The sequence below is a fragment of the Chenopodium album genome, chromosome 20 (genome assembly GCF_948465745.1).
Source record: "Chenopodium album chromosome 20, dcCheAlbu1.1, whole genome shotgun sequence".
In the NCBI taxonomy this organism is placed as follows: Eukaryota; Viridiplantae; Streptophyta; class Magnoliopsida; order Caryophyllales; family Amaranthaceae; genus Chenopodium; species Chenopodium album.
In genome coordinates, this window is record NC_137853.1 from 23,402,709 (window position 1) to 23,465,797 (window position 63,089).

Sequence of the window (63,089 nt, forward strand, 5' to 3'; positions counted from 1 at the left end):
CTCAAGGTACAAATCTGAAGGAGTTCCAGCCAAGGTTTTATGGTATTTTCCCATTATCCCTAGGTTTAAAAGGATGTATTCAAATCCAGATGAAGCTAAGAAGTTGACATGGCATAAATTTGGGCGAAAGAATGATGGGTTACTTAGACATCCAGCCGATTCTCCTCAGTGGAGACTTGTCGATGAGAAATGGAGTGATTTCGGTCAAGAAGAACCAAACCTACGCCTTGCAATGTCTACAGATGGTATGAATCCATACGGCTCTCTCAGTAGCCGCCATAGTACTTGGCCAGTTATGTTGGCCATTTACAACTTGCCCCCCTCCTTGTGCATGAAAAGAAAATACATTATACTCTCATTGATAATTCTTGGACCAACACAACCTGGAAATGATATTTGTGTGTGCTTAGCACCTCTTATTGATGATTTGTTATTGTTGTGGGAAAGTGGAGTTGAAGTGTTTGATGCTAATCGAAAGGAAACTTTCAATTTAAGAGCATTGTTGTTCTGCACAATACAAGATTTTCCTGCATAAGGTAATCTTTCGGGGTATAGTGTTAAAGGAACAGCCCCTTGTCCTATATGTGAAGACAATTGGAAGGGAGAGTATATGAAAGGATCTCATAAGACAGTGTACTTTGACGAAGTCCATTTCTTCCATGTGATCACTGCTATCGTAGAATGAAAAAGGCTTTTAATGGGAAACAAGAGTTTAATTGCCAGCCACATGTCTCTACCGGCCTTGAAGCGTATGAAAGGGTAAAAGACATTCAAACTACGTTTGGCAAGTTGAAGAAAAATAGAAACGCCCTTCCCAAACAGGGTTATAAGAAGTGTTCAGAGTTTTGGCGCCTTTCATATTGGAAACATCTATTTGTGCGACATTGTCTAGATGTGATGCACATTGAAAAAAATGTCTGTGATACTTTGATAGGGACTTTACTAGATATTCCTGGAAAGACAAAAGATGGTAAAGGGGCTCGACTTGATTTGAAAAAAATGAAAATCAGAAATGAACTCCATGTTGTTAAGTCTGGAAATAGAAAATATCTGCCTCCTGCTGCCTATACACTTTCCAGGAAAGAAAAGGCAGAACTTTGTGCATCTTTAGCTGGGGTAAAAGTGCCTGAGGGCTTTTCTTCTAATATCTCTTCTCTAGTTTCAATGCAAAATCTGAAACTTGTGGGTCTTAATTCTCATGACTGTCATGTTTTGATGCAATATCTTTTACCTGTTGCTATTCGTTCCATTTTGCCAAAAAACGTGCGATATTCCATTATTAGATTATGTTCATTCTTTAATGCAATATACAACAAAGTCTTCAAACCAAGCGATTTGGATTCTATGGAAACAGAAATTGTTGTTATTTTGTGTCAGCTTGAGATGTATTTTCCACCCGCCTTTTTTGATATCATGGTTCATCTCCCTATTCACTTGGTGAGAGAGATTAAATATTGTGGTCCGGTGCATATGAGGAGTTCATGGCCTTTTGAAAGGCAAATGAAAACTTATAAAGATTATGTTAAGAATTTTTCTCGTCCAGAAGCTTGTATCGCGGAGAGAATGGTTTATGAATTAGCTATTGAATTTAGCATGGATCTTCTAGGAGATATGAAGACCATAGGGGTTCCTAAATCTCGACATTGTGGCCGACTTGATGGTAAAGGGACAATAGGTCGTAGAGATAGGGACTTGACTCGAGAGAAATGGCGTATGGCACACACATATATTCTTCATAATGAAGACGAAGTAGCTCCTTATGTTGAGCGACACATGTCTTTTTTAAGGAGGTTGATTCGAAAGGCTAATCCGAAAGCAATTGCTGCTGAGCATAATAAATCATTTGGTATTTGGTTCAAAAATGAGGTAATGAAAGAGCTTCAAGGTTCATCACATGCCATTTCGGATCGTCTAAAGAGTTTGGCATACGGACCAGATTTTTCAGCCACTTTTTACTCTGGTTATGTCATTAATGGCTGGACGTTTTATACCAAGGACCAAGATGAGAAGAGTACAATGAAAAATAGTGGGGTATCTTTAAAAGCTGAAGCAATGCATTTTGCTAGTGCGAAAGACACTCGTCCTGTTTTGTGTAAAATGCAATATTATGGGGTAATTGAAGAGATATGTGAGTTGCATTACTCTGATTTTTCGCTACCTGTTTTTTGTTGCAAATGGGCTGATAGCAATAACGTTACATATGATGACATGGGGCATACTTTAGTGAACTTTGACAGGATTGGTCATAAGGAAGATCCTTATATTTTAGCTAGCCAAGCAAAACAAGTCTTTTACATGACTGACCCATCAGATAAGAGGAGGTCTGTTGTTATATCACCAAGACCTCGATATTCCATTGATGAACATGAAGATAATGCTTTGTTTGAGGAAAGGTCTGGGTTGAATGACATCCAAGTTATGGAAGATGTTGATGATACATCAACCTATATTCGAAATGACCATGAAGAAGGAATTTGGGTTGAAAAAAAAGATGATACTTGTAAAAGACCTCAAAAGCGTCGCAAAAACAATGGTAAAAAGGCAACAAACAATGCTACAAACATAGTGGCAACATAACTTCTTTTGTAATAACCTTAACCCTTCACCCTTCTTAATTTGCAATTAGGTTCTGATTGCTGCATAAAATGATGCATTGGAACTGCGTGTATATCTTATTTATTGCTTGCATTTTTTTGTTTCTATTTCTTTATTTATCTATGCTGACCAATTGTGTAATCATTAATAAAATTTTCTGTTTATTAGGTTGATGGCAAGTAAAAGAAAACAAATAAGTTCCTCTCAAGAGGTTGCTACACGTGAGAATCACAGGGGTCGTACAGTTCGTGCAGCAGTTGGAAGAGCAATTCAAAGTGGCAATAAAATCCCTTTACAATGGAATCACAGAAAATTGCCTTGTGGAGATCATAAAACTGACTTTTCTACTTACATTGGTGTTGTTGTTCGCATCCGAGTAAGTATTAATTATAAGGAGTGGGAAGAAGTACCAAAAGAAGTTATCAATGAAGTTCTAGACTTTATTACGGTAAGAGCATACATTAATTAGCTGCACATGCACTTTCATTAAATTTTTAAGTAAGTGTTTGCTTTTTTTTATTAAATAAAGTTGTATAGACCCCACGCTGCGACCAGGTTGTGGAATAGTTAAGTAGGTTGCAACCTACCTGTGGTCTGGTTTTTCTCTTCCTTTCATAAATTTTTAATTTTGTTAATTATTGTATATTTAGAACCTTTGTTTTCTGCTGGTTGTAAATTCTAATAAACTTAATAGTGTGCTTATTTTAATTTTTGCAGAAAGGTTTCATTGTTCCTGAAGATCGTAAAGGATATGTGTTAAAACAAGCATCAAAGAGGTGGAGAGCATTCAAGGCTAGATTAAGAAAAGATTTTATGTACGAATGTGACGAGGAGGGAAATACTACAGATGTGATTATCTGGACACCACCGAGTTTGTATCCATGGATAACCGTAGATGATTGGAAAAAGTTCGTTGAAACAAGTATTGATGATAAGTTTAAGGTAATCTTACATTCAACACATAAATATTATGAAGTCATATAAGAATTAGCTAAGCTATTTACTAACATTATGTATATCGTACTGAAGGAATTGAGTAAACTGAATCGAGAAAGGGCTAAAAAGAGGAAGACTTCTTATCGTGGGGGTCGAAAAGGGTACTCTTATTATGAGGACGAGATTGTAAGTTTACAATACTCCATGCTTCTCGAACAATAAATACTATACAAATAAGACTATGACTTTTCAACTGTGTACTTTTTTCAGGCTAAGGAATTGCAGAATCAAGGAATTCAAGTTGTTGATGTACCTCGGCATTTGGTTTGTATTAGAGCTCATTCTAGAGAAAAGGGAGGAGTTCTAAAATTTGACAATCCGGCAAATTTGGAAATAGCTCAAGCAATTGTAAGATTATGTTGAAAGGAATGGTGTCCTTCGAACAAGTGTACTATTCCGTTAGCGGGTTCAGAATTATTAGAAAGCTAATATATTCAGTAAGGTCAAGTGATCGGAATGCCTGGGTGGAGGCCGCTTCCGATCAGTAATATTAATGGATAATTAATGTTACAGCTTAATCTTGACTGAACCCTTCGGGTCACACCCAAGCATTCAACAAACCGAAACGACGAATTAATTCGGAAGGAATTAATGAGTCGACCGAGTAATATTTATTTAGACGTCGGAAATTCGAGCTTAGAGCGTCGAAACCGAGCGTCGGAAGTCGAGTCGAAAAATAGTGAAAGACGAGACGAGAAATAGTAATAAATCAACAAAAGACCAAAATACCCCTAGCATCGGAATGCCCTAGCAAACCGAGTGCTAAGGGCGTATGGCCTAGCATGGTGGCTAGCATGCGCACCAAGCCGAGCCTAGGCTGGCTGGTGCGTGCTAGCGCACTCATGCTAGCATCACAAGGCTAGGCGCTGCCTAGTGCGTGCTAGCATGCTAGGCGCAGCCTTGTGCGCGCAATGGCTAGCAAGCCATGCCGCAACAAGCTGCTGGAGCTAGCACGCTAGGCGCGCCAGCTCGCAACAGCTAGCAGCAGCATGGCTAGGCCATTGCTTGCTGCCTAGCAGCGCTGGCCAAGGCACAAGGCCAGCAGCAGCAGCCCGCACAAGCATGCTGGGCGTGCTGGCCAGCAGCAGCAGCAGCCCGCATGCAAGTGCTGGGCTTGCTGGGCTTGCTGGGCGTGGCTGCCACGGACAGCAGCACATGGCAGCCCACCTTGGCTGCCTTGGTGCCCAAGGGTGGGTGCCATGTGGCTTGTGGTCCTTGAGTGTGTGGGGAGTGAGGTGGCCGGTTATGGGAGAGGGAGTGGGGAGCAAGTTTGGTCCCCCCCCCCCTTCTCCAAATGGTCCTCACCTAACCACTCACATGAGCTTGCCACTTGTTGATTTATTACTAGCTTGATTATTGATTTTATTTTAGCTTTAAAATAAAATGGAAAAATCATACTATCCCACATTGATGGGAGAGTAAATGATACTCCCATCATTTCCTATAAATACCCAAGTATGGGCATTGGGAAAGATGCTTGAGTAAGAGTTTGAAAAGGCATCACAATTAGTGAAAACCTTTGAACTCAATATTATTACTCGGGTTTTGTTGGTCGGGTCTTGCTAACTCCAAGACATTGGACCTAGTCGGTTTTGTTGGTGCGGGTGGACTTCGTTGGAGGTCTCCGTGCGAGCGGGACTTGAAGCTTTCAAGTAAGAGCTCTTTTGGAGCGAAGCACGCGTCAAGGGTAATTAGCTTATCTTAATCTTGTGATTAATTTAATTATAATTATGGTTTTATTTATTGCGAGTGCGGTCTTGGTTTTGGGTTTGTTTCCGCGGTGAGTCGGACTCACCAAACCCCAACAGCGGTATCGGAGCCTCGCTCGTTTATTTTAAAATCATAATATTTTCAAGGTGTTGTTATGGCTTATTTTTTCTGGTTTTAAGTTGCTAATTATATTAGTAACTCGTTTTTCAAATTTTACCTCGTTTTAGAGCTATCTTCAGCCCCGAACCCAGATTTCGACCCAAAAATAGTGAATTTTGGGTGGAAAAGGTGTTCTGGAAATGGTTTTACCCTTCTAGGGCTCGGTTTTTAGCCAGAAAACGACCAGAAATGCATTTTTCGAGGGATTTTTCGTTTTGACGAAAAATTTTAAGTCTTTCTAACCTTGAAAATTGATTGCATATTTATGGTGGTTATGTAAATGGTTCTTTCCTTATTTTATATGCAATTTTTAGACCACTTTAAGCATGATTACTTGGTAGTAATTGGTGCTTGAAAGTTTGGTTTTATTTTTCACATAATTGCAAATTAATTGCATTGAGTGTGAAATAGTTGTTCTTTGATGCTTCCAAGTATTAAAGATTCAATCTTTACTTATGATAAGTGATTGAAACTTTGAGTTACTAAATTCCATGAATTTTGGTTAAACTTTGTTGATTTAATCATTTTTAGTTTATTGGAATCATAAAGTTTAAAACTTGTGATAGAAATTGGTTTATCTTCATATTGGAAGATATAATTTTTCATGGAGTCACAAGTATTAAAGTTGGAGTCTTTATTGAACTTATGTTCATTTTTCCAACTCCCTTTTATTTTGTCAAAATCTCAAGATTAATTTAAAGTGATTAAATTAATAGTGAGAAATGCCCTAATTTATTTTTTTACACCAAGTTAAACCAATTTTATTAAAGAATGATTCTTGGTAATAAATTTGGTTAATTGCTTTGGATGAATTATTTAAGTTGGACTTGTTATTTTTCATTTTTCCTCAAAATTGATTCTAAAATTAATTTAGAATTGATTTATAATGTCACACACAAAATTCGATAATTTTCGAAGCATTAGCACGCAACACGAGGCCTAAGAGCCCCGAGCTAGCTCTCGGCCAGCTGGGCTGCTCACGCAACCCATATGTGGCTGCCGAGGCTGCTGGGTGCTTCGTGCTTAGGTGCGTGGTGCTGTGCGACTGTGTGTGCAAGGAAGGGCGTGGGCTGCTGCTCGCTACCAGCTACTTACCGCACCAGCCAGCAACAAAGCAGCAGCATGGCGCAGCAGCAGCATAGTGCTGTGCGCGCTGTGCGTGCTGCTACGCTTGGCTTGGCTGGGCGTGGCGTGTGCGAGCATAAGTAGCCCATGGGCATGCTTGGTGTTGCGGGGGTGCGAATGGGTATGTTACGAGCTTGTTGTACGGTACGTACGATCCCATAATTGGCACAATAACCCCGGGTTATTAAGTCGATGCTATTTTAAGTTAATTTTAGCATTGCTTAATATGTAAATAAGGGTAATTTTGGGTTCCAAGTCTTAGTGCTAGGCACTTAGACATTATGGAATACGTAATTTTGCTTAGATTGTCGTTTTAATTATTTTAATTATTTTGTTTATTTAATTAAAATTTTGGAGGCTAGGCCTCGGGTTTTTGAGCGACATTTGCAAAATTAATTTTGACAAATATTTGGGTTCACCGACTTAATTAATTGGATTAGTTAAGATTGGATGCGGAATTTAGTGGGAGCGTCTCTTAGTTATTACCATAACCGGTTAAAACAACTTTGACTAGTTTAATTAGGCGTGTTAATTGAATTAACCACCTAGATTAATTACTAGTTCCCGCGCGGTTTTATGCATTGTTACTTGTTTGATCGTTGTAAAATGCATGGGCCATTCACAGATAGTGAATGGATGAATGGAATGTAAAATTCTCTCACAGGTTTTATGAAATGGCAACTAGTGGGGCCCGATTAGGATAGAAAATACGGACTGTGATCCGTGATGTATTTTTGTAAATCTAAATACGGTATGCGAACCGTTGAGTATTTTTGTACCTTAATATTTAGATTAGTCCTAATCGTAGTAACTAGCAATTATATTATTTGGTCAAGTCTTGAAGACGGAGTTCTTAGAAGACGAAGCCATGAAGTTGCAAAAGAAGACCTTTTGAAGACTTGAAGATCTCAAGGGGTCATGCTAGTTGCCAAATGCATCTCTATTATGTTTTCGATATATATTTATGTTTATATATTTGAATTATATGTTAGATGCATGGTTAGGATTTCGAATGTTGAGATGATTAATTAAGTTCACTTAAATCAACCAACATAGAAACCCTAGGTCCCTTAAAATTGAGTAAAACTTGCCATTCCAAAACACACTTACCAACCGAACGAGGGTAGTGATGGGCTACGCCAAAGCGAGGCATCACTACTTCTCCAAGGAACGTAAGGCATGCTAGGTATGCAAGTGGTTTTGGTTATACTCAACGATATGAGTGATGGAGTCCTAACATGTCGTGGCAAAGTGAATAAATTGTTTAGAGAGCATTGGATGTGACGATTTATTCAACCAAGAGTGGCTTGGAGCCATTAGCAAAGCGTTGCTTACCTTAGGAGATTGAGTGTTAAGACAAGCCAAAGCATGCTTAACCACTCTTTGTTTCTTTGGATCTTGGAATCGACTTATTCTCACCAAAATTGGGGACAATCTTTAATGTGTGAATAAGACGTTTTAAATAAGTTTGATTAAAATGCATGATTTCAATCTTATTTAAGTATAATGAATGGTTTTTCATTTTAAATTCTTTCAAATTGTAGAATCATGTCTTCAACTAATGACAACGACCTTATGCTCCCGGAATTGCCCAAAGAGTTGCCAATTTCTCTGAACTTGGTAAACTTTAAGGAATGGGAAGAGGAACTCCGAAAGACCCTCCGAAATTGCTACCTAGAGCACATTCTGGACACTCAAATCCCGAGTTTCTACTCAAAGGGGATTATGAGTGATGAGGCACATGAGGAATGGAGTGAGGATTGCAAAAGAGTTTCCAGACTCATGGCAAACTCCATCCCGGTACAATGGAAGGGGAAGTTCTCCAACTATTTTCCGGACATGATGCTCAAAGCTCTAGAAGATGTAGTCAATTTGAGAGTCACCAAGAGTACCAGAGGCAACTATGATGGACTTGTGGAAGATGTGACTAGGTCACTCTCGAACATGAGGATCAAGCCACCGCAAGATGGATGTCTCATCAAAGAGAGACAAGAAGTATGGGCTAAGGTCTATAATGCAAGACTTAGACCCGGGATGCCACTTCAAGCTCATGTGCTCAACATGACAAGGCTATTCACCCATCTGGAGCTAATTGGCAAACCAGTGGAAGATGAGCAAGCAGCTCTCATGCTACTAAGCTCACTCCACTCGGGATATGTTGCATTAAAGATGCGACTTACGGCCAAACGGAACAAACTTTCCTTGATGGAAGTTGTTCAAGAGCTCCAGAAAACCTATTCTTGCAAGAAGGCTAAGGTTGCCCTGAGAACAAAGAAGAAGGAGTTCAAGAACAAAGCTAAGATGCGCTGCTTCTATTGTAGTAGACCCGGACACTACAAAAGAGAACGTAGCATGTATCTAGCAGATGAGGCGAAAGGAAAAGTAACCTCGATCTCAGGTATCATCTTTACACTTGAACATAAGCAATTTATGAGGTATTAGATACCGGAAAAATTGGCTCACTATATGCTCCTATTTCAGGAACAAAGTGAGTGATGCTTTTCAAGTGGATATGAGTACAAGTGGAAGAAGAAGATAATCTTTCAAAGAAAACTTGTAACCTCATATTTTGTCTAGATTTAAAACTTGTTTAGTTTTATCTACCATATTTTGATCTTGTGGCGTTGGACGTCATTGTAAACTTGATCACAAGACATATCATCTTGTTTATATTTATGGAATGACACGTTTGTGTATTTGGACAAATTGTTTATAATGATACCAAAAGAGCTAAGACCATGGAGTCAAATCAGACTTACTTGTGGCATTGTCGTCTTGGCCACATTAACATCAAACGCATCAAGAAACTTCTACAAGAAGGTGTTCTTGACTCTTTCGATTTAGAATCGTTTGAGAATTGCGAAGGATGTCTATTAGGCAAGATGATTAAACAGCCATTCTCCAAGATGGGAGAAAGGGCAAGTGACTTATTGGGTCTTATACATACCGATGTATGTGGACCAATGAGCTCAACCACAAGAAATGGACATCGATATTTCATCACTTTCACAGACGACTATAGTAGATATGGCTATGTCTACCTCATGTCGCACAAATCTGAATCATTTGAAAAGTTCAAAGAATTTCAGAGTGAAGTTGAAAATCAGCTTGGCAAGAAAATCAAAGCCCTTCGATCGGATCGAGGTGGTGAATACTTGAGCCAAGAATTCGATGACCATCTGAAAGAAAAGGGTATACTTTCAGAATTGACACCTCCAGGAACTCCACAATGGAACGGAGTATCCGAAAGGAGAAATCGGACCTTGTTAGACATGGTACGATCAACAATGGGTCTTAGTGATCTTCCTATCTCTTTCTGGGGACACGCACTTCTAACTGCGGCACTAACACTGAACCGTGCTCCATCAAAAGCTGTAGAAAAGACTCCATATGAATTATGGACGAAGAAACCTCCTAGGTTATCTTTTCTAAAGATATGGGGATGCGAAGCATATGTCAAGAAATTGATCTCTGACAAACTTCATCCCAAATCTGACAAGGTTTACTTTGTGGGCTACCCAAAAGAAACCAAAGGGTATTACTTCTACAACAAATCGGAGAACAAAGTGTTTGTTGCTCGCGATGGTGTCTTTTTGGAGAAGGAGCACCTTTCCAAAATGACAAGTGGGAGGAAAATCGAACTCGACGAAGTTCGTGAGGATGAGCAACAAAATCATAATGACAGTCAGAGTGCTCAAACAGCATCTGTTGACGTAGGTCAAAATGATCAAAATGTGCAAAGTCGAACCGACAATGCAAATGCTCAATCCATTACCCTACGTAGGTCTCTGAGGCCGAGATCTCAACCTGATAGATATCTTGGTTTAGTATTAACCGAGAATCAGGACATCCTGATTATGGATGGAGATGAACCGGCAACCTACAAGCAAGCGATGGCAAGCACCGACTCTGCTAAATGGCAAGAGGCCATGAGATCTGAAATGGATTCCATGTTTGATAATCAAGTCTGGGACTTGGTTGACTTACCCGAAGGTTATACACCGATCGGATGTAAGTGGATTTTCAAATTGAAAACCGACAAAGATGGAAATGTATTCATTTACAAAGCTAGATTGGTGGCAAAAGGTTACAGACAAGTTCATGGTATTGATTACGATGAAACCTTTTCACCAGTTGCAATGCTTAAATCCGTTCGGATCCTCCTAGCGATTGTTGCATATTACGACTATGAAATATGGCAGATGGACGTCAAAACCGCCTTCCTTAATGGTTATTTGGAAGAAACTGTGTATATGACACAGCCTGAAGGTTTTGTCGACCAAAACAATGCTGGGAAGGTTTGTAAGCTTAAGAAGTCCATTTATGGATTAAAGCAAGCAAGCAGAAGTTGGAATCTGCGTTTCGATGAAGCCATCAGTAAGTTTGGTTTTATCAAGAATCCAGATGAATCTTGTGTTTACAAGAAGGTCAGTGGGAGTGACATCGCCTTCCTAGTCTTATATGTCGATGACATATTGCTCATTGGAAACAGCATTCCGTTGTTAGAGTCTGTAAAGGCCTGGCTTGGAAAGTGCTTCTCAATGAAAGACTTGGGAGAGGCTCAGTACATACTAGGCATCAAGATCTATAGGGATAGATCGAAAAGGATGATTGGATTGAGTCAAAGTACTTATATTGATAAGGTACTTGCTCGATTTGGCATGGAGGAGGCCAAAAGAGGTCACCTGCCAATGTCACATGGCATAACCCTAAGCAAGAAGCAGTGTCCACAGACACCTGATGAGCGGGTAAGAATGAATCAGATTCCATATGCTTCGCTTATTGGATCTATCATGTATGCCATGATATGTACTAGGCCAGATGTGTCGTATGCCTTGAGTGCTACGAGCCGTTACCAATCAGACCCAGGAGAGGCGCATTGGACTGCGGCCAAAAATATCCTAAATTACCTGAAAAGGAACAAGGATAAATTCCTGGTGTATGGTGGTACAAAGGATTTGGTTGTGGAAGGTTATACCGACGCAAGCTTCCAGACAGACAGAGACGATTTGAAATCGCAATCTAGATATGTGTTCTGTCTAAATGGAGGGGCGTTTAGTTGGAAGAGCGCAAAGCAGAGTACAACTGCAGATTCTACAACTGAAGCCGAATACTTGGCAGCTGCTGAAGCAGCTAAGGAGGCTGTTTGGATTCGTAAGTTCGTTGGCGAACTTGATGTTGTACCCTCTATAAAGGGTCCAATAGCCCTCTATTGTGACAACAATGGAGCTATTGCTCAGGCCAGAGAGCCTAGAGAACATCAGAAGGTCAAACATGTCAAGCGGCGATTTCACATGATTCGAGAATGGAAATCAGAGGGTGAAATCAGAATTTGCAAAGTTGGAACGGATGACAATGTAGCCGATCCACTTACTAAACCTTTGCCTCAAGTGAAGCACAACAAGCACGTTGAGGCAATGGGAATCAAGCATGTCGGAGACTGGCTTTGATTTCCTTGTTTAGTGTTTTAGTTAATTTTGAGAAAAGTTAATGTAAGACACTAAGGAAAACCATTCATGTTATGGAGTAATATAAAATTTCATGCAACATTTTATTACTCCGTTATGCTATTTAATTGTGGTTTAGGATTAAATAATGAGTCCATTCGATTCTGAGAATATTCAAAATAGGGTATCAAGACCAGTCTTGGTAAGGAAACACCTATTAAGTGAACATTGAATATTATAATCGAAAATTATCCCTAATCAAGGTCATTTAAACGATGGACGATTAATGACCAATTGAGATTAGTGTGTAGTCTGATTTATAGCACCGTTTCATGTGCTACGAGGACATGATTGTCATAAATCATTTGCACAGGTATTGGTTTAGAACCATACTGGATCGACCTATGAGAATACTTTAAGAAATTAAAAATTTGTCATAAGTATACTTCTCATTATGGCTATCGGAACCTGTTTCCTCGACCATGAGTAGTGTGAGTTCTCTTGTTTGAGTACTAGTTCGCTTTGATGTTGTCAAACGTCTGCCGTAATAGGGGATTATAACGGCAACACTCGGGCGGCTAGGTCCTCTCAGTAAGAGGAGCTACATTACAAGACTGGGAATGTCCCCCTAGTAAAATAGGGAAGATGTCTTTGTTGTATTCAAGGCCTCTCGTAGAGCGAGACTGTAAAATGCATGGCCGTGCTCGGATGGATTTTAGAAATCATCTGTTTATTGACAGTCGGACTCAGAATCGGGAAACACTTCTGGACGTAATAAGGATGACAAAATAAATCTTACCTTATAGTTCATGAAGAGACATTAAGCGACATAGGAAAGGGCTGTACACAAAATGAGCACTTGTCCGGAAGGACAAGTGGGAGATTGAAAGGAATGGTGTCCTTCGAACAAGTGTACTATTCCGTTAGCGGGTTCAGAATTATTAGAAAGCTAATATATTCAGTAAGGTCAAGTGATCGGAATGCCTGGGTGGAGGCCGCTTCCGATCAGTAATATTAATGGATAATTAATGTTACAGCTTAATCTTGACTGAACCCTTCGGGTCACACCCAAGCATTCAACAAACCGAAACGACGAATTAATTCGGAAGGAATTAATGAGTCGACCGAGTAATATTTATTTAGACGTCGGAAATTCGAGCTTAGAGCGTCGAAACCGAGCGTCGGAAGTCGAGTCGAAAAATAGTGAAAGACGAGACGAGAAATAGTAATAAATCAACAAAAGACCAAAATACCCCTAGCATCGGAATGCCCTAGCAAACCGAGTGCTAAGGGCGTATGGCCTAGCATGGTGGCTAGCATGCGCACCAAGCCGAGCCTAGGCTGGCTGGTGCGTGCTAGCGCACTCATGCTAGCATCACAAGGCTAGGCGCTGCCTAGTGCGTGCTAGCATGCTAGGCGCAGCCTTGTGCGCGCAATGGCTAGCAAGCCATGCCGCAACAAGCTGCTGGAGCTAGCACGCTAGGCGCGCCAGCTCGCAACAGCTAGCAGCAGCATGGCTAGGCCATTGCTTGCTGCCTAGCAGCGCTGGCCAAGGCACAAGGCCAGCAGCAGCAGCCCGCACAAGCATGCTGGGCGTGCTGGCCAGCAGCAGCAGCAGCCCGCATGCAAGTGCTGGGCTTGCTGGGCTTGCTGGGCGTGGCTGCCACGGACAGCAGCACATGGCAGCCCACCTTGGCTGCCTTGGTGCCCAAGGGTGGGTGCCATGTGGCTTGTGGTCCTTGAGTGTGTGGGGAGTGAGGTGGCCGGTTATGGGAGAGGGAGTGGGGAGCAAGTTTGGTCCCCCCCCCCCTTCTCCAAATGGTCCTCACCTAACCACTCACATGAGCTTGCCACTTGTTGATTTATTACTAGCTTGATTATTGATTTTATTTTAGCTTTAAAATAAAATGGAAAAATCATACTATCCCACATTGATGGGAGAGTAAATGATACTCCCATCATTTCCTATAAATACCCAAGTATGGGCATTGGGAAAGATGCTTGAGTAAGAGTTTGAAAAGGCATCACAATTAGTGAAAACCTTTGAACTCAATATTATTACTCGGGTTTTGTTGGTCGGGTCTTGCTAACTCCAAGACATTGGACCTAGTCGGTTTTGTTGGTGCGGGTGGACTTCGTTGGAGGTCTCCGTGCGAGCGGGACTTGAAGCTTTCAAGTAAGAGCTCTTTTGGAGCGAAGCACGCGTCAAGGGTAATTAGCTTATCTTAATCTTGTGATTAATTTAATTATGTTTATGGTTTTATTTATTGCGAGTGCGGTCTTGGTTTTAGGTTTGTTTCCGCGGTGAGTCGGACTCACCAAACCCCAACATATGTATCCATATATGTGTTGCATAGTCATAGACCTCAAACAGATAGTATCTTTAATCATTCTAACACAACCAGGCTAATATCTATAAATTTCAGAAAGAATTGGAGGCTCAACATAATCAAGGAGAAATTGATGCATCAGGGTGCTACATTTAGTGAATTACTTAGCAGCCATGGTTTAGATGGATCAGGTGATAGGCAAATAGTTGGTGAATTGGGTAAGAATCAATCAACTGGTGACTTTACTAATTATAGCTCAGGTGGTAACCAAGGTAGAAATATGGCCACACATGGACTTCAAGGTTTCCAGTTCCAACTTGCTTCAAAGCCACAACATCACCAACAACTCGAGGTGCCAACAAAGTCATACCATATTGCTTCAAAGCCACAATATAATCAACAACTCGATGTGCCAACAGAGACATACCATGTATCATGGCCAGAGCCTGAGACAAACCATGAAAAGGAATATGTTCCAGAAAATTCATTTAACATAGAATCTCAAATTGAACAAACTATAAACCAAGCTTTTCCTGAGGTAAGAAAAAGTTGATGGTATGTAAAATAATTTAACATATTTTTCCTTAACATATGTTGTCCATTTTTTTTTTTTTGTTGTTTTTTATTTTTTATTTTTTTTGTTTTGTGGCCAATATAATTTGTATATAACCCTCATATCTGCTTTAATAGATACAGATACTAACATCTTTACGCATTTAGGTTGTTAACAGTGATTGTTCTTTGGCAATTGAGCAAGATAATGGGGTCCAAATAGTTGCCATTGGAACAGTATATATTGGGAAAGGATCTGAAGTGGTCAAGCATCATTTTAAACCTGTGCCGAGTGGTTGTTACCGAGTTTGTATTAAAGAAGGAATTGAAATAGGTGCACCTTTGCCTTTTCCAGAAGGAAAAATCACATCTGTGTGTGAAGGAAAAGATCATTTTCTTTTGTGGCCAGCTCACTTGGTTTATCCAATAGAGAAGGTACGAAATTGTTGCTTCTGTACATTTGTATTTATAAAATAACAATTATACTAAATTAGTGTTTATCTATACTTATTAAGGTTGACAAACAACCTGTGAAAGAGAGCATCACACCTTCTACTCATTCTATACTATCACAATCATCATCCTCCAAGTATGTGATCACTCCCGAGGAGAAATTGAAGTTGACCACCAGTTTGGTGCGCGTTTGTAGGAAGTTAGCTATTGAAATGAAAAAGAGTGAAAAAACCATACCTATCAAAGTCCCGAAGAATGTGTTTTATAATGAGCAGGAAATTACCATTGATTATGAAGATATGCGTGATTGGTGCTTTCAGAGAAAGATAGGAACAAGTCACATGTCAACTTTTATGATGTAAGTGTGGTGATAATATAAATGGTGAATTTCACTTTACTTAGTTGATTTTTTTTTCCTGTTCTAATTGATTTTTTGTTTTGGTTATTATTATTATTATTATTATTATTTTTATTTAATTTTTTTTTTTTTTGAAAGGCACTTGAGTGAAATGGTTCATTCACTAGGTATCTCAGGAATCTATGCATTTTGTGATTCTAATTTCATATCCCCTGAAACTCCAACGCAAGAAAATGAAAATGATCGATGTGACTATTTGGTTAGAGTCTTTGCTCGCAATAATGCACAAAATCGAAACCAACTATTCTTTGCTCCATACACTGATAAGTAAGTAGTTTGTTTAATGTGCTTATTATGTTATCATGATTTTATGACTCTTATGATTTCATGTCATTCAACTAACTTTATGTGTAGCATGCACTGGATGTTGGCGGTGATTTGTCCATGGGTTGGATTAGTACATTGGCTAGATCCAGCAGGAGCAGAACTTCAACCTCATCAATTTGCTCAAGATATCATCAATAAGTATATGCATGAGCTTTTAATTATTATATTGTAATCTTATTAGGGTATTAGTTCTGATATTAGAAGGAAAAAAAAACTAAACCAGTCCTTGTGGCAATATAGGGCAATTTTGAGATTTAACTTGGAGTACCGAGCAGAAATTAAGTGGAATAAGAATTCAGCCATTAAATGGAAACAAGTAGAGGTAATTGATCTTTACTTTATCTTTTGGGTTCACTTTTCTATGTATTGTGATTACAATTTAGAAGTATAATTGTATAACTCAAATTTATTATTGTAATAGTGCCCTCGTCAAGATTTCGACTTCGATTGTGGATATTATGTTTGTCGTTACATGCTAGAGACAATTCAATCTAGAAAGTCATATGTACCGGGCAAGGTATTACTCTTCCTTAATTGTATGCAGAGGTGAGCTTTAGGTCTTGCAAATTTAGACAACCTACTGGTAGTAACGAGCAATTTAATGTGATTTTTTTCAAGGTTTAACCGGTAATTTCTTGTTCATTTTCCTGTTTTATTTTCAACTACTATAATTCTTATCTCATTATGTAAAATCATATAGAGCATTCTTCTTGTGAATTCATTAAGGACCTGCATTATATTGCTTATTATATATGTTATGAAGATCTACATTTGCATTGGTTACCTAAATAATATTAGTTTGCTACTATATTAAGAATCTTTACTCTATATAAGAGTGTAACAAAGCTATATTTAGCTCACTTTTCTATATAATCTTGACTGGAAAACTATCACCCAGAAAACTATCACTTAACTGCTTGATTGAAGGATTTTTGGCAATCAAGCAGAATATTCAGAGTACAAACTATCACCCATAAAACTATCACTTGACTGGATATGCAATCTTTGATTCACAATTTCTACAGGATTCACAATCAGTTAAATTTATCAAAAATAACAGTTTTCAACAAGTTCTATAGCTTTCCTTTTAATTCAGAGTACAATAATCTATGCTACCACTCATATTTTCTATGAAGCTTATTAGGTACCAAGTTACAAGTCTGCTAGACTAATAAAAGTGTATACCCATTACCCAGTTGGACAGTTAGCCCACCTACTTGCCTGTCTAGCTGCTAAGGCATTATGCTTAAAGCAGTTGGACAGTTAGCCCACCTAATTTTTCTCTGGTTGTTCCAGTTCCTAAGGATAATATAAGTATCTGTTATAATCTGATGGTTTTATAGGGTAGAAATCAGGACTACCACTATATATCTCATTTATATTTATATGTTTTTTTTTTACATGTAGTATTTTGACAAAGCTCCTGTCAAATATTCTCAACAAATGATCGACGAGATTCGAGACATGTGGATCTTATTTGTTACAAGACATCAACAAGCCGAGGAGGATGATGATGATCAGTGTGAGTTGTAAGTGGGCAGTACATATTAAGTACCTTAGGAATATACTTTGGATATCTTGTATATGTGCTAATTAGATTTGGAATGGAACTAGAATGGACTTTGTTTTTGAACAAACTAGAATGGAACTTTTGACCATGTAAATATTTCTGATGAATTAAATTTTTTTTTTTTTGGGAAAGTTGTGCAGTTGTAATTATTCTATAAGAAGCAGGTTGTATTTATTTTTAAACACAGCAGGTTGTATTTTATTTTTATGCAAAGCAGGTTTATGCAAAGCAGGATGTATACAGGGCAATATTGCATTTAAAAAATTACCCAAAAATGGGAAACCAATTTTATTATATTCATTATTTTTTTTTAATTTTAAAAAAAAAATCGATGCCCTAAACAAAAATAAATCAATAATCATTTTAATAAAAAAATGAGAAAAAGCTAGAGAACGCCTATCTAAGATAGGCGTTTTTTTAATTAATATATATAGAGCGCCTATCACTAGTTAACCGTTTTGTTTTCCTTGTTTTTTATTCCTTTTTTACACAAAATAGAGAGATGTTATCTTACACAGGCACTCTATATTGTGTTTGATATAGAACGCCTGAAAGAGGCGCTCTATAAATGTTATAGGGCACCCCCTCAGAAGAGCGCCTCACAGGCGCTCTCTATTCCCTATTTTAGGCGTTCTCTAATCCTTATTTTGTGGTAGTGGTCGTTGTTCGGATTATGTGGCGGCTAGGAGAATTCATGCTCGTATGGAAGCTTTTGAGGCTCAAGGGTAAACGGTGCTCTGTAACCCAAACACTAGACCGTTATACACTAATATATATGATCGAGGGTACTCAGGATGTCTTAACAACCCGTAATACTAGGGTCAATCTTCTTGTCTTAGCACAAGATTTTGAGTATGCGGATAGTAGCTCAAGTAATGGAACTGCTAATGTGGATGATGACATTGATAATGTGGATAACGATGATGATAATTCTGATAATGATGTTGAGGATAATCAATCTGAAGAAAAAAATTAAGAAGATAATGATGATAATGAAGACGATCAAGAACCTCCTGATCAAAATGATGATGATAATCAGGATTTTGATGATGGTAACAAACCTGATAACTCGGATAACTCGGATTCTGATTTCTCGGGTGCAGGGGATGATGGTTTGCCTAATGGTTTGCCAAATGGTCATGTTCACGCAGCAAATGGGGATGATAATGACAACATTGAACTTGACTTTATTCCTATTAATGGGGTTTATCAAAATGGTTACTTGTCTAACCCGAATCTTGTGGTTTCTTCTGCAAATTTGGATAGTTTAGCATATGATTCTGCTTTTGAACAGGGGAGTCACAATCCTTGTGTCTTCTGAAACAGACCCAACAACTCCGGAATCATACCATAACCCTAATTCAACTCGGTTTATTGAGGAGAATATAGCAGCCATAAATGAGGAGAATAGGGTGGATGCTACTGCTTTTACTGAACACTTAAGGGCTGCTATTCCTCTAGGGGATCCTTATGCCCCCTTTACTGCAATTCGGACACAATCTCAAGTAGGCGGAGGGTTCAGAATGTCTGCTACGTTCGAGGACAACTTTATCTCACACTCTTCAAGTTCTGGTTCTTCCCTGCATTGTGCAATGGCTCTAATGCTGACTCTTTTAATTTAGATACACAACAACTCTTGTTTCCTTCTGCCCAGCTACCTGTTGTTGCTTCTACTCAGATGCCTGCTACTGCCCTTAATCAGATGGACATTGATGTCCCTTCTCTGTTTGCGACTTTCTCGCTGACTGATGACAGTGCTGGTGCTATTTCTGTAGCTGTTACTTCCTTTGCAGTAGGTTCTGCCTCTGCTTCTGCTAATACCGTTGCAGCAGCTCCTGCCTTACATTCTGCTGCAACCATCGACTTCAAGCATCAGACTTCACCAACGTCTGACTTGGTCAGGCCTAGTAAACGAAGCCAGCATCCCCCTTTTATACGGTGCAGGTCTTATGATCAATTACCTTTCTTTGGATATGCAGGTTCTTCATGGTCTCAAAAACATCAGAAAATAAAGAACTTGAACTTATATGGTAAAGGTGGCTACTCCTTTTTCCCATCTCCACTGATTTGGGTATTTTTACACCGCCAAATGGACCAATCAGAGCCTGACACGTGTCACTAGAAAGGGGCGCCACTTTGGACCTTCCAGATGGTGACACGCGTCTGGCAGATCCAGCCCCCGAGAATGGCGGCTTTCAAGGCCCAAATCCCAAGGGGCCCTGAAAAAACAGTGTGCCCTTCCTTAGGGCTCCAAACCCTAGGGAGGGAACACATCCCAAGGACCCTATAAATAGGAACATTCCCGTCATTTATGGGGATCGGATCTTTTTTACAACTTTTATGACATAACCTTAATTGAATACCAACCATTGTCTGAACTGTCACTCTCAAGAAACAGTACACCTGAGCTTGGAATCCGAGCAGATAACCTTTTTTCCGCACGTTTCACTCCGAATCCTTACTAACTTAATCTTCGGAGGCGGACCAGCGACCATTCGGTGATCCGTGTGTTTTGCAGGTACAGGCGTCTCCTGCTGAATCCAGTCTTGGTGTTGTAATCCCCCGAGGGACACAAAAAACCCCGAAACATTTGGTGCCGTCTGTGGGAGAGTACCTGACAGCCATCCAAAGCCCAATACCCTTTGCTAAATGGGGCATGGATATATTGGGGCCTTAAACAACTGCTCCAAGTGGCAAGCACTACATTTTAGTGGCTGTGGACTACTTTACCAAGTGGGTAGAGGCGGAGGCGGTCAAAAACATCAAGACAAAGGACGTCATCTCCTTCATTTGGAGGAATATTATCACCCGATTTGGGGTGCCTATGTCTATGGTTTTTGACAATGGTCCTCAGTTTGAGACGCCTCAGCTCAAGACTTGGCTGGGAGACCAAGGGCTCTCAAGCTTTTTTGCATCATTCGGCCGGCCCCAAGCAAATAACTAGGTCGAAGCCTTCAACAAGTTAATCTCATACGGGATTAAAAAGAAAATAGAGCAAGCTAGCGGCCTTTGGGCGGATGAATTACCACATGTCCTTTTGGGCCATCAGAACGACTGCTAAAAGGGCAACTGGAGAAACCCCATTCCTCATAGTGTATGGTGCATAATCTGTCTTGCCCATTGAACACTATGAGCCGACTCTTTGAATCATGTTGTATGACGAAGATGCAAACTGGGAAGCTATGCGGCTAGCATTGGACTCACTCCTAGAACGCAAGGGCAATGCCGCCTTGAGTCATGAGATCTATCGCCTGAGAATGACTCGAGCCTACAACAAAAGAGTGCACAAGCGTCCTCTCAAAGTGAGGAGACTTTGTGTTACGGAAAATGGAGGCAGTCGATAGGGCGAACGAATAAGGAAAGCTAACCCCAAATTGGGAAGGCCCCTACCAAATCTATGAGGAAGTAAGAGACGGCACCTACCGCCTGGAAGAACCTGACGGCAGACTACAGCCTAGAACTTGCAATGTAGACAACTTAAAAAAGTACTACTTTTAAGGCTTTTTGTAAATTTCTCAAATTTTGTTAATGAGAATATGCCTTCACTTTCATACTTGTCTTTTTTTATGATCTTTGTAAAAACTCCGCCTGTCCAATAGACAGGCGTATTAAATTAACGTCGCCTGCACATCGTGTAGACGGCCGTGCTATTAAACGAGCGTTTGTCCCAACAGCAGACGCCCTTTTCCAATCTGAAGGAGCCGACTGCACCAGAGCAGTCGACCCTACGAGTATAGTTCCGATTTAAGTCCAACACTTAACGGCTATTCACCATTCCTAAAAGAGGCCTATGGCCGGATAGTATTTTTAATAAGGCTAATGGCCGGATATTAATTAATCAAATAGAGGTCGACGGCCACAGTCTGCTCCAACATGAGTATGACCGTCTGCTCCAACATGAGTCAGATAACCGGTGACGCCCATTCGGGCGAATTCGTCAAGGAGAAGCATCTCCCATTTGGGTGGCACATTGCTCTACTAATACATCAAGCGGCCCAACTGAATACTAAGGCAGCATTCGCAGTTGTTTGATTTAATCTAAGTGAAATCTAAAAAGCCTAAGAGTTTTCCAACTATTCTAGTACAATTGAAAAGCGGCCACTATTTCATGATTAGAGGCTATTAAGGCCTAAGGCTGGATGCGCCTATTTTTGCTCTAGGGCAAGACAGGTAGAAAGATATTTTTTAACCAAAAAGCTAAGTAAAAAAACTTAGCATCCTATGTATACGAGGCTTATGGCCGGATGCGCCTGCTTCTGCTAAAAGGCAAAGCAGGCGGACCTTTTTTCTTATTAAGTAAACGAGCTAAAATACTTGGCAGATTATTTATACAAAAGAGAGGCCTCTGGCCAGATGTGCCTGTTCTTTGCTCTGGGGCAAAATAGGCGGAATATTTTTCTTTAACAAATGAGCTAAGTTAAAAAAACTTAGCATCTTATTTCAACAAGGCCTATGGCCGGATGCGCCTGTTCTATGCTCTAGGGGCAAAACAGGCGGAGTATTTCTCTTTAGCAAATAAGCTAAGTTAAAAACTTGGTATTTTCTTTGTGTTAAAACGAGGCCTATGGTCGGATGAAATCAAAGGATCGACTGCTCTGCATGGCCGTCTGTCGCTTGGTTTGGGGCAATCACCATAGTGATTGATTGACTTAGAAACCATGCATACTCTTCTAAGTATTAGTAATTTCTAAGTCAATCAATCCAATCAACTGAAACCAAACGACATCCGTTCAGGGGCAAGGATATTCGCATGGTATACAGGTTATAATTACTAATCCAAAAAACATGCAAAGAAAAACCATAGCTTTCAAAATTTTTTGAAGCAAACAAAATAAACTAAATCGGCCAAACAGCCAAATGATTCATTAAAAATAAAACCAGCCGTCCTAGACGACTGGAGAAGTTAACTGGCAAAGCCACAAATTGTCAATTTCCCCAACCCCTTGGTCGATAAAGAAGTACAGCAAATACTCTGCACACAGGCTGGAAGATGAAATACATGGCCATTCGGCCGTAGAAGAAATTCATAAAAAGCTTAAGTAGCAGGAGGGAGGTTTTCATTTGTAGCAGCCGCGCCCTTGTTGTCTGTCGGGTGCTCTTCTTCCTCTTCTTCATCCTCCTCCTGCTCATCTTCAAACGAATCCCTCGAGGAGCCGGATTCCTGCGCAGCAGTCTTGGCCGCCTCCTCTTGAGCCTTCTGAAGGAGTTGGGCATTAAAGTCCTTGTTGGCTTGATCAAACTTGGTTGCCCAAGTAGCATAATCAACACTAGGCTGAGCCGCCTGCCATGCCATTTTCATGATGGCCTCATTGTCCTCTATCATTTGCTTGACGAGAGCCTGCATATCCTCCTCGGCTCGGGACGTGAACTTGGCCTTCAACTGCTTCTCCTGATTGACTAAGCGCTGCTCCAAGCGGACCACCCTCTACTTGGCCTTCTCGGCTTCTTGCTTGGTCTTGTCCAAGGGCTCAAGCTTCTCCTTAAAGCTTTTTATTTTAGCCTTAAGCTAAGTGATTTTGTTCCGAGCGGACTCCAGGTCCCGCTTCACCTGCAGATTGGCTTCCGCCTGGGCAAACATCATATCAAGTGTCAGTAGCTCATTTTGAGCAATATCAAATTGGGCTCGATCTAAAGCGGTGGCCGCCCGTTCTTTAGAAACTGTTACCTCTTTGGACTTCTCTTGGAAGGGCTTTCTAAGCCCATGAACGCGCAGCATAGCCTGCATTCGGTTAAGAGTAGGAATGCTTAGCATCAGGCGGATATGTGCTTGAACAAAAATAATTAAAATCATTTTTTACCTCGCAGAGGTTCCCCAAGATGCCATCCAAGCTCAGGTTGCCGACACCTGAGACAGACACCCTGTCATCAGCATCAAGCGCCCGTAGCATCTCCTTGGCCATCTGGATGACAGTCGGCCTTTGCACAGGAACTGCAAAATGAAAATAAGTTAAGGGAAGAAAATTCCAATAGTCTCTATCTATGTTCACAAGTAGAAGTGGTTTTTACCATCCGGCTGCACCTCCTCCTCTTTGCCAGGACACCTCTTATCTCCTGCTGAGCCGACAGCAGTGGTGGGTTGCTTGAAGCTACCCTTTGATGCCTTGTTGGCATCCGGTTTGCTAATCTCCCTATTAGCTTCGAGATGAGAGCCGTCTCCCGTCTTCCTCGGCTTATGAGCAATATGCTTCTTGTTTTTGCCGGATGTGCTCACATCACCCGCCCTAGTCTTTTGCAACTTAGGGTTGGATGGTTTTGAGGGAGAGGGTTTGGTGGAGCCACCCTACATTAAACAAAAAGAAAAGGCGTCAGAAAACATGCGGACAAAAATTGATCTTGCTAAGAAATATCAAGTATGGCAAACATCTACCTTGGGTGTCCCGCCTATTTTCTACTCGTCATTCGTTCGATTAAGGACGTTTGAGCGGTACATGGCTGCAGAAACAGCCGGTTTCCTTGATGCCGAGACTCTCTCCATAAATTGTCTGTGCAAAAAACTATGAGTTAGACTTTGTAAACAAACATTGGAAGAACAACAAAAGCATCAACAATATCAAACAGCCGACTACCTCTCGGCATCTGGGTACTAAGGCCACAGGCGGCCAGGAACACCCTGTCCTTAAACCATTTGTATAAGGGGATGTAACTCTAGGGGACAACTTCCTTGTCACCCTGTTTGTCTGTCTGAACGGACACTTTGAATAACCCCCCATCAAAAATGTCCTCCTGGGCTCGCCTAGGGAGAGGCGGTAGGGCTTTCTTGCCAGCCAGGAGAGGCGGATTCTTATTCCACCTATTGTATTTTTGGTTCAGTCGGCTGTCGGAAGAATGGACTATGTAAAATTTTGTCCTCCAGTCCTTCCATTTGTTCTCTTTGCCGACTACCATCATGTACCCCTTATAGGTGGATAAGGTGTAACTGCCGTCCCCGCCTTTTGCTGGCGCTCGGCTAAGGTAGTGCATGTGGGCGAATGCCTCAAAGCTAGGATCTACCCCTAGCATTTCACATGCGGCAACAAACCTGATGATATTAATCCATGAGTTCAGGACAAGTTGCTAGATACCCAGTTGGCATCCATCCAAGATCCACTCTACGCCCAGATGGAGAGGGAAGCGAAGGCCCGCCTACATGGTTGCCTTGTAGCAACCAAAGGCAGTGTCACGGTAGCTGGCCGGGCTCACCCAAGTGACTGTGTCATCCTTACTTGGCACAGTCAATGTATATCCATGTCCCATGACTTGTTTAAGCTGAAAATCAGTAAGGGCGGATGCCATGGAGCCCCGCTTGGCCAAAGGAACTTTGTGATAATAGGGCGCATGCTCCTTGCGGTGAGTAGCATACGCCTCGGCCCAACCTTCGCCTTTTTCCACCATCAAGGACTCCCTTGCGGTGTCTATTCTAGATCACGCCTCCTCTGAATCTATGTAGGCGCCTTCAGAAGATGACGAGGCCGAATCGTCATCAGAGGTCTCGCTAGAGCTGAGGGACCAACGGTTGGTGCTAGCGGGGTCCTCCCTCAGACTCTCCTCTGGCGCCTGTCTAGAAGGCCCGGGTCCCGACTGATTTTCGGTCGCCTCCAGTATTGAATCGCTGGGGGTGCCACTAGAATTTGGGGAGTAATAATAAGTTGGAGTTTGAGGGGGTCAGAAGAAGGGCTTGGAGGTTATCAAACATCTCATTAACAGGCGCCCTAATTGAGCCGCCTGAATAAACAGTCGACCCCTCCGAATGGTAGAAAGACCATCCAAATTATATTTTTTCGTTGTTATTTTCGTTCTGGCCATATTGTCCTGCACATACACAGAAACGGTCGGATTCGGGAAGTCCGCAAAGTAGGATCTTTGACCAAGCAGTCGGCACCGCTAGTTCTAGATTCAGTTGTCCCTGGTGACTGGCTGATCACTATCCTATGTTGTGCCGCGTGCGATTGGGAAACCACTTTTCAAAAAGAAATAGAGAAAAATGCAAAGTAAAGAGAAGAGAACAAGCGATTACCTTAGTAGAAGGAACTAAGAGGCGCTTGGTTTCAGGTTCTCTGGTACAGGCGGACGAAAGGCCGAGTGTCGGATGCTTGAGAGACAAGGTCTTTGAAAGTCAAAAGTTCAGAGATTCTCCAAAGATTCGCGCAAAGGTGTGAATCTAAAGGGGGGTCAAACCTTCTATTTATAGAGGGGGTAATACCCTAATTTTTCCCTCCACAGTAAATTTGAAATTAGCCAACCAATGGCCGATACCTGTCATAGGCGACACGTGGCAAGCGCGTGTCCCCTGTGAGGGGCAAATGATTTGGGTATTTTTTACCCCGCCAAATAGACCAACCAGATCCTGACACGTGTCACTGGAAGGGGCGCCACTTTGGACCTTCCAGATGGTGACACGCGTCTTTCAGATTTAGCCCCCTAGGAATGGCGGCTTTCAAGGCCCAAATCCCAAGGGGCCTTGAAAAAATGGCGTGCCCTTCCCTAGGGCACCAAACCCTAGGGAGGGCAAACATCCCAAGGACCCTATAAATAGGGAACATTCCCCTCATTTATGGGGATCGAATCTTTTTTACAACTTTTATGACATAACCTTGATTGAATACCATTCATTGTCTGAACTGTCACTCTCAGGAAACAGTACACCTGAGCTTGGAATTCAAGCAGATAACCTTCTTTCTGCACGTTTCACTCCGAATCCTTACTAACTTAATCTTCGGAGGCAGACCACCGACCATTCGGTGATCCGTGTGTTTTGCAGGTATATGCGTCTCTTGCTGAATCCAGTCTTGGTGTTGTAACTCTCCCGAGGGACACAAAAAACCCCGAAACATCCACCTCCACATGGCTCTCCGCAGGAAAAATGTTACTCTGATATTTCAGTGGAAGCAGACTTGGGGTTTCATGGAGCTTCTTCAAATGGTTTCTTGAATGCTGAATTCGACAAATCCAATAAGCCTCGTATTCATAGCAAAAGGAAGCGTACATATTGTTAGGTATCTTCAACACTTAAATACCAAAATTTGGTTTCTTTGGATGCAACTTTAGGTTTGGGAGCTAGCTTTATTGGGAATGTACGTTCTGCTACTTCACCTTCTGGTTTCTCGAGCACCCTTGGTTTGGCGACTGGCCCTTCACAGCCCCCCAAGGTTTTATGAAGATTAAGACTTGGAATTGTCGGGGACTAAATGACCTAACCTCTCCTAAGCTTCCCTGATATTTCGGTGGCAGCAGACTTGGGGTTTCATGGAGCTTCTTCAAATGGTTTCTTGAATGTTGAATTCAACAAATCCAATAAGCCTCATATTCATAGCAAAAGGAAGCGTACAGATTGTTCGGTATCTTCAACACTTAAATACCAAAAGTTGGTTTCTTTGGATGCAACTTTAGGTTTGGGAGCTAGATTTATTGGGAATGTACGTTCTGCTACTTCACCTTCTGGTTTCTCGAGCACCCTTGGTTTGGCGACTGGCCCTTCACAGCCCCCCAAGGTTTTATGAAGATTAAGACTTGGAATTGTCAGGGACTAAATGACCTAACCTCTCCTAAGCTTCCCTGTTTTGTGATTATTACACTCTTTTGCTCCTTTCTTTTTCTTTGTGAAACTGAAGTTTTCATTTCAGTTGTGACTAGCTTACTTAGTATTTCTAGTCCTACTTCGGTTTTTGGGGTTGATTCGGTTGGTACTAGTGGTGGTTTAGCGGTTTTTGGGTTTGGTTCAGACGAAGTTTCTTGTGTTTTTTGTTGCTCTAATGTAATTCTCTGTAATATAAAACTTACTAATGGAAATAGTAAATGTGTAATGTTTGTTTATGGTGCTCCTATAGTAGAAGATAGACCTCAAGTTTGGAATTTAATTCTTGACTTACTTACTATAGCTCCTAATTGTTTGATTATTGGAGATATTAATCAAATAGAGCACCATCACGATAGATTGGGTGGGTCAAATGTCATTAAGGGTTGGGATTCCTTTATTGATTTCAGAATTAAATCTAGTTTACTTGCTACCCCCTTAAAGGTCCGGCATATACTTGGACGAATAATAGGGATGTTGATCAACTTATTTTACAGCGGCTGGATAGGGCTTACATGACCTCTAATTGGTTTCAACACTATCCAGATAGTCGGTTCAACCAACCGATTCTCATCTCTGATCATGCTGCTATTTTCTTTGATGACTCCTCGTTTACACAAAGATCAAATCGGCCTTATCAATTGGACAATTGGTGCCTGGAATACCAGGATATACACCACTTTGTCCTTACTACTTGGCAAAGACACATCTCCGGCTCCCCAATGTTCATTCTCTCAAAGAATTTAATTTGCAACACGTCAAGTCTCTAGTTAGGATTTGGTGTCTTAACAATAAGAAGTTTTAGGGGGTCGATTGGAAAATTTTTTCGAAGGATCTTTCCAAGGAGGGTGAGTTACCTCACTCAATCAATGATGCCTCTCTCTACATGTCCAAAATCGTTACTTCAAAGGACAATATCTTATTGCAACTACAATTCTAGAGACAATGTTGTAAGAAAAAATGGATACTGAAAGGTGATTGCCCGTCTAAACTTCTTTTCTCCAAGGTCAAGTGTCGCCAGAAGAAAAATGAGATTACCTCGTTACTTGATGACTTGGGTGTCCTACAACATGGGAAGACGGCTGTTCAGCGCGTTGTTGTGCAATCTCTTATGAAGACTTTTAAAACTGGTTACATTCCTCCTTATGATACGGAAATTGATACTGTTCTACGGGAGTTAGATCTTCCTGGGTTCAATTCCTCTCAAATCGCTAATTTGGAACGTCCTTTCACTGCTTCTAAAGTTCGACTTGCCATGTTTTCTTTAGGGAACTGTAAGTCTCCGGGTCTAGACGGAATTACATTTGAATTTTTCAAAACACATTGGGACGTTGTGGGAGTTTCAGTGGTTTCGGGTATTCAAAGTTTCTTTCAAACGGGGTTTCTTTTGAAAGAATGGAATTAGTCGCTTCTTGTTGTGATTCCTAAGATTAGTAACCCAACTGAGATGGGGCATTTACGTCCTATTAGCATGTGTAACACAGTGTTCAAGTGCGCGTCTAAATGCTTGGTGGCCCGATTGCGCCAGTTTCTCCCTCTTCTAATCTCATATTCTCAGCACGCCTTTGTTCAAGGTCGCGTTCTAGCAGATAATATTTTACTGAGTCACGAGTAAATGGAGAAAATCAACTGTTCCAAAACTGGCACTAATTGGCTTGCTTCGATCAAAATTGATATGAGTAAAGCTTATGTCAGAGTTCACTGGAGTTTTCTTCTGCAGGTCCTTAAAGCCTATGGCTTCCCGGACCGTTGGTTGCAGATGATCCAACAATGCCTCGCTGCAGTTACTTACAAATCTCTGATCAATGGTACTACCTCAGACACATTTCGACCTCAATGTGGTCTTCGTCAAGGTGATCCTATCTTTCCGTATCTTTTCCTATTCTGTATGGATATCTTCTCTCGTATGTTGCATTTGGGACAGGATTTAAAACTTTTTCAAGGAATCAAGCTTTCTAGAGCAAGCCCCTCTATCTCGCATTTGTTCTTTGCGGATGACGCTCTTATCTTCTTTCGAGCAACGTCCGCTTCTTGTTCAAATATCATGCAGATCATTCAACGGTTTACTAAGATTTCGAGAGAAGAGCTAAACCTGTCAAAGTCCTTGATAAAGTTTAGCCCCAATATTTGGGCCTCCTCTTAGGCAGAGTTCAAAGCAATATTCCAAATGAAACATGTTCAGGTTTTCGACCATCACCTCGGGGCCCCGATCGATTTCGTCGGCAAGAAAAAGGACCACTTCCAATTCATCATCGACAAAATTAGTGGAAGAATTTAATAGTTTGAACGTAGTTAGGCTTTCACAATCGCAAAAGTTGATTTTCATTAACTCTATCCTTGTTGCTATGGCATCCTATGTTCTCTCTTGCTCTGAGTTACCGGTCTCTGTTACTGGGAAAATTGATTCCTCAATTATGTGCTTCTTTTGGGCACATTCTGATACTAAAGGTATGCATTGGGTTAGTAAGGACACTATGCATCTTCCTCGTGGCATGGGTGGATTGGGCATTCGCTGTTTGTCATTCTTAAATAAGGCGTTGCTCATGAAACAGGTTTGGAGACTCTTTTCCAACCCGCAGCTTCTAGTATCCAAAGCTTTCAGTGCTCGTACGACTTTTCTTTCCAACAATCCGCACAGTGTGTCTACTTTTACTGGGCGCCATTTGTACAGTCTACGGGGGTTACTTAAGGCGGACACCCTGTTAAAACAGGGCTGCAACTGGAAAATCGGTAATGGCCGGTCTACTATAGCTGGGTCGGCTAAGTGGGTCAACGGTCGCATTCCTGAGTTTAAACCCGGAATTACAGTGATTGCTGCTGCAGCTCATACAGTCAGTTTTTTCATCCACCCTCTGTCAATGGGGTAAAATTCTGCAAAAGTGAACGACTGGTTTCAGCCTACGGATGCCTCTACAATCCTTGCATAGGAGGCCCCTGATACGACTCAGGAAGAATTTCGTTATTGGGCGTCTACCCCGTCGGGCACGTACTCGGTGAAAACTGGTTGTGCAATGCTTCAACAACAACTTTCTCTAGCTTCCACACTGTCTTCTTCAGAGTCTTTCTGAAAAGTTCTTTGGTCTCTCCAGTTACAACCTAAATGGAAGTTGTTCCTATGGAAACTGCTGCAACGGACTCTAGCAGTGATGGCGAAACTCCATCACAGAGGAGTTTCGGTTCAAGATGTGCCTTGTGACCTCAGTCAGTCAGAACCAGAGGATTCACAACATCTATTTTGAATGTGCTTTAATGCACGCTCAGTTTGGAGGTGCGGATGCCTCGGTATCCGCTCAGAATTTAATGGAGATCTTTCTCTTTTAGATTGGATCCAAGATTATATCCGACTTTTTATTAGTCAGGATGGGCCTTCCAGTGCTCGCTTAGGTACCTTTGTCGGTGCGCTTTGGAGTTTGTGGTTATGCCGGAATTCCAGGATCTTTAGGGAGTGTTCTGCTTCCAGGCCCTTTGATTCACAGTTTGCGGAGGTCATTGGACTCATTCAGTCTTTGTATCCTCGGATGACAATGCTTCTTCCCCTAATGTTGCGGGAGGTGACGCAAGAGCCTCTATTCCGCTTGGGTTTTACACAGCTCATCTCAGTCGGAGTACCCACGGGGGATCGTTAGTTTCACTACAAACTGATAGGGCTTGGTTCCAAGACTCTCAACATGCTGGGATGGGTTAGTACTTGGATAATGATGATCCGTTGGATGATCGAATCATTGGAGGAAGTAACTTCGGGGTTTGTACGTCACCTTTACATGCGGAGGCTTTGGCTTGCTTGTACGGGCTACAATGGACTTTCGACCGATTGTATCATTCTGTCACGGTTTTTACTGACTCATATAATCTTGTCACCCTTCTTCGGGGGGATGGATGAGGTAACGTGGCTTACCTTTGGCTTATCCGCAAGATTCAACAACTTGGCTCAACCTTTCAATATTGTTGTATTCATAAGGCAGATCGTCAGCGCGTTCATCGATCTCATCAAATTGGGGGGGGGGGGGGAAGCGGCGGTTAATTTTATTTGCTTTAGTATTTCTATGTAATCTGTTTGTATCCTTTGTCAAAAAAAAATAAAAATAAAAAAAGAAATTTGTACATCACATCAAAATCAAATTAAATACAATGTAAAAAATTAAAGCTTCTCAAAAAAAAATATTGAAAAAAATTTAAAGCAAAACTTACAAACCATTGCAAAAAAAAAATATTGACATATAACTTTAACTATTAATTAAGATAATTAATTATGCTATAAACTAATGTGTATACTATTCCCTTAAAAAAAAAAAAAACTATTGTGTATACTATGAACTAAAAAATCCCCAATTAGTAGTGAATTGAATTGAAGATATGCTTAAATTAGTTAAAAGCTTAACTAATACTTTCTCCGTTTCTTTTTAGTTGACACATTTCTTTAGTCACGTTTGTTGATGCAAAATTCAACCATTAATATCTTTGATTAACGATAAGCAAATTATAAGAAAAAAACATATTTTGAAAATATATTTTAAGACGAATCTAACAAGATCTCATATGACTATGTTTTTAATTACACATAACTCACAAAACACGGTCAAAAGAAAGTGTGTGAATAGTGCTAAAGTCACACCATGTCAACTAATAAAAACGAAGGTCTTATTATTTTTAAAGCTAGTTGATCAGTTAAAGTTGGCTTCAATGGAAGGAGTACTTATATGATAAGTAAAACATATTATTGTGTGCAAGAAATTTGAAATAAATATCTGTCAAAATTAACTTTTAAAATTTTATGGCTGATTATTACGGAGTACTTCATATATATACGACAATACAATGCATTATTTAGAAAATTAAAATTAATTTGTTCAGTTTGCTGATGTATGTTCTGGCAACCTAATTAAATAATTTATTATTAGTATCAACTTCTTATCCATGATTTGTTTTAGTTATATAGAGTCCAGTATTTAGAATTTTAAGATCTTCCACCGATGCAATTAAAACATAGAGTGTAGTAGTATTACTGATATAATATGATGTGGTTTTAGATTAAATTAGCTTTATATTGTACATGATTTGCTTCATAATTTGATTAGTAAAAGACGAGTGTTACATGCTTTCTAAACCCATATCACAATTTTTTTATACCTTGAAATGTGGTTGCTAAACCCGACCCCATACCTTGTAGGGATGAGGTATGTGTTTAGATATTGGATTCCTTTACCACTTTGTAAAAGAAAGTTTGATTGACAGCACAAAATGGGGGAATTGGAAATTTGAAGGAATTGATAAAATGAGTAGTTGTTTGATTGACACAAAAAAGAAAAAATGGAGAAAGTGAGAATTTCAACTTCATGATATGAGAATTTCAATTTCCCACAAAACATGGGAAGTAAATCTCCAAGCCCCCCCCCCCCCCCCGGTAAACCAAAATTCATGGGAATTTCAATTGTAGGTGTCACACGAAGTATGCCTATGTAAAGTATGTTGTGAATATTGCCAATTGTATGCGTCACACGAAGTACGCCTATGTAGAGTACACGAAGTTGGATTTGACATTATATAATTAGAGACGAAAAGGTAGGGAGTCACCAACAACTTTAAAAGGAACTTGTCTACCATTCATGTATCATTTAAGGAAACCATGAAAAGGAACATACTGAAAGCTAGGAAACAACGATTTGATTCATAAAAGTTACACCCCATTCATAATCCATGAAATTACTAACTCCATAGTGGTCCTGACCATCACAGGATATTTGAGAATGATAGTAAGAAATTAAGTCATGAAGTCAATTCCATCCGTATTGACCTCTACTTGATTCTTATAGCTACATGTATTGATTGCAACCCAAAATACATACAACTAATATTTAATTTACTCCAAACTAATTAATCTAAGTTTGTTGAATACTTAATGCACATATAAATCTAATTATTGTGATTACTTGTATTAAACTATTTTAATAGAAACCTAAACTGATTACAAGTCTTGATTAAAACATGCAATATAAGTGATTAAAATAAATATATAGAATAAATCATATAAGTATGCATAGAAATATTGGAAGCAATTTGATAATAACAAAAGAAACGAATTAAAAACATCCTAGACATGATACTAGACAATTATTCATACGATCTTAGGCATGATACAAACATGATTAATGTAACACCTAAACATGACCCTAACAATTGAAAATCAATTCCTAAACATGATACTAGTAATCAAACATATAAAGATAATTAGAGTAAATAAAATCAAGTGAACTAAATACTCACTTCGAATGTGCAACTTTGAAAACTACATCATGAATAAATCGTTAGTAACTTCAATAAAAAATATAATCAAAATAAATTAATCGAAACATTTGAGGTTTAAACCCTCAAAATTTATGCCTTTCACGCCTTGGATATTTCGAGTATATATTATATGAACGCGTAGGAACACAAGGAATTATATATGAAATATTATGATGTGGAAGATTAAGAAAAAAGAGATAGTTGGAATATGAGAGTCGAAAAGCGGTGTTTAACTCTACTCGTAACTTTAGACAAAACATGAAATATATAGGGTCGAAGTCGGAAAATAGGATAGAATCTGTTAAACATGCGCCGCTTCAAAAATAATTGCACGCAAGGAAAGCACCGTGACATGATACTAGCTGGCGTGACGTAGTGCGCATGGCATGCTGCGCTAGTTACTTACGTGGCGTATCAGACCCTAATTTTGTAGAGAATATTCAATTTTTTATTTTACGTGTGATATGATGATTTTTATCTGTTTAAGCAGTCCATTGACCCGTTTTAGAAGTTCTAGAAGTTCGTATTAGGCTAGGATTAGTGTATGGATTGATTAATTAATTAATTAATTAGGCTTAGGAAATAATTGGAAAAGATTATATAAATAGTTTGGGCTCAAAATGGAAATAAAGATAGGCTAGGAAAATGAAATAATAATAATAATAATAATAATAATAATAATTGTTCCAGGTGTGGATCCAAGGGTTCTGCTGGGGGAGCTGGGTCCCGTCAACTACCTATACAAGGTAGCACACGTAAACTGCCCTCGGGGGTGGCTCGAGGAACCCCCCTCCGAAGCTTAAGTTAGAGAGTGTTTAGAGAGAGAAAGTGTACTTAGAAAGATGTTGAGAGTGTAATAACTTTAGTGTCTAACCTCTTTTCCATTGTACTTTACCCTCTATTTATAGGCGTACTATCTCCTTCGTGGAGAGTTTAGCTTTGTCAGCCCTGCGGGCTGACTCTGCCGGGCTGATGAGCCCTCCTTTAGTTGCTTATTTGGCGGTGAGTGCGCACCCTAGGGGCTGGGCGATAGTTCAGCAGGAGCTATCCTATACAACTAGCCCCTCGAGAGGTGGTATGAGGTCACTCATGCCGACTCTTTGCCTGTAAGAACGTTCTTCTCAACAGAGCCCAGCTGGAAGGAATAGCTCAGCAGGAGCTATCCCTTACAACTAGCCCCACAAAAGATGGCGTGAGGTTCTTTCATGCCAGTTGTTCTGAGCGTGTAGCCTTATCAGCTCTGACTCAACGGGTCGTCTGACTGAAATAACCTTCACACTCCTAGCCCCTCAAGTCTCTAAGGTGTTGAGGCGCCCTGGAGACTTGGGAGGTCAAGTATTGCTATTGCTGAGTCCGTTGCCCTATTGCTTGTATGATGACATTGGTTCCAGACTTAAGAAGTGACGAGCTTGCAGAGAGGGATTTCGATCACTCCCGCTGAAGTTTGAGAAATGACGAGCTTGCAGAGAGGATTTTCGATCACTCTCGCTGAAGTCTGAGAAATGACGAGCTTGCAGAGAGGATTTTCGATCACTCCCGCTGAAGTCTGAGAAATGACGAGCTTGCAGAGAGGATTTTCGATCACTCTCGCTAAAGTCTGAGAAATGACGAGCTTGCAGAGAGGATTTTCGATCACTCCCTGTAGGGAATATTTCAAGCATTATGACCCCAAACTTGAACCCCACTGTGATCATACACTAAAGTATGGTGGCGTTCCAAAGGGAAAGAAAAGAGAGCAAAAGAGTCGCCAACAAGTTTTAGGAACTTGTAAACCCAAAAGACAATCCAAAAGGACCATCAACTCCATAAGGTCTTGAACCAAATAGGGTTCGGGGATGAGGGTACAAATCCAATCTACAAAAGAAAGGACTCGCCCTATAAAATAGGCCTCTACTTTGTTCTGCTCGTATTCATGTGCGCTTTTCGAATAACATACAAACATGATATTAAACCTAACCTGTTTATCTATGTTGGTTGAATATTAATGCACAAATAAATTATTATTTGCGATCACTTGAGTTAAAATCACATTAGCCTAAACCAAATTATTAATTATCTTATTAAGCGTGATTTCAAGTACAAATTCCCTTTAACAAGCATAAAAGGTGTAATCAAGCAATAACAATAATAATATATCAAGCAACAATAATAATAATCAATATTATAATCATAATAATAATAAAGCTTAATAATAATAGCAAGATCCTAGGCATGATACTAACAAGATTAATAACAAATCCTAGCATGTCACTAAGCAATAAAGATCAAAGCTTTGAACCTAACATGGTACTAACATGAGAACATGATATTAGAAATAATAAAAAGCATCATAAACATGATACTAGAAAGCATAAAATAATATCCTAACATGATACTAGGAATTAAACATTAATAAACATGCTTTCTACATTGAAAGAAATAGAGAGTAAGCTATTCTACTTACTTTGAAGCCTCGTACCTCTTTCTAATAACAAAATACACAAGTTAGTAAACTTCAATGAAAATAATAAATCAAAGAATAATTAAAGAATTAAATTGAAATCAAAGTAAATAAAGTTTTGACTAGATTTGGACCAAACCCTCAGAAAATATCAACCTTGCACGTCTAGGGCGAAGGCAACTTCGAACTTGGCTAAGTGATTCTACGTCTTGTGAATGCGGAATATTGTTTGATAAAAAGCTAGTTTAGAAAGAGAGAGAAAGAATTAAGCTATATTGCTTGAAGAGAGAATTGATGAAAGTTGATGAGAGTTGATTGAGAGAATTGATGAATCAAAACAGAGGTCGAGGACCCTATTTATAGGAAAATAGTCCGGAAAATCATAGAATTTGATAAGGAATAAAACTCCACTCTGTCGCCAGAAAACTAGACCTGTCGCGAGGCGACAGGCTTGTCGTTTCGCGACAAGACAGTTTTTTGCAGATTTTGTTTTTATCATTTCTTTTGATCTAGAAGTCCAAATAAGTCATATAATATGTCGTTGGAAAGCTCTTGAAGTCTACTTTCTAATGCAATTAGAGTTAGATTAAAATCATTTATAGATAAAAAGATATGGCTGAAATAGTAAAAGGGTGTTAATTTTGGATAGAGTTTCGTATATCTTTAATATCTTTTTCGTTATAGCTCGAATTTAATATTATAATATATCATTGGAAAGATAATTTCAAGATCTATCCAACCATATTAAATTTGGATAAAAAAAATGAGGCACGAAAATAATATCTGTCTATCTTTGAACATCTTTAAATCCGAATAGAATTAGGAAAGTTTTTAAAAAAGGAAAGTTTATATTCAAATCAAATTCCATGATCTTATCTTTTCAAAAAAGGATAATTAAGATATTTTAGAAACTTATAGAAGATTCTAATCAATCCTAATTAGTTTAGGAATAGGATTAAACCTTTGGACCCTCCTCATGATCATTGGGTCGTAGGTAAAATCCGGTTTGGGCCCAGTTTAGTATTTTGGCCATAACTTCCTCATTATTCATCGGAATTGGGCTTATAATATATCGTTGGAAAGGTCTTTTAAAGCCCCATCCAACTACACCATTATTGGACCCTTATCATGGACCAAACTAAACTGGATTGGACGTTTTCATAAAATAGAGTGGGTTTTCGAAAACAGAAAGAAGGATTTTAATAAAAACTAACCGCAACACTTGAATTTTCCACACTTTCACCTCATTCGATTATGGTTTGACACAAAAGGTATTCATCACTGGGTTTGGTTTTGGGGAGACACAAATGGGTGTCTACACTCCCGCTGAAGTGAGGATCTTCGATCACTCCCGCTGAAGTCTGAGAAATGACGAGCTTGCAGAGAGGATTTTCGATCACTCCCGCTGAACTCTGAGAAATGACGAGCTTGCAGAGAGGATTTTCGATCACTCCCGCTGAAGTGCTCTCTTCTCATTTTTTTTAGGCGGGAATCGCATTTGCATGAGTGGGACACGTGTTGGCAATCCGGGCTTTCAGTTTGATTTTACTGAAGTGACATGGCGGTTTGGCTTTGCCTTGTGTCTAACTGCCCATTTACTCCATATTAATTTCACTATCCCCCTCTTTCACTTATTTCTTTTACGCCTCCAATTTTTTCATCTTCCCTCTTTGTTACTTTGGCATTTTGAAATGTTCGCTCTTTGCTCTTCCTCAAGCAAGCGTCTCTGATCCTCCATTGTTGTGGTAAGTTCTTGCTTCTTCGTCTTTATTTTTGTCCTAATTTTCGCTTTACTTGCGTTTTCTCCTTTAATTCTTGTTGTTTTGTTAACTTTTTCCTTCTTTGTTCTTCTTAATTGCAGATTCGAACTTTTGTCTTGCTTGGGCTTTTATCTCCGCCATTGTTGTTGTACTCTGTTGCCTCTGCAACTTTTTTTCTTAAAGGTACTTACTTTGTACCTTTTGTTGTTTGTATTTTCCCAATTTTGTTTCTTTTTACTTTTTCATCGCAAGATTGTGCCTTTTGATTCTTCCCAATTGTCGCTATTCCCATTTCTTCTCTTTTGTTGTTGTATTTGCATTCTTGGCTTTTTTCTACTTATTCCTTCATTGTTTCTAAACTGATTCTTTGATTTTCTCGTACCCCCTTGCTTTTTCCTTCCTTTGCAGACCTGTATTCCCTTGTAGATTTCATAATGTCTGATGCCTCTGATAGTCAGAATATGAGTGAGCCTCAAACGGCCACAGGATCGGATGCCTCTTCTTCCCGATCTTCTCTTTCAGGTGAGCGCCCTGCGCACACTTCTTCTATTTCTCCTACTCCTTTACAAACTGTTATGCCTCCTGACCTTCCCTCCGCTGCGAGCGGGATGGGTACTGCTGCGACTCCTGCTGCTGCGTCTGGGTCGGGCAGTACTTGTCCCGCTGAGGGTAGTGCATTTTGCCCTTTCCAAAGTAGACCCCGTCCTGATTTCTTTGATCTTTACTGTGAGCGAGTGCTTACGCTGGATGGGATTCCCTTATCCCATCTTACTCGCTTGAGGTTGCGCGCAATGCGCCATCAAGTGTTGGCTGATGCTGTTAAGGCCAATCCCCCTGATGTGTCTCTTGTTAGCCCCATTCCCCATGTTCAGCCTTTAAACAGTTTTGCTTGGCTTAATGACATGGATGACATGCATCGGTTTGATCATTATGTAGTGCGCGGTGGAAATACTAGGACTCCATCACCTTCTCCTTCCCCAGCAGTTCAATCAAGTAGAATGGCTGAGTCTCTTGGTGACCGCTCATACTTCGACTGTCAGCCCACTTATGTTGTTGAGCCCGTAGAGGAGGGCTAGACTGAATTCTTCCTTGATGACAAGTGTTATGGGCCTAAGAACTATGTGCTAGATTCCAGTTGGCGTAAGGACGCTGAGAGACTGGACCTGGCTGCTGTTGGGCAGAAGTTTTACGGTTTTGGGGAGGGCTACGAGCTGGTTCTGCCTGCTAACGGTGTGAAGTTATAAGCCCCTCCTGCAAGTCATATTGCTGTGTTTGCCTCGCAGCTAGACTTGGACTTGAGGTTCCCCTTGGATCCTACCTTAGAGAAGATGTTATGTGCTTTTAACATTTGCGCATCTTTGGTGCACCCTGCCTCCCTTCATACCCTGATTTGTCTATTGTGGTTTTTGAGGTTTCGAAGGTACCCCGAGTCTCTGCATTTGTTCAAGTCTCTCATGAGCCTGAAAAGATCAGCCTCTGGGACTGAGTCAGGGTGGTACTATGTTGCTCCCAAAGAGAGTAGAGTCTTGTCCTACCCAAAACTTGGGCATTTTAGGACTGGACTGGCAAGTTCTTCTGGGTGAGGGTGCCTTCCAATTTTGCTGCTCCGCGCAACTTTAGAGAGATTCGCACCAACATTGAGTTTTTTTTTAATTAAAAATATTTGCGATCAAAGATTTGCATCCATATGTGTAAAAAAGACAATTATTAGTTTTTTTTAAATAATTTAAATTGTAATTATTCACCATTCGTTGTTTTTACCTAGGTGGAAAAATTCTTATATCTTATTCGTCACTTTTGCTTAGATGGCAAGTGGATTTATTAATTTTAAAACAAATTATTTATCTAATTTTTCGTTGGTTAAAATAATACCTTTTCTTACGTGGCGCGCCGAATACTCCCAAAAATGCCTATTTTATTTAGGATCTTTTGACTTTTACCACCCAAAAAAAATAAATTTTTTTTTTTTTACCAGCAAAACTTCTAAAACTTTTATTTTACCACCAAATAAAAAATTAAAAGTTGTTTTTTATCACCTGTCGTCAAAAACCTAACGGAATTTTTTTAATTCTTCGATTTTCGTGTCAAACACATGTTCTTTAGGGGTAAAGGGGGCGCTTTAACTCTACGAGTCCAATTTGAGATCAGAATTGACAAAAAATGATCGAAAATGGCTCGTCTTACGTGTTTAAAAAAAACCACGTTTTGAGTATATAACTAAAGATTAACCTAGTATGTTCATAAACCAAAGTCGATGCCGTATTGCCGATTACCGATTGCGTTTATAGATGTATCGCAGATGTTTGTGTCATTTAATTTTGTAATTTTTCACTTCTCAAGAACGACCACAAACAAGAGGCCTCTCTCTACCTCAACCCCAAAACCCCATCCAACTTAAACAACCTACAAATACAGTGAACCTCTTCTCGAAATTCTCTCTCCTCAAGCTCTTATCAATGGCGTCTTCTTCTGCTAATATATGGGTGATGCTTGGATTGGGATTGGCTGGTACTATTTTGCTTATGACACAAAAGCTCAAAAAGGCCGTCAAAGAAGACTTTGGAGCATTCATTCAGAAACTTAAACTTCTTCCTCCTCCTCAACCTGCTCCTCCGAAAGCTCCCCACCCCCTTACTAATCTTACTTTCGCAGTTTCTGATTTGTAAGTGCTTAATTTCTTCGTTTTTCTGGTTCAAATTATTCATACTTAAATATGCTTTAATGGGTTTAATTAGTTTTAATCGATAACATGTATTGGAAATTGTTTGCTTAGTTGGAGACTTTGATAAGTTTTGGTTAGTATTTTATTTATTTAAGGAATTTGATGGATTAATTTTGTGTTTTTGATGATACCAATTAGGCAATTGCACTACTATGTTGTTTGTTAAGGTGGGTTCTTCTAGTAAATTATTTGCAGGAGTTTACGTGTTGTCTTGTAATTATGTTGTTATTTTTTTTTATGGAGAATGATTTTCTCATTTTATCTCATTTTCCTTTGTTTGGTTTGTGAAACGGTGGAAAACAATATTTTAGATGGTGGAAAACTACACTGTCAATTGTGGAAACCATTTTCGTTACAAGACAAGGGAAATCACATTTTCCTCCCTCTTCCGTACCTCTTATTTTCTTTAGTCTCATCCAACCTTACCTTTCCACCCCCATTTTCAGTATCTCTGTAACTTTTCTTCTAAGGAAACAAATAAAGGATTATTAATTTGCAATTGTGGAGTTCCTTGAAAATATGTTTTCCAGGAAAAATCACTTTTCCATTAAAAATGGTTTTCGTCAAACCAAATAGAGCCTTATAATGAAGGTCATTGCCATATTAGTTTCATGTATTGTTACTGGCACAACTTCATTTCATGTCATTGTCATATATTGAAGGTCATCATCTTTTCAAGCACTGATGTTTTTTTTCCTCATATTATTGCAGAATTGACATTGAGGGACATGTGACCGGCTTTGGTAATCCAGATTGGGCTAGGACTCATGAGGTTGCTTCAAGGACTGCATCTGTGGTGTCAACTCTGGTTGATGGTGGTGCTACATGTATTGGGAAGACTATTATCGATGAGATGGCATATAGGTTCTTTACTACTTTTTGGGTTTTCTGCAAATTCTCATATGGCATTTTGTGATCCATGTTCCATAAACGTTGTTATGAAGATGTTATTTTTCACAAATTTTAAAACACAGAGGAATACCTATATGCTTATGCTTACGATTGAATTTGGCCGACCCTATCATTTCGGGATCAAGGCTTTGTGGCTGCAAGTGTATCTATACTCCAATAATAATATTAAATTTCTGAGAAAACTGTGCCTCTTATTCTTTATCTTAATTTTTGGTGAGCTCACAGAGTATGACAATCAATTCCTTGATATCGTGGTCTAGTTCTATGGATAAACCATTGATATGTGTTGAAAGCGTTTTATGCTATCTGTTAATCTGTATCTCTTAGAATTTTAGTGTTTGAAAGATCATACCTTAGAAGGGCATTTTTGTGTTTTGTTTTGTTCACGTTCAGCATTTAATATTTTCAGTGTCATTGGAGAAAATAAGCACTATGGTACACCAACAAATCCTGGCGTCCGCGATAGAATTCCTGGGGGATCTTGTAGTGGAGCTGCTGTTTCCGTTGCTGCTAACCTTGTTGACTTCTCTGTGGGTGAGCTGCATAAGAACTATCTTTTTGATATGGAACTCTTGCATCTTAGCAGGCTGATGCTAGAATGGGAAGTATATTTGTTAATGGTTATATAAATATGACATTTGTCGTCATCTTTTGAAATAGTGGAATTCCTTATCTTAGGTAGAAACGTTTTTGATTTTGAGGATCATGGAGTGGAGGGATGGTTTGTCCCTCCATCTCCCCTAGGAGTGACCTGGGTTAGATCCTCACCCCACCCCTCTTGTGATAGGAGGGGCACCCCCCCGTATCTTACTGTTAAAAAAAACATAGAAACCTGTTTTTTTTTTTTTTTTTTTGGGGATATGTAGAGATATGTTCAACTTATTTTACCCTTTACAACATTAAAAGGGTTGTGACTTGAGAAGCAGCATGGGTTGCAAATATTATTCATGGTTATGTGAGGAGCTAATTGCTATAGCGGCTGGTTAAATTATAATCAGTCCATTCAACTAAAGTTTTTCAGAGGCGCTCCTTTTGCCTCCACTAGCCATTTATTAACATGACCAGCCTGTTGATTGCTTTTTCCCAATCCCTTTTCATTAAATTTGATGAAGCCTGCTTGTGAAGGCCATCTGTATCATGGCTGATTAGGAAAGACCCAATATCTATGGTAGCCATTGAAAATAGGATAAGGGGAAGATTTTCACACTTTTAGATCACCCTTCAGTGAGAAATGGTGGATTAGCCGATTAAGTTTGGTTTTACCTTGAGCTAGAATCAGTTTACCACCATATTGTGTGATTATCGTAATATTGTGGTGAGAGGAGTTTGAGGATGGTAATGCAGAAAATTAAAAAGCTTAGTATCTTCATTAAATATATCTTTTGCAAATTCTTTGAACTTTTAATGTGGTTTTTATTTCCAAACAACCTTGATTCCTTGCAATTTTTTTTTTTTTTTTTTTGTTATCTTCTTTAAGAGGTGGAGATTTTATGCAGCCTATGTTCTTTGGACATATTATGTAAATTTTCATATAGCCTTATTGATTATAGGTTACTATGTTGGCAGGTATTGATGCTGTTGGTGGTGTTCGATTGCCATCTGGATTTTGTGGTGTTATTGGATTTAGAGCATCACATGGGTCTATTTCACAATCAGGGATTATTCCTATCTCACCAAGTCTTGATACAATAGGTATGTGTTTATTAGTTTCTTGATAAAATATTTATATATCTATATTAGTTATTATGTGGTTGATATACCTAGAGAATTATACTTACAAAGTGGAATCTATAGCTGTGAGGAAGATGATGTTATGAAATTGATCTACTTTAGTAAGGCTTCGTGCTTAAGAATTTTAATATAAAGATTTGGTAATTTTTTTCCCAAACTCTTGATTTGTTTTTTTTTTTTTTTTTTTTTTTTTTTGTCTGAAATTGAAAGAAAGGATATGTTAGACTAATGGAACTCATAAGATGTACAATTACTCGATGTGAATTTGAGTACGTTCGTCAACACTCAAAGTCAACATTTTTTTGAGCTATCCATGTAATGCTTTGTATTGATTATACGACTATTTTGGTGCGAGGTTAGTTGGATGGTGAAGGACACTTGATGTGCTAAAAAGCTACTAGGCATAATCCTAGTCCAATTAGGATACTTCATATCTTTTAAATGTTTTATTTTGAAGTTCTGCATGGTTTTATTAGGCCCCGTTCTTTAGAGCTGCTCTGCTCTGCTTTGCTCTGCTGAAATCTGCTCTGCTCTGCTTCAATCTGCTCTGCTCTGCCCTGCTGTGCCCTGCTCTGCTCTGCTTAAAATTAATACTTAATATTGAATTATTATAATAATAATGTATATTTAATAATAATAATAATAATAAATAATTAATACTTAATGAAAATAATAATTAATATTTAATAATAATAATAAATAAATAATATTTAATAATAATAATAAATATTTAATAATAATAATATATAATTAATATTTAATAATAATAATATATAAATAATATTTAATAATAATAATTAATATTTAATAATAATAATATATAAATAATATTTAATAATAATAATAAATATTTAATAATAATAATATATAATTAATATTTAATAATAATAATATATAATATTTAATAATAATAATAATATTAAATATTAATATTTAATAATAATAATATTATTAAATATTAATATTTAATAATAATAATAATTAATATTTAATAATAATAATATTAATAATAATATAATTAATATTTAATAATAATAATATTAATAATAACATAATTAATATTTGATAATAATAATATTAATAATAATAATATAATTAATATTTAATAATATAAATATTATTAATTATAATTAATATTCAATAATAAAATTTAATGATTGTAGTAGTAGCAGTAGCAGTAGCAGTAGTAGCAGTAGTAATTGTAGTAATAATAATAATAATAGTAGTAGTAGTAATAATAATAATAATAATAATAATAATAATAGTAATAGTAAAAAAAATAATAATAATAATAATAGTAGTAGTAGTAGTAGTAGTAGTAGTAGTAGTAATAATAATATTAGTAATAATATTAGTAATTATAATAATATTAGTAATAATAATAATATTAATATTAATGAAATCTGCTCTACTCTGCTCTGCTCTGCTCTGCTTCAATCTGCTCTGCTGTGCTGAAATCTGCTCTGCTCTGCTCTGCTCTGCTGAAATCTGCTCTGCTGTGCTCTACCAGCCCAGAAGCTCAAAAGAACAGGGCCTTAGTCCATTAAGGATAAGTTTTACGCGTCAAAAAGATGTATTTTACTCTTGAAAAAAAAAAAGATGTATTTTATTATTTTAGGAGCCTTAGTCTAATTAGGTGTTTATTTTCTATGCTAATTAAGATTCTTTGTTGGATTATTCTAGAATTTATACTGCCTACATAAAGGGCCTTAGGATGTTATTTTATGTGTCCGATTAAGATAAATAGATTTAAAGTCTTGTGATAAAAATTAGGAAAATTTGTCAGCAAAAACCTTTTAAATGCCTCATTTTGCAAGAAAAAACCTTTTAAACCATTCTATGAAAAAAAAAAACCACCACAATCACTTTTTTTTTGTTGAATGAAACTTAGCCCCTCTTTTCCGGCATGGACTAACACTTTTAGGCGTTGACTCACTTCTTTTTCTACTTGCAACCCACAGTTACGTTTTTCCCCTCCTTTTTTTTGTTTGGCTCCCTTATTTCCCTGCTATAATTATCCTAGGGCAAGCCTCCCCAATTCACTCCATCAAAAATTAGACCAAATTTTCACCCAAAGCAGATCAAAGAAAAGGTAAATTAGGGTTCTTCTTCCATTTCTTCAATAATTGAAGTGATGAATTCACCATTGCAAAACTTGACAAACACACCAACAAAAACAAATTTAAATTTTCAGAAATTCAACAATCTAGGGCATTAATTTCACAATTCCAATCAAAATTTTCAGCAATCCAAACCAGTTTGCATGTATTATTTAACCCATCACAGTTCAAAATCATCAAACAACCAACAACAATTAGGTTTATTATGTTTGTTTTATGTCGTTTTTTGGTGATAAACGCTAACAATTTATACGCAAATTGAGCAAATGAAGAACATACTTAGGTTTGTACTTCACTAAGTAATGGGAAACGTTGTTTTGCGTCCAAGCATCGACTCCCTTCGTCCTTTAGCCATTGAAAACAGTAAAAAAAAATGAGTTCGTTTGCTTGTCTAGAAAAACCCCAATTTTTTGAGCGAATTTCGAGTATAGAACTGATTACTTAACACTTACCTCAATTTATTGTTGAAGTATTAATAGCGAGCCGAGAGAGAGAGAGAAAAACCCAATTTGATGTTATAGTGTTGCAGAATGTGCATATTGTTTAAACTCTAGAATTTCAGAAAACATTGTTGGCTTGAAAATCAAATTTTGCACTTATACTTGAAATAAATATGCATATTCAGTTAAGTCAAATTGCACATCATCCTTCTCATCCTCTTCATTTTAAGAAACTTCTCACTATGTGTCTTTTTTCATTTTGTTCTACTCACTTAAAATTTTTTACTCTGTATCATTAACTTCTCAATTTATTTTGGTTCTACTTACTACCCAAGTACCCATTTATGTTCAATTATTTTCCATTCACTTCTACGGAGTACTTTGTTTCATTTTGGCAAATCCCCTATACTATCTTATCACTCTTTCTCTACCATTTTTACATTTTTCTATTCTCTCCCCTACGTTATTTACCTTTCTTACACTCACCCATCTTTTAACTCTACGCCTTATATTTTATCCACTTTTTTCATCCAAACATTCACCTTTTCTAAATTTTTTGAATAATGTTCATAGTTTACACACATTCCGTTTGGGGTGTTTTGGAAAGTTTTAACTTACTTCTACTTTGTTACACTTTTGGCAAACTCCTTTGACTTTTTACCCACACTATTCACACATTTCCACTCATTCTCTTAACTTTATTCACCGTTATTTTACTCCCACCAACTTTTTACTTCATGTCTTAAGTTGACCCTTCTATTTCACCCACTCGTTTTTTGAAACTTTCATAGGAGAGTGTTCTCTAGTTAGCAGAAGGAATAGTAGACACCCCGGGTTCTAAGTGTCTACAGTAGTTGAGTCAAGCTTTCTAGAATGGATGGAGCACCATGTACTATGATTATGAGCATCCTTTAGTTTCCCTCCTCTAACTCTCCTTGCTCTCTTTCTTCATGTATGATGTGATGTGAAATCCCTCACTAACTCTCTCTCCCACAATCGGATTTTTTTTTTCTTTCAGATATATAAATTTACTCTAAATAGTGAATATGCATTCCTGAAATTAAGAGGAGAATTATTTGAGGAGTTAGTATATATATACATTGGCAACTAAATTATTCTATTGTTTGAATATCACAGGTTTTTGTGCCAAGGATCCTGACGTGCTACGGCGTGCTGTTCATGTCGTGATGAAACTTCAATTTGCAGCTCAGCGAAGTCCTAGGCAAATAATAATTGCTGATGACTGCTTTGAGCTAATTAAACTTCCTGTTGATCAAGTGATTCAGCCTGTGATTAGATCTACGGAAAAGCTGTTTGGAAGTATGTTTTCATGTCCTTTGTGAAGTTGTCTGTCTTATTTTGATTAAGTCATTGAAATTTGACCTAATATTGCTGTATAATATTTTGATAGATCACTGAGAAAGTAACAATTCAACCCCTTCCTTTCCTCCTCTACATTTTAATTCTTTTATGGTCTGTTTTTACGTTAGAATTTTATGATTAGGGGATCCTTCTGATCTCTCTATAGTTGTTGAGGAGCCTGTAAACCTCTTAACTGCTGCTCTGGTTAATTCACATAAAGGGATGAGGATTTAGCATGTGTATTTTCTGGTTGCCATACTGAGGCAGTGAAAGCACACTTTGCGCTGGATTCTAGTTGTGATGAGCATGGGTTGCTGACTAAAGGTGGCACAAGGGCTGTAGGGATCTAAAGGTGTTACGTAATAGTCTACAGGGACAGGGATGCATGATCTATGTTACTTGGACTCGGGTACCTATGTCCAACATGGGTACAGTTTCCCAGGGTTAGCAAAATCAAATAAAGAGTTGAGTATTTTCAGTAAAGTGCTAAATATGATTAGAGATAGTGAAAGTAGGGATTGATTTCTAGTTGTAGATAATTTTGGAAATTTTGATATATATGGATTGAGAAGCTCAGTGGGTTTTGAATTAGGCTGTTTACTCAAAGCATTCCTGATGCCAGCTTTGCCAACGCTATTTGGGCATTTCTACCTTTGTTGGGTGCTTCATGGTGAAATTGTTTAGGGTGGGATACTAAAATGTCTACAAAATGGGATGTTATATTGGGTCCTTAAAAGTCTATCTATGTTTGAAAGTTCAGGGTATGGTTTTTTTGGTGGATCAATCTTTATGTGGCCCTTGTCGTTCTCAGAAACTAATATAGCTATCAATTTTACTATTTGTGATAGTTGCTGACATTTTTAGTCGGCATTATCTCTTTTCTGGTTTCTTCCTCGTCACATATCATCTATCTCTCTCTATTCCCCCTTACCTCTCTATTCATACGTCTTTGGAGTGTTAGGGGCTTTATTTGGTTTCAATTGTACTTTTTGACTCTCTCTTTTTTTTTTGTATAGCATGATTGACACGCTAGTTTTCTCAGCCCCACTTCAGCATCTTAAGACATTATTTAGTTCATATCATTCTGAGTACTCATTCTTTCTATTCTTACCATGGAAGTTTATTTTTCTCTTTGGTTCATGTTAAATTGTTGACTTTCGAATACTTTAAGGCATGACGATAGCATGTAGATTCAATTTATATTAATACCAATTCTCTAAATTATCATTGAAGTAATCTTGACTCGAGAAGGTGCACTCAGTATTTGTTGTAAGTAGGGCTGTTCAAATCCGGGTACCCGGGATTTCGGGTACCCTAAAACCCGGGTAACCGGGATTGCGGGTAGTTAAGAGTACCGACCCATGTCCCGACCTGAGAAAAGCGGGTACCCGGCTATCGGGTACCCGAATTTCCCGGGTCGGGTATAGGGTACCCGATTTATAAGGTTTTTAATTATATTATATATTAAAAAAAAAAAAACAAATAACATCACAACTTCAACATCAGTATAATATCATTTATACAAATATTACTTATGGTTAGACGAATGTTGTATGCTGAAAGAAACACCAGGGTCTACCTAATTCAATGGAAACAACAATAAAACAACAAGAATTATACCAATCCAAAGTATCAGCAACTTTTAAAATGTTGATACTTTTAAAATGTTGATACTTTTAAAATGTGTATTACTCCATAGTATGGTATTTTTGAATAAAAAAAAAATATTAAAACAAGAATTTCAATAGGGGATTAAGAGACGAAGAGATCTGTTGACAGCTATTTGTCGAATTCATCTTCGTTTTTGTAGGCGTCGAAGATCCCAGAGGAAAGCAAATTTGGTAATTGAAAAGAGGCAAAACATAAATTGATAATTGATATGATAGAATAAACCTTTATTTAAGAGATTAGATGAGGGAGGAAGAGTGATAAGGAGAGATAAGTTAGAGAAGCAGGGAGGAGAGAGAACTCAGAAAGAGTGAAAGAGGAGAGAGAAAATGGAGAGGATGGGGAATGAGGACGGCTACAAGAAAGAAAGGAGGAGAGAGAAAAAAAAAAATCAAAAAAACCCTAAAATTATATATTTTTTTTTTAAAAAACCGGGTATTGCGGGTACCCGTGACTTCAACAGACCGTCCCATGACCCGACCCGTGAACTGAGAATTCTAGCGGGTCGGGTACCCGTCCCGTAAAATTGGAAAAAAATGTTAAAATACCCGCCGGGAATTTTGCGGGTCTTCGGGTAGTCGGGACGGGTCAAGCGGGTCGGGTTTTTTTGAACACCCCTAGTTGTAAGTATGAGGGCTAGTGATGAAAAAATATTACAGTATCATCTATCTTGTGTACAATGAATTAGAAACATCTGAAAGGCAAAGTACAGAAAGTTCTTGTTGAAAACAGGTGTTTAAATGTTGGCTTTAAGTTCTTAGTTGTTGCAGCATCATCATCATTCTTTATATGTGACTGTATCCATGAATTTAATTAGCAGTATTTCAGGGCAAGTACTAAAGCATGAAAATCTCGGAGCATACTTAAATTCAAAAGTTTCAAACTTGTTGGAATTGTCTGCTAAGAAAAATAATGATCAAGTACAGACATCCACAGTAAATTTGCTTGCACATGTGATGCAGTCCCTTCTAAGGTATTCATTTCATATAAAAGCTCATTAATTTTGCTTGCTTGTAATTTATTGTTATAAATTTATGTGGAGATTATCTATCATGGTAGAGTTTAGTAAATCTTTTTGGGTTGATGATATTTGGACATCCTTAGTGCTGTTTGCAATAGTACAAATGTTAATGCAATTCTTATCTTTTAATACACATTTCATTAGTTTGTTTTTATTATCTATTCCTGGCTTCCTGCATAGATGTTGAGATTGTATGTGCTCTATTGTAAGGACATTATGCTTTCAGGATGATAAGATTATTCTTCTGATTAGATTTAGCAAAAACAAATTAGGGTTTCTCCTAGAGCTTTTCTATATTCAAATTCTCTCATTCTGAAGAACGCAGATTAGCATCTGTTTATAGTTTATACTGTGTCAATGGTAAAGGATTTAACTGAGACGGTCCTCACTTGTTGATTACAGTGACACTTAGCTAACAATCACATGCTTTTTTCATTTTGTCTATTATACTTCCTCTATTCCCCCAATGTTGCTCCATGGATAATATTTGTGCATCCCACTGCACCATTTTTCACCTTAAAATCTTAAATTGTAAAAAGTAAAAATTATAAAAAGTCAATTTACATTGAGACGAATCTGACCATACTCCAGATGACTATATTTTTCCTTGCATATCATAATTTGAGGTTGAAGAGGAGGATTGTGATATTAATTTCATAAACACAAATGATGCAATATTTAGAGAACACGTATTAATTAGAATTCTGTTATCCATTTTAGTAATGTATCTCTAATTAGGTGGATTCTTCTATCTAATTTATGTTATCCATGTTAGGCCCTGGTCACTTCACCATAAAAAAAATAGGTAAAAATAATTTTAGTTCAGTAAAAATAAGTTCAATTCAATAAAATTCAGTAATATTAAAGAAGAAATATACTCCCTCCGTTTTTAAATACTTGCTCCACTTTCCTTTTCTTGCCGTTGTTAAATATTTGCTCCATTTCCTTATTTAGAAAGCTTTTACAATATATAATTAATTTCTCTCACCTAGTGGACCCAACAATATTAATTCCATATTCTCTCTCCTTCAATTCTCTCCACTACTTTTGGTTTTTGTACAATTTGTTATTCTTCCACCTACCCCACTACCTCCATATTTTATTACTTTCTCCAATTTCTCCTAAAACTACGCGCATGAAGAAATGGAGCAAGTATTTAAATATGGAGGGAGTAATAGAAAATCAGTAAAAATAATTTCACTTCAGCAAAAATAATTTCAGTTCAGTAAATTAATTTCAGTTCAGTAAAAATAATTTAAGTTCAGCACAAATAATTTCAAGTTTAGGTTAATTAATTTTAGTTCAGCAAAAATAAGGTGAAGTGAACAGGACCTTAGTAATGTATTTCTGAGTGGGTGATTAATCCATCAAGTGTAGCGTACTAATATTACTATCTTTGTGTATAGAGCTCTGGTGTTTTTTCTTGCCCTTTTCTATGAAGATTTAGTGTTTTATTTGGACATGTCTCTTTCCCTAATGGTAATGATAATAATGAAGACTCAATGATTTTCATTTAGTTTAATTTACTTTATCTGAATTTTGATTACAGGTATGAGATCAAGGAAAATCACGGAGAGTGGATTAATTCAGTGAAACCTGATGTAGGTGCTAGTATTAGAGCATTGTTTCGTGAAGGTAATGTGATTGATGAGAGTGAGATTCAAAAGATGCACCAAGTTAAAAGTGAAATGCGGCTTGCACTCAACTCTCTTTTGAAGGTATGGATCCCCATTTGATTATCCAATATCCATGTTTAAACCATTGTTGTTCCACTTTCTCAAAAGTTCCTCTCTAATTACCTAACTAGTGGACTAATATAACTATAATAAGCCCCCTTAGAAGTTGAGGTACATGGTCCTTTTGCAGGTCTCTTAAATTGGAAGTTTAATGGGTGTAAGAATTGAAAGAAAAGTTTTCGAATCCCAAGTAGTAGCCTGTTGGCTGCTCAAAAATTTTTAATTTTGAAATAGGCCTACCAGCTTGATTGGCTGCTCACATTGCAGGCTGAGTTTTACTGGTCATATTTCTTCAATTCTTGTTCAAAACAGGCTTGTTACAATCGTTGAAAAGCTATCGAGACTAACTTTTACCTCCAACTTGAAATTGTCCTTTATGTGCTAAGTGCTTTGGAAAATATAGCTCTTCAACGTAGACCCTTTGCAATTGAATTGCACTTTGCTTTCTCTCTTCCTCAAACCTTCTTTGCTTCTTTAGCTCCACATTCTTGAACTCCTAGGCTATTTGCTTGCCTCTAGGTGTTTCCAGGTGTTCCTACACATAAAGATTAAACAATAGGAGTTCGAGTTCAAATAAAAAAAGCCAACAAATGAATTGAAATGGCACAAACCTACCAGTAGAGGGAGATTGAACATCTAATGAAAATAAAAAGGAAGAAAACAAGGGGAAATAATGTAATATGCATTAAAAATTTGTGAGAGACGGTCGACAGACACTATCCAAACTTTAGTTCTAACTTTCGACTTGGTCAGCTGCCTTGAGTGGATTTTTCCCGCATCTTACACGAAAGAAGGGCACATGGAAAGAGAGAAAGGGAATTGAGGATGTTGAGGTAGTGACTTAACATGATTCTGGCTATAATTGTGTAGAGAATGTTGTGAGCGCCATGGGGTTAAGGCTAAACTTTTGATTGGTCATCCACGAAACTTATATCACCTGGTTTGTGTGGATTGGATGATGATCACATGATCAAAGCTTGTTTATAAATACCATCTATCTAAGATAAAAGAGGACATTCCTGACGTTTGACATTTCTCGTTATTGCCTCTTCTCGGACGTTTCAGTCTTTCAGCTCTATGCAGCTTCTGGATAAGAAATAGCTGGTGTGAGTCTGGCTTGGCTAGTCATATGCCTTGAATGGAAGCCTCTAAGCAAACCTTAGTGACCACCTCCAGGAAAATATAACGTTCCAATTCCTGAATCACTCATGAATGTCTGTTCCATGCGAATAGTTCCATAAAGATGGTTAGCTAGACGCCAATGAAGGCCAGTATACTGGATGGGTGATTATAAACACTTCAGCTAGCTTTTACTCAGAGTAGAAGTTGCACTTAATTGGTTTGATATATATTTATGTGGGCCAGATTGGTGACTATGGAACTAGTAATATTGATTGTCGACTATGGAGCTAGTAGTGATTAGCGATTGTGGAGCTACTTTGAATTCTTTGCTCAAGTGTGATAATGCCTGACTACCTGCTGACTTATCTACTGTTGATGATTATTTGAGCAGGATGATGGATTGCTGGTTATCCCTACATTTGCTGATCCTCCCCAAAAAGTTGGTGGAAAAGAGATGTCATCAGAAACTTATTTAAGCCGTTTAAATAGTCTACAATCTATTGCCAGCTTATCAGGATGCTGTCAGGTAAGCTATTGGATTTGCTATCTCTCTCTGTGGCTTTGGTTTACAAATTATTGACTTCTATGTGGTGAATTGTGATTGTTCAGGCAATCAAGTTCTTTATATGCTTTGTTTTGTCACTTAATGCAGGTTACGATACCTCTTGGATATCATAACAAGTGTCCACTTTCAGTGTCATTTATAGCGAGGCATGGAGGTGATAGATTCTTGCTTGACACTGTACAAACCATGTATTCAAATATCCAGGAGCAAGTAGAAGTTGTTTCTAAAACGAAATCTACATCCAATTCATACAGCCGGGAAAGATCTGCAGAGCTTGCAAAAGAAAAGGTCAACCAGCTTATTCCCATGTTCAGTTTCTTGTTTATGACGGTATAATTGGCTGTACTTAATGACCATGTGTGCTTGTGGGACATAATAGATGCTTCAGTCATTTGGCTTGTCGTGTAATTTAAAGAGTCAAAAGTGTGGATTAAAGAACTTTGAACACTATTACTTTAGTCTTTTCACTAAAAAAATTAGTTTCAAGGTAAATAAGTTAAGAGAAACGCTGCCCAAGTTCTATTCACAAATATAATTTATTTTAGATTAATTTGTATCTAATTACTGAAGTTTAACAAATTCCAATGACAGATAAATTATAAGTGATGGCCCACGGTCAGGTAGGTGGTTTCCTTCTTAATTCTCATGAATAGAAGAATGGGGATACAGTTTTCAGGAGACTGTTAATTATCCCCTAGGTACGCTAATCAAAATGAGAAGATACCCTACAAGACTACAATGTGAATAACCCAAACTTAAATTTTGTGCCAGCCCTTGTCAGAATTTAATATTGGCAAATGTAAAACCTACTCTAAGTTCAATTTTTTTTACAAGTTACAATTTCATATTGAATCTGATTATGCATTTCAATCTTCTACTTGCTTAGATATCTTTCTTAAGATTGGTTTTGATATTGAAAATGCTTTTTCTTCCAACATACAAACTATTCGCAGTGGCATCAACCTTATAGGCACAGTAAAATTTCTCATAAAACTTTAAATTCTTTTGTTATTCAACCATCTTTTCATTCTTATTATAGATGCATGATACCTAACTCTTGAACAAAATTTAAAAATATGTTATTTTACAAAAAAATATGCCTTGCCTATGTGATGCATGCACCCTTGCTTGCACCTCATTTGTGGTACCCTTTTGTCTTTGAGCACCGTACCCATATTAAATCTAAGATGATTCTCTCTCTCATTATATTATTATAATGTGTTTCCTTAATAGGTAAATTGAAAAGATAGCTCTAGCTTTTTCTCCTTCTCTAATCTCCATCTCATGGACTTATTGTTTCCATGGATTGCTACAATTAGGTATAGAGTACAGGGAAATTAGCATTATCTTCCTCTTTGCTAGACTTAAATAGTTAAAAGTTCCTTTTCACCATGTACAATCTGAGATCAGTTGCAATAACAACGCTAACAAGTGACATGCATTATTAGGCAACATGTCATAGAGCACCTAATCTTTATAAACTTTGGCAATAGAGAAGGAAGCAAGAGTTGAGCCAATAAATGAAGCTTAAATAGTCAGAGTGGTAGAGTTAAACTAGTATAAAAAGGCTATAGAAGAAACATTGGTGTGAGAACTACTCTGTACCATGTATGTCCTTAAAGAAGCTCTTTAGGGTTCAAGTGATTCATGAAATTTAAGCTTCCTACCTATTGTTGCCTCTTGGTTTATTTTTGATGTTGTATCGTCGCATGTTTAAAAGCTCATGAGTATACTTGTAAGTACCTTAAACATATTGAACTCGTCGGATTTGCATGTGCCTCAACGATCTTGGCCATCACAAATCCTGATTGACCCTCGACTCCACTCTTGTCACCAATAGCAAGACTGACTTCCAATTTAACACTCCCTTGTGTTGCTTTGTGCTCACAAGCCCTTTGGCACCTGGCTTATGCCATCGTCATTAATAGAAACAAAAGGCACGATGCCGGTGTCAATACACATGGACGTGACGTAATGTCACCTTAGGGCTTTCTTTAGTAGTTTAAACTTGGTGAAGTGGTTCCTTATTTATTGGCTTTTATGTTGCCTACATGTTTCATATGACATCTTGGTGTTATTATACCTGTTTTGTGTCAATACTAAATCGGTTACATCATCAAGGAACAATGGAGTTACAATTTGACCTTTTGGATGAGCTTCTGGTCCAGACCACCATTGTACCTATCTTGTGCTCTACGATTCCTTCCAAGTCGGATACTCCAACTTTTCAAGATTTCTAGTTTACATCTACATTGACATAAACCCTTGCAACAAGTATTGTAATTGAATACAAGTTTTTAAAGTAATCTGTAGGTGCAAAATCTCCTTGTATGTTCCTTTAAATTTCCGTGATGCAATCTTAGGTTAACCTTTTCTTCTTTCATCTTTCTAATCATTTAAATATTTTGATGCATATTGTAGTTTCAGAATTGCTAACTTGCACCTCTTAGTGTCCTCATATTTTTCTATTTATTGGCAATTCTACAAAGTATACAAGAAAGGATATATTATTTTACTTCGCATTTTACTTATTTGCCTTTGAGGCCCGAAAGCCCATACTCGATGCTTCCATCTAAAGTTCCATCTTGATGAGGCCTCTCATTGCAACTCTCTTTGCCAAAAAAATTTAAATAAAATTTAATTAAAAAAATGTGATTTTTCTGCCAATAAAAAAGGATCCTAAATGTAAAATATTGGAAGTTTTAAGATGTAAGAATTGAATGTGAAAGTTGCTACATCAAGCTCCATCCTTGGAATGGTCAGCTCATTAACGGTTGTACTCGTTTTTCTTCTTTAGTATATTTCAAGCATAGATCTGAATGTGATCAATATTATTGTACTTGGGTAAGTGATTTCAAGTGAACCCAATAACTTGGATGTTGCTTGGCCAGTACTTTGAAATTCCTAATGGGAGTTCAATGAGGGGAAAGGATTTTCTTATAGTATCTGTAGCAATGCTCTATTTCGTAATAACTTACCCTAAAACTTAAATTTTTTATTTTTTAACATGGATACAGGGAAATCAAGCATTCAAAGAAAAGCAATGGCAAAAGGCTATTGGTTTTTACAGTGAAGCGATCAAGCTCTATGAAAGTAATGCAACATACTATAGTAACCGAGCTGCAGCATATCTTGAGCTTGGGAGGTACTTATTAAATATTTTGGAATTGATAGCTATTTTTCTCAAACTGGTATATTTATCTTATATACTTTACTTTTCCAGTTCTCCCAAAAAAATTCTTGACATTTTTTTAATTAATTGACCAAGTTAGAATATGTTACTCATCTGAAAGTACATTGCATTTTGAATCAATTGGAAACTTGTTTATAGCCTACTCTCTCCTCACCTTTACCTCACTCTAGACTTGAGCCTTTCTAAAGGTATTGGGGTAACATTGTTGCTAATGTTGAAAATGACTTTTGTAACAAAAGCCTGTAAATTATAGTTGTAAAAGAATTTATCTTCAATTAGGGAAAATACGATGCGTCTTTCAAGCAATTTGTATGATGTATCCCATATGGGTGAGTGGGTGACTGATTGCACTTGTTTGTAAAATTAATTGGGATATTGAGAAGCCAAAAAACTTGATGGTAACAGCTCGCAGAATCTAATGTACTAAAAGAAAAATTGGTCTGAAAGGACTCGGTTTCCATTTCTTTTACAATATACTTTCTTCCCAAATCCCCACCCACCTTTTAATTTCTACAGAGCAAAGTTATTATTTGTCTATAAATATTAGCTAGATGTTCATTATATAGTCACTAAAATGTCATAATGCTCACTCGATGCTAATTCTCCTGGCACCAGCTTTGTCCAAGCAGAAGCGGATTGCACGAAAGCCATAGACCTTGATAGGAAGGTATGTAAATTCTGTCATAAAAGGTCAATCACCTCTTGTGTATCACCTGTTTAATTTTTGAAACTTCTTATTGTTTTATATTACCAATAGCAGGTTTTGTCGTCCCCATCATCATTTACCCTGATGAATAAGGCATTACTTTTTTGAAATATCTTTGTTCGTCTACAGATCAAATGACTTATTGATGAAGTTATTGCTGGCTAGAAATTAAGTTTTAGTCTTTTGAAGATAACTAAAGAATGCCTTCTGAAATCACCTGTAGTCATATGAAATGAGGAAACTGTAGACACCTTCATGGGGATATTCTTACAATTTTGCATAATTTGTTAGAAATTGGCTTTTGTAGTTTATCTAGTAAGTTTTCTGTCTTGTTTATATGTTATAGTTTGAGAATGAGACGGTTTTTGAGCAAGTGTTCAATTGTGAACCTCAATATGGTGACTGAAATCTTAAAAGTAATTTTCTTTGTTAGATAGGTGTGTCAAAATATTGACATTTCATTAGCTGAAATCAACACGATGCTATGTAGGTATACTCTTGTATAAGGATACTTTTCTTTGTTATACATTTATTGATTTATATATTAGTAGGGAAGCATTAATTTTTCTGATTATGGACGAACTTGAAGCATCCATTCCATTTCCATTTGGAAGGGTCAAGTATCGGACATGGATACGAGCATCGTAGGTTTGGACGAGGCCACTGCTATGGATGAAGTAGCTGAAGCTTAGTACTCATCATGGCAGTAAATGGAAGTTGCTTCAATTCATGGCATCTTAGGTTTTTGTATAATATGTAACATATGGGTTTGTGAGAGGCAGAAAGTTGAGGGAAGGGCATGTGAACACTTGTGTTTTTGAGTTATGAGAGGTTGTCACCTTTAGGAGTAGAGGTATGTGAGGTCATATGTTGGCTTGCTAGGTGGTTCATTAGGTGGCACATGGGTTAGGCCATAAGGATGTACTTAACCAATTATTAATGGGTTTTTTTTTTTTTTTTTTTTTTGGTGTAATAAATACTAGTTCTCCAAATGTAGCAGATTTTATACATCTGTATTCTGGACAAGTACTTCTGGATCCAATCTGAACAAATTGTCTAATATGAACATTTGCATGGACAATAAACATTTTGTAGCACATCAAATCCAGAATTTTATGTGAATTACTGTGAAAAATTAGACCATAGTTATAATATTCTCAAATACTTAAGTGCAAGTTCTCTGTGTTTGAATTGCTCCTAGTCATAAGAATTTCATTTCCCTGTTTTTCACATTGCCATCTTGCTTGCATCCAAGAATTGAAGTAAATTGTTTCTCTGCCTTTATATGTCGTACTTGTGCAGAATGTGAAGGCATATTTACGTAGAGGGACAGCAAGAGAAATGCTTGGCTATTACAAAGGGGCAATTGAAGGTGTGTTGCAATCTTCCATTTACACCCTCCCCCCCTCCCTGCTCTGCCCCCACCCCCACCCCCCCAAAAAAAAAAAAAAAAAACAAAGCATGGCCCCTAATAACCCCCTTTTTCTAAGGAGAGTTGTGTTTGCCTCCTGAGTATTGCTTTTGTTGTTTGGAAATTGAACTATGGCTTTGAATTTTAACACTAGATACTGAGTTACAAGTGACTTTTGTAGAATTGTTTCTAGTTAGCAGCATGTTGTCATCTGTAGTGTTTTTGTTATACAATTGCCAACTTATGATTCTTATAGTAAATCATAAATGATGCATAGTAATTAGAGATACCATTGTTCAGAAGGAATTGCCAAATTGCCCCAACATTTAATACCTAAAGATATGACAAATTTCTAACTGTTCTAGGTTGATTATTTCCACCCATCCTATTACTCAATCTAAGTAGAAAAATGCAGGTTGTGTAAAGAGCTTTGTGGCAATCTAGCATGTGCTGTCATTCAGAAAATAACGAATAAAATAATGTCCTGTTTTGCAGATTTCAGATATGCCCTTGTTCTTGAACCGACAAACAAAAGAGCAGCTGTATCCATGGAAAGACTGAAGAACTTATTCCAGTAGGTTTAGGACTTAGGAGGATCAAGTTTCCTCAAGCTTCAACTTTGAAGGTGTTGAAGAGCGTACAAACATTTTCTTAAGGGGTCAGTATTTTGGTAAGACCGCCTGGGTTCTCACTCCAATAGTTGTCTGGTATGGCTGAGGTAACTTGGGCAGCATTTTGTCCTGGGGGCATCCTGGAAGGCTGACAAGTATTTTTCGCCTGAGATGAGTAGTATATACGGCATCTTCTCTCATTTGAGCAATTTGTTCCCAGAAGTTATCTGCAGACTAGCCCAAGTAATTTTATATGCAACTTTATAGTGAGGTATTGTGGCAGCCTGTTGATTTGGTGCTCGAGTACAATTTTTAAACTAAAGTTTTCAATAATCCTTCACAGTTCATGGAGATCCTGTGAATCCTAATTTTACACTGGCAATTGCGGATCTGTTGTCTGTTATATCATATTGATTTTAGGCTACAGCTGCATTGTGATTAGTTCATCGTAATTCTATTGATCTGATTTGAATCAAACTGATTTATATATATATATATTTTTTAATTAATCTGACTTAGGTTGCTCTAATTTAAATCCGATCACGATTTTTAGATTTAATTAAAATATAAATTTGAGATGTGATATATATTGGTGAAGTAAAAAAATTACAGCTGACTTTTTTGAGATCTAAATGTCCAATGTTTATGAAGTATGCTAATTTTTTTTTTTATTATTTATTTTTTATTTTTTTATTTTTTTTGTAAACATACTTATATGAAAAGCAATATATATACTACCTCCGGTTCAATTTACTCGCAACAAACTTGTTTCTTTCCTTTTTTAGTATGTTTTTGGGTGATAATTAACTAATATACCCTTACTTTTTTTTGTAAACAACCTTATTAAATTACAAATCTGATTTCATTAGATTAAACCCCAAGCTTAATTAATTAAACTCTCATCCCTACTATTTTTCTCTCTCCTCCTCCAACCCCATTCATGGTGGCTTCGTGGTGTTAAGAGCGATGGGGGTTGCAGATCGGCGGCGTGGTGGGTTAGGTTTCGTGGGTTGCAGATCGGCGCCGTCGTGGGTTTGGTTATGTGGGTCGGGCATGGTGGTTTAGATCGGCGGGTTTTGTGGGTTAGGTTTTTGGGTAGGTTTCGTTGGTTTGGTGAGTTGGTGGTGCTGGGTTTTGTGGTTGAAGATCGGCGACGTGGTGCTGGGTTTCATGATTGCAGATCAGCGGCATCCTTGTGCTGGATTCGTGGGTTCGGATCAGCGGTGTCGTTGTGATGGGTTCGTGGGTGGGTGCGTGGGGTGGTGGTAGTGGGTGGTTTGCTGGGTTAGTGGGGTGGTGGTAGTGGGCGGGTTGTTGGGTTCGTGGGGTGGCTTGATTCGTGGGTTTTTGAGTGCGTGGGGTGGTGGTGGTGGGTTGGCGAGTTGCTTGGTTCGTGGGTGGCTGGTGGTAGGTTGGCAGGTTGCTGGGTGAGTGAGGTGGTGGTGGTGCGTCAACAGTGCTGGGTGGTGGTGGGTGGTTTGGGTGATGCTTGGTGGTGGTGGGTTATTTAATTTAATTAAGGTTGAATTTGTTTTTTTTTTGTTGGGTTGGATTAATAGTTAAGCATACTCTTATTTTTCCTTAATCATTTTTTCAATCTTTTGTCTTGGTTTCCGCAAACATGTCCTTTGTTGCGAGTAAATCGAACCGGAGGTAGTATTAAAAATTAAAATATATACTTTAATAATTCCAACTTTGTTTGATTTACTTTAGATATTCCCAAATTTTAATTCTTTTGCAATGATTATAATTTTTACAATCGGCTTCTTTCTTCAATCCCAAACTGATCAACAAAGTTACTTGACACGTGTCTAAGCATGATTGGTGAGGGGAGAGGGGAATGTTTCTGGTGTGGGGGGAAGGGAATGAGATCAGAATTATGGGGTTTGGATCGAAGATGATGGTTCAGGGGAGGGGGATTGTTAGCTAGGGAAGGGGGTGGTTAAGTAACCGATAATATGGATTGAATAAAGATAATGCAAGTGAAAGTTGAACAATTGTAGTATAATCGAAAGTTGGGATTATTCATAGTAAATCGGACAAAGTAGGGATTATTAAAGTGTATTTTACCTTAAAAATATTTAACTTTTTTATAAGATTTGGAGTTGAATATGATATCTCGTTCTTCACTCACCAGGATTTTGAAGCCAAACCTGATATTATCGAACAAATAATGTCTTTAGTTTCTAATAAGCAAACTTGACTTGTTAGCACTCTTTAAAATCTGATTTCATGCCTTTATTGAACATGCTCTACTTTATATTTATACATGACTCAAACAACTCAGACTAAAGATATTTCCTACAATAAGCTGTTCTTAAAAGATTATCATTCTATTGAAAAGAAATGTGGCCTGACCACACGTGCAAGTGTTAACCTCATGTCACTCATTATTTATCAGTAGTTTAGTACCTATGCAACATACAAATGTTAAATTCATTTAATATTGTTTCAATAATGGTCAGAGGATAACTTTTGAGTGATTAACCGGTGAGGACGTAGTTGTACAAGTGTTGCACGACTGCGTTGCTGCATAGGAGTCCAACCTTTGTGGCTTTCTTGGCTGACTAGAGGTGTCACAACTGCCCCTCAACGTTTCTACACTTTTAACAAAATATATTTTATTTTGAAAAATAAACTTTTATTTTAGAATAATTGAACCATTCCTAAAATAATGAAATGGGACATTTTGGGATGTTTGTATTTTTTTTTTAATTTTATTTTTGGGATGTGTTGTCTTAATTAAAAATAATCGATTTTTTAATTTCATTAGGCGAGCATATTACCTGATTTCTTTTTGGCAATTTCTATAATATATTATGTCATAAAAAATACGATTTGCGCGCCATGATCTGTTTTTGTAATCTAAATATGGTATGCGCGCTGTCAAGTAAATATTGTGTTTTTGGTTTTTTTTTAGAAACACTTGAACAAGGGGTGTGTATTTCTCGGTAAGGCTACAATTCTAAATATGCACTCTCTTAACGTATACCTACAAAACAACGAAGCTCCGATTTCCCGGAGATTTGCCTTCGATGATCAAGTCAGTAATCGAAAACAAAATTTTTGAGAGAGAAAGTAGAGAGCACTAAAACCATTTTTGGGCATTGTGCCTTACATAGTTATGATTCAACATACTTCCTGTTTATCATAGAATTATTAAGGTATTTATAAAATTTGGGTGGATCATACTCTTAGGGCTTCACAACCTAGATAGGTGTGCCCTTATTGGTTGCCCTATACGTGGTTAGCAAGTGTTAGGGTTGCCTCATTTATTCAAGATTGTTTTGCCTTGATGGGCTTTTGAGCCTCTTTTATATGATATATCTATCTCTTTATGCAATGTGGTATGCTTAGATTGGCTATGTATAGATACCACATGTTGTCTTTTGACTTGGCGACTTATAGACTCGTTATTCATCTATTAAATAGGCATACGTAAAAATACATAGAGACTTGCATGTTCATAATCGGATGTCTAAAGCACCCCGAAACATATTATGCCCCTCGAAAGGGGTGATTTCTTGTCACAAGAGGGATTACATGACATCTTTCAAAAACGACTTAAAATTTGTAACCTTAGAACTTTTCCATGGTTGGTCTGTATCATGTCTAGTTTATTAAAAAGTTTGTTAACTTAGAAAAGTTTTGCATACCTTATACGGTATGACATTTTCTAAGTTAATCAATCATAACGAGCCTATAAGTCTAGGGTATGCAATAGGATGTTATAAAGACTATCTTATAGACTAGTTTAATAATGTTTTAATTGAAAGATTTTGATTGATTTGATATTGTGATTAAATTGGTTGATGGAAATTGTGCATGTGTGTGATTAGTTAAGGAGTAGCTAATCTTGATTGTCATTCTAGATTGCATTGAGATTCTTCATTGATGCGAACCATTGATTTAGAATTCGCAATTATCAATTGAGCTTGATTTGTGATGTACCTAGTTAGTCATTTTTAGAGACCACTAGTTTGACCTCTAGGAAATAGCTTTTTGAGTTCTCTTAATTGCAATTACTATTTATCAGAATGGAAATGAACATTTAT

The 63,089-nt window shown here is 38.0% G+C and overlaps 2 protein-coding genes across 2 annotated transcripts; both read left to right on the forward strand.

Moving 5' to 3' along the window:
- Window positions 1-681: 681 nt before the first annotated feature.
- LOC145596905 (uncharacterized) lies at window positions 682-2,577 on the forward strand. Its single transcript, XM_081653098.1, has one exon. It carries the CDS (start codon window positions 682-684, stop codon window positions 2,575-2,577), a length of 1,896 nt encoding a protein of 631 aa, XP_081509224.1.
- Window positions 2,578-40,022: 37,445 nt separating this feature from the next.
- LOC145597941 (translocon at the outer membrane of chloroplasts 64-like) lies at window positions 40,023-59,543 on the forward strand. The gene is made up of 13 exons (XM_081654224.1): window positions 40,023-40,376; window positions 41,148-41,300; window positions 41,758-41,882; window positions 42,915-43,040; window positions 46,777-46,959; window positions 49,498-49,642; window positions 51,240-51,408; window positions 52,940-53,074; window positions 53,201-53,401; window positions 56,131-56,258; window positions 56,922-56,973; window positions 58,315-58,384; window positions 58,919-59,543. The coding sequence occupies exons 1-13, from the start codon at window positions 40,171-40,173 to the stop codon at window positions 58,999-59,001; spliced, it is 1,776 nt and encodes a 591-aa protein (XP_081510350.1). The 5' UTR covers window positions 40,023-40,170; the 3' UTR covers window positions 59,002-59,543.
- Window positions 59,544-63,089: the final 3,546 nt, after the last annotated feature.

Excerpts from the sequence above, each read along its gene's own strand:
- LOC145596905 (XM_081653098.1), top strand. The coding sequence starts at position 682 with ATGAAAAAGGCTTTTAATGGGAAACAAGAGTTTAATTGCCAGCCACAT.
- LOC145597941 (XM_081654224.1), top strand. The coding sequence starts at position 40,171 with ATGGCGTCTTCTTCTGCTAATATATGGGTGATGCTTGGATTGGGATTG. Across the intron at positions 40,377-41,147 it reads ACTTTCGCAGTTTCTGATTT|AATTGACATTGAGGGACATG; the intron begins GTAAGTGCTTAA and ends ATATTATTGCAG. Across the intron at positions 46,960-49,497 it reads TACGGAAAAGCTGTTTGGAA|GGCAAGTACTAAAGCATGAA; the intron begins GTATGTTTTCAT and ends GCAGTATTTCAG.